The sequence below is a fragment of the Ovis aries genome, chromosome 1, assembly GCF_016772045.2.
Source record: "Ovis aries strain OAR_USU_Benz2616 breed Rambouillet chromosome 1, ARS-UI_Ramb_v3.0, whole genome shotgun sequence".
In the NCBI taxonomy this organism is placed as follows: Eukaryota; Metazoa; Chordata; class Mammalia; order Artiodactyla; family Bovidae; genus Ovis; species Ovis aries.
The window spans coordinates 122,840,300-122,905,539 of NC_056054.1; the positions used below are offsets into that span (position 1 = coordinate 122,840,300).

The 65,240-nt window shown below is 43.8% G+C and overlaps 1 protein-coding gene and 1 long non-coding RNA gene across 5 annotated transcripts; one reads left to right on the forward strand and one right to left on the reverse strand.

Annotated features, from left to right (window-relative positions):
• Positions 1-6,651: 6,651 nt before the first annotated feature.
• IFNAR1 (interferon alpha and beta receptor subunit 1) lies at positions 6,652-35,802 on the reverse strand. Of its 4 annotated transcripts, XM_027967242.3 has the most exons (11): positions 35,581-35,802; positions 29,555-29,675; positions 22,625-22,806; positions 20,195-20,352; positions 19,947-20,088; positions 18,305-18,419; positions 15,021-15,220; positions 14,756-14,913; positions 12,305-12,455; positions 11,664-11,809; positions 6,652-10,432 (listed from the first exon to the last, which is right to left on the reverse strand). In XM_027967242.3, the coding sequence occupies exons 1-11, from the start codon at positions 35,648-35,650 to the stop codon at positions 10,193-10,195; spliced, it is 1,683 nt and encodes a 560-aa protein (XP_027823043.2). In that variant the 5' UTR covers positions 35,651-35,802; the 3' UTR covers positions 6,652-10,192.
• Positions 35,143-37,257, forward strand: LOC114117969 (uncharacterized). The gene is made up of 2 exons (XR_003591522.2): positions 35,143-35,317; positions 35,444-37,257. It is a non-coding gene; the product is annotated as an uncharacterized LOC114117969 (long non-coding RNA).
• The last annotated feature ends 27,983 nt before the right edge of the window (positions 37,258-65,240 follow it).

The following is a 65,240-nucleotide window of genomic DNA, read 5'->3' on the forward strand; positions in this document are numbered from 1 at the left end:
TCTCCTGCATTGCAGGTGGACTCTTTACCAGCTGAGCTACCAGGGAATCCCCAGCCAAATGTAGTCAAATTGTATTAACCATGTATTACATAAGCAGAGAGTCATCATAGTTTGATCATAAAAAAGTAAGGGCTAAATTGGTTAGTTACAACTAACAATACAGGGGAGACAAACCATGCTGAACTCAGAAGAACCTTCATTCTGACCAGATTCATTCTGTCAGTGGCAATTTAATTTCATCACAGTAACATTATTCTAAATATTGAATTAATGATTTTGCTTCAGTATTATCGTCTTGTAGTTTTGATTGCGCCTGCGCTAAGTTGCTTCAGTCGTGTCTGACTTTGTGCGACGCCATGGACTGTAGCCCTCCAGGCTCCTCTGTCCATGTGATTTTTCAGGCAAGAACACAGGAGTGGGTTGCTACTTCATCGAACCTACATCTCTTATGTCTCCTACATTGGCTGGCGGATTCTTTACCACTGTGCCACCTAGGAAGCCCTCTGTAGTTTTGATTAGAAGTCATTTTTAAATTTGATTTGGTTTTGTGGTTGTATGAGAGCTACAAATTGAAGATTATATTTGGTTTTATTTATCTTTTATTTTATGCATTAATTTTTAAACTTTTTGACTGCACTGCACGAGGATCTTAGTTCCCCAACCAGTACCCCTTGCAGGGGAAGTGCAGAGTCTTAACCACTGGACCTGCCAGGGAAGGCCCTGAATTTGGTTTTAAATTCACACTTATTTAAGGAATGTTATAATTTCAGAATTGTCAATTTTGGGAGATGCCGAAGAATCCAATTATCATCCAGCTTCCCACAAAGAAAAGATCAAATCAATGTGGATTCACTGCTGAATTTTACAAAACATTAAAAAAAGTTGACATAATTGTTCATAAGCTCCTCCAAAAAATAGAAGAGAGGGAAATCTTTCCTAGCTCATTCCATGAGACCAAAACCTGATACCAAAACTGGACAATGGCATCAGAAGAAAGCTACACATCAGTATCCTTTACGAGTATAAGTGCAAAAATCCTCCACGGAAGATGAGCAACTGAATTCAGCAATATGTAGAAAGGATTATACGCCACGATCAAGTGAGAGTTACTCCAGAACTGCAGGTTGGTTTAACATACAAAAACCAGTCAGTGTGATGCGCCATCTTAATAGTACAGGGGGAAAAATGATCTCATTAGACACAGAAGAAGCCTGTGACAAACGTCTAACACTTGCTCATGATAAAAACAGAAAAGAAACGAGGAATAGAAGGGAACTTCCTCAATCTAATGCTGGGGCTTCCCTGGTGGCTCAGAGGTTAAGGCGTCTGCCTGCAATGCGGGAGAACTGGGTTCGATCCCTGGGTCGGGAAGATCCCCTGGAGAAGGAAACGGCAACCCACTCCAGTATTCTTGCCTGGAGAATCCCATGGACGGAGGAGCCTGGAGAGCTACAGTCCACGGGGTTGCAAACAGTCGGACACGACTGAGCGACTTCACTTCACTTCCTCAATCTAATAAAGGACATCTACAACCCACGCCCCAGCTAACATCTTAGTTAATGGTGAAAGCCTGAAAGCTTTCTCACCAAGCTCACGAACAGCACACTCTCATTTCTATTCAACATTGTATTAGAGGTTCTAGTTGAGGCAATTAGGCAAGAAAAACAAGAGGCATCTGGATTAGAAAGGAAGAAGTGAAGCTGGACCTATTTACAGATGACATAATGTTGTATCTAGATTCCTTCTAAGGTATTCACCGCGAAAACAAGCACCTGTATGAGATAGTGAACAAATTCAGTGATACTGCAGGACACAGGGGATTCCCAGGGCGCGCAGTGGTAAAGAATTCGCTTGCCAGTGCAGCAGAAGCAAGAGACATGGGTTAGATCCCTGGGTCGGGAAGATCCCCTAGAGTAGGAAATGGCAACCCTTTCCAATATTCCTCCTTGGAAAACTTCATGGACAGAGGAGCGGCCGTGGGGTCGCAGAGTCAGACGTGACTGAGTGACTGAGCACGCACACACACACACACACGGAGAAGATACAAGATAAATATAAAACTAATTTTGTTTCTGTATACTAGCAATGAATAATTTAATATTTAAATTAGGAAAATAATTCCATTTACTTCAAAGCATCAAAAAGAATAAAACAATTAGGAATAAATGTAACCAAAGAAGTACAAGCCTATCACACTGAAAACTAAAAGAGATGGAAAGAAATTGACAGAAAATGAAATAAACAGAAAGCTATCCATATTCATGGATTGGAAGACTTAATACTGCCAATATGGCACTATTCCCCTCACTTGGTCTAGAGATTCAGTTCAGTTTCTGTCAAATCTAGCTGGTTCTTTTGTAGAAATTGAAATGCTGATCCTAAAATTTATTCTTTGATGTCCTGTGCTTTGTAGGATATTTAGCAGCATCTCTAGGCTCTACCTTGAGAGTCCTTTGACCTTACTCTTGAGAGTCCGTCGGACCACTAGGAGATCAAACCAGTCCACCCTAAAGGAAGTCAATCTTGAACACTCATTGGAAGCACTGAAGCGGAAGCTGAAGCTCTGATCCTTTGGCTACCTGATGCAAAGAGCTGACTTATTGGAAAAGACCCTGATGTTGGGAACGATTGAAGGCAGGAGAGGAAGAGGGGTGACAGAGGATGAGATGGTTGGATGGCATCACCGACTCAGTGGGCATGAGTTTGAGTAGGCTCAGGGAAGTAGTGATGGACAGGGAGGCCTGGTGTGCTGCAGTCCATGGGGTCACAGAGCATCAGGCATGACTGAGCGACCGAACAGCAACTGGTTTCTACTTGCATGATGCCAATTCTCATCAACTCTTGGGTAAAATGGGTTTTGGAAACTAGAGATTTGGAATCTCCCTCAGGCCTGGAAGCATTATAGGCCAAGTGGGTGTGGGGAGGCACCAGCAGCATCTGCTACAGTTAACCCCTGCAGCACTCGGGTGGGCTTCCCAGGTAGTACTGGCGGTGAAAGGATCTGCTTGGCAGAGCAGGAGACACGGAAAACAAGGGTTCGATCCCTGGACCGGGCAGGTCCCCTGGAGAAGGAAATGGCAACCCACTCCAGTATTTTTGCCTGAAAAACTCCATGGACAGAGGAGCCTGGCAGGGTACAGTCCATGGGTTGCGAAGAGTCGGACATGACTGAGCACACACATAGCACTCAGAACCATTTTTGTCCTACATTAGCTCACTTCATGTGGTACTGGTTCTTCCAGGTGACGGCTGGTCACAATTGAAAAAGAATTTAAAAAATCATCATGATAGAGAGATTAGGGGGACAGCTATATTTCCTATTTCTTAAGATGGTCTTAAGGCCATATTAGACACTCATCTTCTCCCTCCTCTTCCACCCATTTGAGATTCTCCTCACTCTTCCCTGGTGGCTCAGACAGTAAAGCGTCTGTCTACAATGCAGGAGACCTGGGTTTGATCCCTGGGTTGGGAAGATTCCCTGGAGAAGGAAATGGCAACCCACTCCAGTACTCTTGCCTGGAAAATCCCATGGGCGGAGGAGGAGCCTGGTGTCCATGGGGTCACAAAGAGTCGGACACGACTGAGCGACTTCACTTCACTTCACTCTTGGTGAGCATTTTTTTTCCTCTTTTTTTGGCCACACCATGCCACCTGCAGAACTTCCATGACTGGGGATGGAATCTGTTCCGCCTGCAATGGAAGGGCAGGAATTGTAGCCTCCAGAGTTATTTTGACTGGACTACCAGGGAAGCCTTCATCTAGCACTTCTGGTCTGGGCTGCTCACCAGGGGCGGGGGTGACCCAGACTGTGCCCCCATAACTGGGGCCTTACCGGGCTGTCATGGGAATTATCCACTCCCAGTCATGACTTGACGTGGAAGCATGAAGACATGCCCCAGGGAATTCCCTGTGTTTTGCAAACACTCCTTCTTACCTCATTATGTAGACGTAACTGTATCTCCTCATAATAATTGTGGATGAATTACTCTGGCCTACAGCACTTCCCTTTTCCATCTTCTGGCTTATTGGCACGTTGCTTAGTTGCCAAGTTGTCTGACTCTTTTGAGACCCCATGGACTGTAGCCCGCCAGGCTCCTCTGTCCATGGGATTCCCCAGATAAGAATACTGGAGTGTGTTGCTATTTCCTTCTCCAGGGGATCTTCCCAACTCAGGGACTGAACCCACGTCTCCTGCATCACAGGGGGATTCTTTATTGCTGAGCCACCAGGGAAGCCCCTATTGGCATGAGGAGCTTAGAATAACCAGGTTTTAGCTACACAGTGGAGTCCTATATCCTTTTGCAAAACACCTCATCCCCCATCAGGAGACTGAGACTTCTAGTCCAGCCAAACCTGAAGTGCAGATTCCTCAGGGGAACCCTAGCAGCAGTGATGAGAGATGCCACTAGACATCCATCCCTTGGTTCCCAGAACTTTGGGGGTTCTACCAATTGGAATCCAGCACCCCCATCCCTCAGTATTCACCTACCAACTGGTGCCTTCGTTGTGCTATTTCAGGCCATCTCAATGTTTAATCAAACTGGTAACTTCTAGGTGATGTTCTATACAGCAGGATCACCGGATCCCATGATCACGTGCCCATTGTGCCCATTTTGACATAAGATGGATCCCTTGGTTTTGCGGCATGTATCAGGATTCAATCAGAGAAGCAGAGCCATTGTGAGTGACATAGTGACCTAGGTATTCTTTTCTTTTTTTGCCATGTTATGTGGCATTTGGGATCGTAGTTCCCCAACCATGGATCAAACGCATACCCCCGGCACTGGAAGCAGTCTTAACTGCTGGACTGCCAGGGAAGTCCCTCAAAAGTCTTTTTTATAAAAACTCATAATCATCTCTTTCCATAAGTAAAATACCAGAGTATTCAAAGCATTGTATAGCAACAAAAGTTTTAGTAATGCCCCACGCACTATTTGAAACACACTTATACTAAACAATTATTCACTGTTTATGAATTATTCATTACTCACTGAAATGAAAACTCAGTTTCACTGGGTGTCCTATGTTTTTGTTAAATGTTGCAACCCTAAACGATATACAGTCTTCAGATACATACCACTTTCTTCATGTTTCCTCATGATACAACCATCTAGGAACCTGTTTTGAAAATACCAGCTAGTTGTGAACCTAAAGAGGGTGACTTGTCTTCCCCTAGTGGCGAATCGAGTCAAGTGGTAATTCAAGGTCGCACTTAATCACTTGAACACTTACTGTCAGCTGCAAAGTGTTAAAAAAAAAAAAAAAAAAGGTCCTTGCGTTTATGGAGCTTGCCACCTAGAGAAGGGGATGTATTTTGGGGGATGCTATAAAATCTCTCCTAAGGCAGTGTCTCTGACAGACATGAAGGGACAGGTGGGCACAAAGGTGACTTCCATGTATGCACATGGTGGAGGTCTTCCAGGAAGATTTCAGACTGGATGGTGCCCCTTTATTCTGAAACACTCAGAATCATCTTTTTTTTTTTTTTTTTTGCTGCTTCACACAGCATGAGGGATCTTAGTTCCCTGACCAGGGATTGAACCTGGGCCCACAGCTGTGAAAAGTTCAGAGTCCTAACCACTGGACCACCAGGAAATTCTCCATGTCTTTTTAAAAGTTAAATTCGAGGATTGAAGCATGATAAAATCTGGATCAGACAGTGGTACACAAAAAGGCACGTTGCTATTTTATGATACATTTAAGGCCTAAATCCAGTCTTTTGGAAAAACGGTCCATCTTTCTAATGGAGAGATAGGAAAATGTTTTCTTCTTATTCAGTCATCCACTTTCCCCTCTGCTCCTTCTGATGGACCCAGGAAATCTGGGGAAGTAGGACCGTGGAGGGATTGGCAAGTCACTGTGAGGAGAAATGTTTCTTGAGTAACTTTTTTCTGGCTATGCCACACAGGATCTTTCCCAACCAGGGACTGAACCCCTGCCCCCTGCACTGGGAGCCTGGAGTCTACCCACTGGACCACCAGGGAAGAGAGAAATTAGACGTCTAATTTAAAAGTGCTACTGAGAGACGTAATTTTTCCATTTTTTCCCTCTTCCCAGAATATCGACTCAGCCCGCTTTTTCACGGTTGGTCAACTACCATGAGCTGCTGACATGAGCTACCACGCAGAAGAAAAAAAACTGGATGTTACTGGTATTTGTCACTAGTGTTAAGTAACAGGGGCGTCTCTTGTGCATCAGAGATGAAATTATTAACATTCACTTCCCTGTACATTTTGGGAAAATATTTGAGGACAGTTACTAAAAACACATGATGAGGATTCTCACTTTGAATGTCAATGGTGTTTAACTTCAGATCAATTTACGTGTGGGACTGGGGAGTCTCCTTCAAGAGCATATCCAGAGAAGAAACGTTGGCCAAAGGGAACAGCATGCTTTGAGGGGGCAGGGTCTGCATTACGACTGCAGACTCACTGGCTCAAGGCTGTGTCCAGCCAAGTCTAAACACAAGGTTGTGAAAAAAAAGCAAGGACTGTGCGAGAGCTCCCAGCCCGGGGTGGACCCTTCGGGACACCAATGCCGGGCGCGGCCCCCCTGGCACGGGGCCAGCCCGCTCTGCTGCGAACACCTCACGAAGGCAGCAGCCACAGCACCTGTGATGCTTACGTTCAATCAGTTCAAGCAAAACCACCATGGAATCCAAGACTCAGTGTTTATTACAGAAAATGTTAAAACTGTTTAAAAATGAATGGCAGTGGGCATTAAGACAAAGTACACACGAAGTAAGATACAAACACTGGCAACACTGGCTGTTTTCATAGAAACACTGGAAATATGGCCGTGTCCTTCTATACCTCAATAAGACATACAAACAGAAACACCCACTTGGTTCAAATCCTAGGTTTCCCTCACTTGACAATTATTTCCTACGCACTTTTTCCGCGCGAGGCACCGCACTCTGGTAGGTACTGGGGATACAGTGCTAAGTGTTTATTCCTGAGCTCACAGAGCTTCTGGTCCCCTGGGAGGGGCAGACAGACACCAGCTGAAACGAACACAAACGTGTCAGGTAATACAAGGGTTACAGGGATGGGGAGGAGGTAGGAAAAGCTTCTGAACACTTCCAAATTCTTAGGAGCAATCTGAGGCTGCTTTGAAGGTAGGTTTGGGGAAAAGATGTTACACAAACTATATATATATATATATATATATACTTAAAAATTTATTTGACAGTGTCGAGTCTTAGTTGTGGCATGTACAATCTAGTTTCCCTGACCAGGTATCAAACCCGGGGCCCCTGCATTGGGAGCTCAGTCTTAGCCACTGGACCACCAAGAAGTCCCTAAACATATATTTTTGAAATAACTTTATATGTTGCAAATTTCTGGTCAAGATTTTGAAGCTCGTAGTTCTAGAGCAGCACTTACCCTTTTCTAATTAGAACCTACGCTAAGTGTTTATGGATGTACTAGTGGCAGTCGGAGAAGGCGATGGCACCCCACTCCAGTACTCTTGCCTGGAAAATCCCATGGACGGAGGAGCCTGGTGGGCTGCAGTCCATGGGGTTGCTGAGGGTCGGACACGACTGAGACACTTCACTTTCACGCATTGGAGAAGGAAATGGCAGCCCACTCCAGTGTTCCTGCCTGGAGAATCCCAGGCACGGGGGAGCCTGGTGGGCTGCCGTCTGTGGGGTCGCACAGAGTTGGACACGACTTCAGTGCCTTAGCAGCAGCAGCAGTGGCATAGTAGCCAGCATCATGTCTGTACATGTGTGTTTACAGACCCATGTCACTACGTATATATTAATCTATATTACATATGAATACATGATTTCCAGCTGTAATGACACGAATCTTCTACATAAATGCTTATATTATATCCACCCTCTCTAAGAGCTATCAGTATCACAGATCTGAGGGAGTTTATTGCTGCTCTCAAGTATATAGTATTTGCAAGCAAACTATTTTTTTGGAAAAAAATACTTACCATCTTATAAGCAAGCACATCTTGATTAAGCTACATGTGGACCACAATGAAGAATGGGATGGAACTGCATTTTCAGGTCTACAAGATGCAGCAAAACAGGGGTTTTTGTTTGAGGCCGCTCAGATGCTTGTTCACTGAAAACCACAGGGGATCTTAAACCCGACACACATACTCCCACACCCAGGGGCCTAGTGACTTCAGCAGCGTCTCTGCCTTATAATGCCCTAGTTTTCCCTCTGCCACATCCCACAAAGGCACTGTTCCCAGTCTGAAGCAGCTTTTTTCCTGTGGAAAATCCCAGGCCTGAGTGCAGGGCAGGCCAGGGGCCCTGACCCAGCGCGGAAGCCGGCGAGGGCAGGGTCCTCTCGATAGTGACAAGTTCCCACGGACGGATGGGGCTTTTCCCAGAGAAGGGCCAGTCCTGATCTGCTTTAAACCAAATGCCTCTGGTCAGTGGATCAGAAGTGTTTGGGTCCCTGGAAGGATTCTGCAGCAGAGAACTACCCTGGTGGGGCGCCCCTGACCGTGTGCCTCTGGTCAGTGGATCAGAGGTGTTTGGGTCCCTGGAAGGATTCTGCAGCAGAGAACTACCCTGGTGGGGCGCCCCTGACCGTGTGCTCCCCGATGGTGGCCCAGAGGAGCACGAGGTGCTCTGGAGAGGACAGGCGGGGCACCACGGCCCTTCCCAGTGCGGCTGCTTTCAACCTCTTCTTCCACTCAGAAGACCCCACGGACCACTCTAAACGAGCCCGGCCGGACTTGATGAGCTGGGTGGTGCCATCTCTCTTCCCTCTCAGTCCCGCTGCAACGACTGAAGCTGAGAACTTGGCCTCAGAGGTAGCCAGAATTCCTACACTTCCTTTCTCTGCAGGAGCTCCATGAATAAGCCAAAATAGCAAAGTCATTTAAACATAAGCTACAGATGCCTTTGAGAGGTATTGCATAATTTAAAAAACTTGGGTTTCCTTCCTAGTTCATTTCCTCCCACACTCTGATGATAAATAACTTGCATGTCCTTGAGTGCATGCAGGCTGAGCGAAGCGACACCTGAGTGTTGCCCCACAGTGGACAGAAGCCGGCCTGCTGTTACGAAGTGACACAGATGAGCCATGGAAACAAATGCCACCCCTCAGGATGTTAGTTATCAGAAGTTGACGACGCACATTATTCTTATTTTTCACTAAAGCCACCTGCTTCTTTCCCACTGACTCACTCTACTTACTGTTTCTCAGTAGCATTTTCTGATCCCAAGACTTTACATACACTGTCACTAATGTGACACGCTCCCATATCTTAAGGGATAACAGTAACTTCTCTACTCAGACTGTTTCCCATTTCTTTGTAATTTTTGGGATTATGCCTTCTAATCAGAAGCTACTGTCCTAATGTTCTGAAACAGGAAGGCTTAATGTACATATAGTAAAAGATGACATGGTTTTAATCCTAAACTGTGGAAGGGCTGGGTAACTGTCATGTAGAGGCCAATGTAATTGGTACGCGTGTGTGCATGCTCAGTCGCTTCAGTGTCCGACTCTGTAACCTCATGGACTGTAGCCTGCCAGGCTCCTCCGTCTATGGGATTTTCCAGGCATGAATACTGGAGTGGGTTGCCATGCCCTCCTCTAGAGGATCTTCCCATCCCAAGGACTGAATCCACATCTCTTGCAACTGGTATAAATGTGACTGGTATAAACAGAGAGAATCCCCCTGAAAATCTATAAGGACCACGTTTCTGGCATGTGCAGCTGTTTTCCAGAGTAAGCTACTTTTTCAGAAAATCAACTGATGGTAGTATTCAGGTTCTTCTTTGAACGAGACCAAATGTTCTAAATATCTCCTGAAAAACAGCGAACTGTAATGCTGCAAGGGAGACGGAACGAACGATACACAGCGACAGCACCAGCTGACGGGAACACAAGCACCCCCAAACCACACGACAGCACAGGGGTGCTTAGGTAGCATGAGGGAGTCAGAGGGTATCTTCTGGACTTAACGCCTCTCATCCGAGGCAGGTCCGATGACAGGCCTTTCAAGACTTGACACACAGCAAAGGACGCAGAAAACTTCCTGAAATTCATTTTAAATAGTGAATGCTTGCCTGTATTTTTAGGACCTGCGATCTGAAGATGCTTTTTATTCCCCGACATGGGCAATCTTCTTTTGAGAGTTACTGAGAAGAGCAAAAAGCCCAGGCTCCCATTCTGACTCTTGTAAGACTCCCTAATGTTTCAGGGGTCATTCCTGGTCACACACTGTCCTGCTGCAGAAACTCTTCACTTATTTTGCTTCCACTGTTTTCATCTTCATTCGAATAGTTTCCTGAATCTTGACTAGCTTGGGAATTGTACTCTTCGTGAACTTCATCAACTTCATTAGTCTCTTCTATTTCAGTAATAATGCTTGCATTTTCAATTATAAAACATCTTTCCGTTTGTTCCTCAGAAGTGGAAAGGAGTAGATTCCTTAGTGGCTGATCAGAGAAATACTAATTCAAAAGGGAAAGAACAGAAATAGATTATTTAAAAGAACAAAAAGTGGTTTCTGAGTTCCAATAAGCTTCAGTTTCTTAAATCCTTTATCTAGAAATCCTATCTTTTGACATGCGTATTAAAAAGCGAGCTAAGAGCGTATCCACTGCACTATCGTGTCTAGAAAAAAACCACCACCAGTGAGGTCACGAACATCTCAGTACTGCTTTGGGGAAATTATCCAAACAGTCTCTAAGAAAGTCCACTGTGCTGTGAGGAGTAGGGGGTGGAAGGGCGTGGTGGCTAAGGAAGGAATGGGAGGGCACTGGGATTGGGGACATTTTATTGTGAAATAATAAAAATGTTGGTACCCAATCCAAAAACATCCAGGAGGAGCACAAGGGAGAAGTTAACTTTTTCCCAGTTCCGCTAAGAGTAACTTGCTAGTCTAAAAGTTCTTTAAACAACAGCTCTGAATAGAAGAGCACATAGAAACGACACGAGAAAACTCAGGGATAAGAGGGTGAAACAGCTCACGTGGAGAGTGCTGGCACAGCGGCGGGTCTTTCTGGTCTCCCGCCCTCGCCCCTCACAGTTCTACGGGATGGCGCTGCTGGCGCTGCTTTACAGCTACGGGCACTTGTGCAAGTGCTCACAACTGAGCTGCGCATGTTCACAGCCAGTCAGTGAAATACACTACAGCCCGTCAGTGAGCCACCTTCTGGCCTCTGGCTCCATAGCCTGAGAACCTGAAGCAAGGCCGGCAGCGCGGGAGCCACTCCAGGCGCGGACGCCACCCCCGGACAGCGCCCACGCTGACGGTCATTGCGCCGTGCTTCCACTAACTATGCCGGCTACACGCACGTGCCAGCCAAAACACCGAGGTGCTGCGAGAGCAAAAGCGTGTTTCTCTACCTCGTTTTCTGTGATTTCATCTACAGAATAAAGTTTTTGCACTGGCGACAATGTTTTAACCTTTTTGGGACTATAGGTGGTAAAACAAGTGCCACAGCAGCCAAACTGCCAGAAAAACATGGGATTAAGGACACATTCTTCTATTCCATGCTACATTCTATTACATGACTGCTTCTGAAGTCAGTTTTCTAAAACTCTGAAGGAAAAAACCCAGGTCAGTCTGTATTATTTTTTGACTATCAGGAACACATTTATATTCTGTTGCAATCAAATATATTTCCCTTTTATTTTCAGAAAAATCCAGCTAGCTGTTGACCAAGAAAAGTAACCTACCTGGTCAACAGAGGAAGGAGGTTTACTTGATGGAAAGAACACATATTTGACACATCTCAAGAAGACTCTCACAACATAAATGACCACAAGAATAGAAAACAATGCAGTGCAAATTCCAGCTATAAGCCAGGTTTTGGAAGTGTTTCCTAAAAAGAAATAAATGGTGTTTAGCATCAATATAGGTTCTGACACACAAATATATTAAGACTGCTGACAGTTTGTGTGAAAGAAATACAGCCATGTGAAAGGAAATTTACATTGTTAAATAATATCAATAACATAAAAAATTCACAACTAAGGGATTTCCACATGATAATTATATCAAAGGTTATATATAAAAAATAAAAGTCTCATTAAATTCTAAGAGTAACAAAAGAAATTAATTATGTGGGTATGCATGAAATATAAAGCATGCAAAAACCACTGAACTAAGCTGAGTATTAAAAATATTTTCTAAAACTCAGTGTGAAGTTTTATGGAGGTCAGTGTAAAGGTCTGATTTTGACTTAAATGGTCCATTAAGAAATATTCTCTATATTTTTGTGGCAAAACACAAATATTTTACAGTTTTCAATGAACTGGTTATTTTTTATTAAATCTGGCGACATTAAAAAAGAGAAAGTAAAATAAAAGATCCTGACCTGGTTTTGTTTTCTCACACACAGTATCACTATAACTGCTCCCTTTATTCCACCTGTCATTTTCAATGAGTGCTCTGGCTTTGACACAATACACAGTCAGCGGTTTCAAGTTAGGAAAGGTAAAATCGGTTCTTTTCTCTAGAACTTTTCTCTATAAAAAAAATAAGTAAATCATTGATAAAATTTAGAACCCCAAGAAATCATAGAGGGAATATCTGTTTTCTGAATTCCTTAAATATTCATTCTAAGATTAGCCTCTCCCAAACACTTGGTCGGTATATTTTAAGAAATATTAATTTATTTTGGACAACACACCATTACCAAACTCAAAAGTGAAACATGCTCCTGCCAAAAAAATACCATATAGTCCTAAGACAAATCTAAGTTATTTTATCAGTACATACCGATTTGGCTGAATTACGATCGTGTTACCTCTGGTTAGTGGCAGAACAATTAAGTGCAGGGGGCGGGGTCTGGTCTCAAACTACCTGTATCAAGATGTTACTTATAGCTATGTAGTCTTAGGCAAGTTATTTAATTTCCCTGGGCCCTATTCCCAGATCTGTAAAGTGAGGACAATTACTACTCCTATTTGCATTAGTCAGCTAGCTATTGCTATTGTCTTGTTACTGTGGTGTAACAAAACAGAGCCAGTACAGCAAAATAGCACTGCAATGCTGTGTAACAAAACAGCCTGTGGCTCAAAACATATTTTTCTTTTTTTAAAAAGAATTAAACTTTTTATTTTGTATTGGGGTACAGCCAATTAACAGTGCTGTGAGAGTTTCAGGTGGACAGCAAAGGGACTCAGCCACGCATATACATGTATACAGAACGTTTGTTTTTGTTGCTCGTGAGCGGATCGTGAGCGGATCGGCTGGGGGAGCTCTCTGAGGCTGTGGATCACGTTCAGGTGCGCTCTACAGCCTTTCATCCGCCTTGGTCCACAGACCACGTGGAGCTTGCTTTCCTCTTGGCAAATGGGAGAAGCGCAAGAGCCAAGCCAAACCCCACAGGTGCACTTAAGGCCTCAGTCATACCACATCCACTCACATTTCACTGCCCACAGCCCAGCATCAGCAAAGCAGTAATGGATACTCCATCCCAAGTGTTTTCTGAAGAGTAATTTAATCGATCCAACTGTCTGGCAGGGTTGTTTGGAAGACCAATTGAGACAATTCATGTAAAATACTTAGCCCCGGCACCCAATACACAATGAGTATCCAATAAATATGAGCTGTTATTATGACTATAATTATTGATGTCTTACCCAGCATAAGACAGGATGGCAAACAAAGGTTATTGAATCTCTATTTGTCAGGCAATGCAGTAGGTATTTCCATAAACACTACCTCCTTTTAAACCTTAAAAACATCTGTTCAAAAAAAAATTAAGTTGCTATGACTCCCGCCACTTCAGAGAAGAGGAAACGAGTTTCAGTGGTCAAGCACCTTGCCTAAGCTTACACCATTTGGTAGTCTGAGACACAAATTTAGGTTTTCCAGATCTAGGGAGGACTTAGAACTAACCACGATACTCAACAGGGCTAAACTGTGCAGAGTCTTCAGATAGTTAAAATCAAAGTATCCAAATCACTGGACTTTTCTTGGATTTTCAACAGAAAATGAAGTTAGAAAATTCACCAACTTAACTGTAGCAGGTTTTTAAAGGCTGATTCCCTGACAGTAATTCCACAGGGAAAAGTGACCCAGGAATAATGTGGACTATCTGATGTGCATTAGCCTGTCAACGGTTTCTGAATTTTAGGGCCACAAACCATGATCACATCTAAGAGTCTTTTGTCCCCTAAAAGCCAGTCTTTGTCCTCGTGGAGGTGTCCCAATGTCTGGCACTACAGGGAGGTAGTCTGGGTTGTCACACCTGGGAGGGAGGGCTACCAGCACCTAGTGAGCAGTGGGGAGGGGCCTTACTAGCCATCCTATAATGCCCAAGGCAGCTCCTGCAACTAACCGTCCAACCCAAATGTCAGCAGTGTTGAGAAACCCTGGTTCATGAATCCCTGAGGATCATGATAAAAACTCCTGAGCTCTACCCTCAGAGGTTCTAACTGAGTACAAATGAACTCAGGATCTGAGGTTTAGAAACTAGCTGGGGCCACTTTCCTGGTGGTCCAGTGGCTAGGACCTCGTGCTTCCACTGCAGGGCAGGTGAGTTCCCTTCCCTGATCAGGGAACTAAGTTTCTGCATGCCACTTGGCGAGGCCAAGAAATTCCCCCAAACCAACAGCAACTAACTGGAGGCCCAGACACAGCTGACCGTAACTCTTACCAAGTAAAACATGAAACGCCAATTTCTTCCTATGGAAAATATCGGAGTTAATCATATAGCCTAAAAGTTTAGAAATTTCCCAGCAATTTTAACTTCAAGCTTTGCTACCCAAATCATAGTCACAACTCTAAGTTATAAACCTATACTACACAGTCTTTTTACCTCAGCATTTGAAGTGTTTTCCCAAAAAATTACTTCATAAACTAGTGGGTAGAGCTGATTCACAGACATATTTTCAGACTCTTCTGAAGCACCGACACTGACATGCAGTGAATCATCAGTAATGGATTTCATGCTGATGACTGGAGGAAATATGATAGCTAGGAAGAAAAATGTGTAAAGACACAAAGTTCAAATCAGACTACAAAACAATCGTAAGAATCCATAATTAGAGAATCACAAAGTAAAACAAAAACTATTGGCTTACGTTTCACTTCCGTATTAAATTCCTTCTCTTCAGACCAAAAAGAGGTACCATTTCCATTAGATGCTCGTACACGGACATAGTAAATTCCCATTGAGAAAATATCTCGAGGAAAGACACAGTGGGTAGTTGTGACATTTTCACAGTTTGGTATTTGTTTCCATTTGTTTGAATGTTTCCCAGGAATCTTTTTTAAAAAGGCACTTTAAGACAAAAAGATATTTTTCATTCCAAACATATTAGTTCAGTAAACATGTACTGAGCACCTGTAATAGGCCAGACATTCTGTTAGAGGCCAAAGTTACAGAGGTAAATGGTCCTCACCCTTGAGAAACTCACAGGACAGTGGAAAAGATGTGTTCACAAAAGAAAACCAAAGACCTTGCTCAAGCGTGTGATAAAGAAGTAGTGTGAAGGGTTGGCTCAAGCTGGTGCACAAAAACAACTGCTAAATTTTCAGGAATGCTACCAGCTAGCTGGTAAATGCAGCCACTGTTAAAAGTTACATAAACTTACAAATAAATGTGTTGTATTAAAAAGTAAAGTGATAAAAAATGCAAAACTCCTCTGCTCCTGTTTTCCCTACATGTTATCTATGCTCAATGCTATTTACATCTATAGTGTCTGAACAGTGGAATATGGTGGAGGGCTTACTGTGCCTCTTCCCAACTCCATGTCCAGTGGACAGACACGCTGCTGGGAGCCTGAAAGTGGCCACAGCAGGGTTGCTGCTGCTGCTGCTAAGTCACTTCAGTCGTGTCCAATTCTGCGCGACCCAATAGATGGGAGCCCACCAGGCTCCCCCGTCCCTGGGATTCGCCAGGCAAGAACACTGGAGTGGGTTGCCATTGCCTTCTCCAATTCATGAAAGTGAAAAGTGAAAGTGAAGTCGCTCAGTCGTGTCCAACTCTTAGCGACCCCATGGACTGCAGCCTACCAGGCTCCTCCATTCATGGGATTTTCCAGGCAAGATACTGGAGTGGGGTGCCATTGCCTTCTCCACAGCAGGATTAACTGTGTTATAAAACCCGGCAAACACTAAAGTAAAGCTTTTCTCTTCTGGAAGGCCAGCTGCTAGACGTGTACCAGCATACCCATGAGTCAGGGCTAAGACACATACCAGGGTTCTGAGAGCGAGTCTGAACAGTCAGAGCGCGTCTGGATAGATTAACAGACTGCTCTGAGACCAACGGCTCCAAGCCTGTCAGTTCAAGCCCGGAACCATGGCAGCCTGCGAGTGGGCTCCGTTGTCTTCAGTCCCCTGCACCACACACCATGTGGCCATTGTCACGCTCCTTGGACACAGGCCTCATGTTACCTATCACTCAACACCAGACTCCCAGTGGCCCCCGAATGCCTGTAGCAGAGTCTAAGGCGAAGCCTGACTCAAGGCCCCCTCTCACTGCTCGCCAGGCCCAGGGTTCTGCTGTTCTTGAAGCAGGCCTTCCCCTTCTTGTAGGCGAAATTCCAACTGGCCCCCAAGATTCCTACCCTCTGGTGCATGAGCCTGACACCATCCCCTCCCCCTGAGTGTGGGCAGGTAGAATCCATGAACTCTCGATTAGATTATATTACTTGAAAGGTGAAGGGATTTTACAAATGAAATCAAGGTCCCAAGCCAGTGGACTTTGAGTTATCACATGAAAGCCTATCCTGGTTGGGCCTGACCTGATCAGATGAGGCTTTAAAGGAGGGTCTAGGGGGCAGAGATTGTCTCTATTGACGGCCTCTGAGGCAGCACGCCACCATGTGTTCTATAGCTGCCAGAAATGGATTCTACCAACCACCACGTGAGCTTAGGAGACACCACGAGACAGCCTGGATGACACAGCAGACCCGGCTGACACCCTGACCGCAGCCTTGTGAGACCCCAAGCACAGGACCCTGCTAAACCACACGTGAATTCCTGACCCGAAGTCACTGAGAGATAATAAACCGTGTTTTTTAAGCTGCTGCGTTTGTGCTAGTTTACTACAGAGCAAAGGGAAATGGATACCTCCTCGTTACCCTGATCTGATTTTGTCTCTTCATATCCGAGCTTTCCCATGTGTGTGTAGCCCCAGCCTGGAATGCTGTCTCTCGTCACTGAAAAACCTCCTTCACGAAACCTCTCCTTCGAAATGGCTTCTGTGGACTCTCCGGCCCTGCACGCACCTCTGCATTTCTGACCTCTGCAACCTTTGCTGTTTGTGCTCCACACAAGAATGCACTCATTATCCAGACTGCTGTTGCTTCAAAACTAACACCGAAGGGTGGAGAGGAATCAGCTGCAGCAGTATCCACTTCCCTTCTCCCTCATCTTTTCTCTGTCTTTCTAGTCTCTTTCTTCTCACTCTTTCTTCCCTACCTGACCTACAACTGCCTTTGGTCATGCAATTCCTCTGCCCTCGGTAACTCTTTCTTTGTGGTCCCCTTTCCCCCAGAGTTCACTTCACCTTCCACTTGATTACCCTCGTCTCTTCTCCCTCTCCGTTTTTCCTCTCCAGTTTCCAATCAGTATACACTACACCCAGTCCTCTCTCACTCATGCCGGGCTAGGCTTTGCTCATGTTTGGCTGGTCTCTACTCAAGCACAGAAAGCAGTTCTCTCCAACTTCCTTAGTTTCCCACTAATTACTAAGGAATCTGCCAAAGCCACCACAACAATCAAGACAGGAGGAGGACTGACTTGAACTGAACTTGACGGAGTGACTGGACTGAGATAATTTCAAGGACTCATGGAAGGAGTGGGTTTTGAAGAAAATATCTTGGTCATCTGTCAAGTATTCTAGACCAAGGAAACAACACATGTAATTAGAATCACACCTTAAAAAAAGTGAGCCAGTAAGTCCTGGTGGCTCAGACAGTAAAGAAGCTGTCTGCAATGCAGGAGACGTGGGCTCATTTCCTGGGTTGGGAAGATCCCTTGGAGGAGGGAATGGCCACCCACCCCAGTATTCTTGCCTGGAGAATTCCATGGACAGAGGAGGCTGGCAGGCTACAGTCCATGGGGGTCACAAAGAATCAGGCGTGACTGAACAACTAACATTACTAAGAACGCTAGATATTATAATGCACCCATTTCACAAGTGAAGAAACAGGCCAAAAGAAGTAACTGGGTCTCAGACACTCCAGACGGTTACTGGCAGAGCTGGGACTAGAATTAAACACCCCAGCTCCAATGCATCATAACCACCTTTCCATCAGGCCGAATGTGTGCAGAGAACAACAGGTGGCTGAAGCAGAGTGAAAAGAAACCTAACACACTGGGCAAAAATAAGCTGCAAAACGACATTTATGGAACTTACCGGAGCCACTGAGCTTGAAAAGTTGTGCTTTCATATGGGTAATCCCACTTAAGAACATAGGCCTGGTTGTCAACATTGATTTGTACATTTTCCGGTGAAGGCACTTTATGTCTCTCTAGAAGACAAGGAACACACAAGAAAGCACACACATTTACTCTAGTGAGAGAAGAGATGGCAAGAATTCTTACCAGCATGGGCAAGAAGAGAAAAGGCTTGTACCTTATCATTATGAGGTAATAGCTAAATAAATTATGGTGTGTTTTCACACAAGGTAATACTATACAGCCATTTAAAAGAATGTGATAGATCTATATGTGTTGACATAAAAAGAGAACCTCAATATATTGGGTTAAGCAAGCAAGTTTAAAATATATCCGACAGGACTTTATTATTATTATTTTTAAACTTTAATGCTATGACAGTTTCAGGTGAACAGTGAAGGGACTCAGAGATATATGCACATGTATTTATTCTCCCCCAAACTCTTCTCCCATCAAGGCTGCCACGTAACACTGAGCAGAGTTCCATATGCTGTACAGTAGGTCCTTGTTGGTTATCCATTTTAAATACAGCGGAGTGTACACAGGACTTTATTCCTTAATGTAAAAGATAAAACACCCCGAAACTGTAAGTCTGAGTATATACTAATATAAGCCTTGAGGAAACGCAGGGAGGGCTGTATACACACTGCTGGGGATGCTTGTCTCTGGTGAATAGAGTCGGGTCAGGAAGCAGGAGAGATCTTTCCTTTAACTCCCTTCTACACTGCTTGATTTTAAGAACAAAGCATACTAAATTTATAATTAAAATAATAAATTCAAGTTCCTACCCTTAAACCTTAATTGTTGGCAAGATGCCATGGATAAAATGTATCAGGATGCTTTCATAATTTAACATTTCACCTATAAACGTATGCTTTTTGGAATACTAACTGCTTTTCTAGTGACTATCTCCCCTTCTCATGGATTCTGAACAAGTAAAAACAATTTCTGTCATTAGAAAATAGTTGGAATTTTACACAGAATTTTCATTACTGTATACTTGAGACAAAAATCCCAAATAACATTGTTGTTTGTGTAAATGCTGTTAAAAAAAAATTTTTTTTAATTATTTCTTTTTAATTGGAGGATAACAGCTTTACAATATTGCCTTGGATTCTGCCTACATCAACATGAGAATGTTTTTGTTTTGATGCTACTAAACCAACACAAAAAATTCAGCAACTATGGGAAAAATGCCAAAATTAAAAGGTTGCCAATTAATTAATAGATTGCAAGGAGATCAAACCAGTCAATCCTAAAGGAAATCAGCCTTGAATACTCATTGGAAGGACTGTTGCTGAAGCTGAAGCTCCAACACTTTGGCCACCTGATGCAAAGAGCTGACTCACTGGAAAAGACTCTGATGCTAGGAAAGATTGAAGGCAAAAGTGAAGATGGCCGCAAAGGATGAGATGGTTGGATAGAGTCACCAACTCAATGGACATGAATTTGAGCAAACTTAGGGAGGTAGTGGAGGACAGAGGAGCTTGGTGGGCTACAGTCCATGTGGTCACAAAGAGTCAGACACAACTTAGTAACAGAACAACAACAAACAACTTATATATATAGTTACTGAACTGAAAGCAAAACTTCCTTCTTACCTGTGGTATTTATGCAATACACTGGACTATAGCAACCAACTCTACTTTGTAAACGCAGTTCTGCTTTAACTTTCAAACAATAAGTAATCTCTGGTGACAGTTTATAAATTTTATCTTCGGGATAAACAGTTTCAGTTCTTTCCTATAATTTTAAAAAAGAGAAGTCTGTTCTTTAAAAAAAGTCAAATTTTACAATTAATTCATGTCATTCTTCTCTCAGATCAAACAAAGATAAAAATAATGCTTACTTCTAGACTTGAAGAGTTTTTCCAGATAACGACGCTATACCTAAAGCTTGAACGATCCAAAGCCCACATGATACTATCTTCTGTTCCAGGGGGAGAGATGCTCAGTATTATCGCCTTATCTTCAGCTTCTAAATGCACGTCTGGGGGACCAATCTGAGCTGTGAAAATCAAAACATTTACTATGTAAGTTCACTAATACAAGTCAAAACATTCATACAATAAATAATTCTAAGCACTTAAATATGTGCCTGGCATGTAAAAAAGGAGAAAATCCCTCATGGAGCTTACACTTTACTGGGAAATGTGGCCAAAAATCCCAAATAAACAAATATATATATAATGTTATAATGTCACGCATGCTGTAAGAAGAAATGAACAGAGAAGGGTGGCAACGACTGTTTTAGGTGAGTCAGCGAGGAGAAGGCTCCCTGAGATGTTTGAGCTGAGGCCTGATGGAGGTGAGCCGAGGCCTGATCAAGGTGAGGTCTGAGTATCATGAGGTCAAGCAAGGCAGGCTGAGAGTGCCCCAGGGGCTCTGGAACGTGCTCACCATTTTCAAGAGACACTAGGGGGCGCTCGAGTGCCTGGGTGGCAGAAAATAGGATGTGAGATGCAGCCAGACTCTGGCTAACAGGCAGAACTTGTAGTCTGGGACTGTAAGTTCGACAGGACCTGATTTACATTTGGGAAAGACCACTCCAGGTAGCATGTCAGGAAGCAGGAAAGCTCCTGGGCAGATGAGAGTGGCCGGGGAAGGCTAATAGCCAGGCTGGAAGTGAGAAGCGACCTGATCGCTCGAAATCTGTTGATGGACTGGATGGAGGATGAGAGAGAGGTATCAAAGGTGATGCCAGGGCTCCTGGCCTGAGCAAATAATAGGTGATGCCATTAACAGAGATGGAAAAAACTGCAAGAAGAGCAGGTCTGGAGGGGGGAAAGCCAGAACTCTGGCCATTTTAAATTTGAGATGAGGGACTTCCCTGGGGCTGGTAGTTGAGAATCCGCCTTCCAAAGGAGGGGACATGGGTTTGATCCCCGGTCCGGGACAATTCTAGATGCCTTGGAGAACCTAAGCGCGGGTGCTGCAACTACTTAAGCCTGAGCATCTAGAGCCTGTGCTCTGCGACAAGAGAAGCCACTGCAATGAGACGCCCAAGCAACTGAAGAGTGGCTCGCACCTGCCCATGAGAAGCAACGAAGATTCAGCATGGCCAACCCTAAATATAGAAAATTTAAAGAGTGCTTTGCGATGACTCTTGGACCTCTAAATGGAGATGCTGACTTGAGAGCTGGTGATGCAGCTCTCTAAGGTAGGAGAAGGACGGCGCTGGGGATGTAAACTGAGGAGTCGAGAGCACAGAGGGTACTGAAAGTCATACAATTCCTGGTGGAGGCTGCGTTGAGAGAAGAGGTTCAATGGTGGAGCCCTGCAGACTGAGGCCCGCTGCCGTCCAACATTTTAAGGTCTGGGGGACAAGAAGACATTGGCAAAGGAGAGACCAAGGAGCAGGAGGAGAGTCTGGAAAGCGCAGTGCCCTCGAGAACGAGAACTGAGAGGGAAGGGTTTCACGCAGAAGGGAGTGACACTCTCTCCCTGGGAATCCACCCGGCACTGTCGAGGTCACGGTGACCTTGGCAAGTGGTTTTAGTGTAGTGATGGGGAACAAAGCTCCAACCGGGAGGGCTGGAGAGGGAGTGGGAGGGAAAGTGTACAGAGAGGGGATACGGATCATCCTTGTGTGAGTTATGCAATAGGGTGGTGGTTCTTGAACTTCCTGGTCTTGGGATCCGTTACACTTAAGAGATATTGAGGGTCCTAAAGAGCTCTTGTTTACATGGGCTGTGTCTTTGAATGTTCAGCATTATCAGATGTCAAAAGTGATAACAATGTAAAATATCTATCAATTCATTAAAAAACAGTAATGATGAAACCTATTGCATAATAATAAATGACTGTATTTTCCAAAACAAGCCACAAAACTTAGAGGGTGGTGTTCATCTCACATTTTGTTCAAATCTCTTTAATGTCTGGCCTAATAAAGAAGACAGCTGTGTCTCACACCCACTTCTGCATCACCAGTCAGTCACCATCTCATATCAAACAGCCTCTAAAAAACTAGAGGGTACACCCACGACAGAATGAAGATGAAAAAGGCAAGTAAGTTTTATTAAGTAAGTTTCCATTAGGAAAATGGTTTTGACTTGACAGATCTCTTGGAGACCACCCTCTGAGAAACACCACTAGAAGGAAAGCAGGAAAATGAAGTCATAGCAGGAAGGAGACACCAGTTTAAGGGAATCTTTGTTCTTTTGGTTTTTTTAAAAGATGGGAGATTTTATATCATGCAAATGAGTGGGCTTGGGAAGTGACCTGTGCTGGTAATATTTAATAAAGAATTCAATATAATTCAGCTGGCAACTTTTTCTTACCTTTTAGAAATGGTACAAATGGCTCAACCTCATACCATGTAGAAGTGTTGTTTCCTTCTTCTGCTCTTATGCGCAATTCAATTTTTTCAAAAACATCTTTAAGCTCGACTGAAGAAAAGTTGCATTTGCTACTAGTAATATGTTGACACCCAGGCAATTTTTTCCAGTTATCCGTCCCTAGTCTTCAAGATAAAAAAGCAAATGAATGAATGAACATTATAAATACAAGAGTGACAAACATGTTTTCTATTGGCATTAACATTATAAAGCCAGTGTGTGCGTTAGTCTCCCTGTCGTGTCTGACTCTTTCAATCCCATGGACTGTAGCCCACCAGGCTCCTCTGTCTGTGGGACTCTTCAGGCAGGAATAAGGGAGTGGGTTACCATTTCCTCCTCCAGGAGATCTTCCTGACCCAGGGATGGAAGCCACATCTACCGTGTCTCCTGCACTGGCAGGCAGGTTCTTTACCTTCGGAGCCACTAGGGAAGCCTCTAAGCTAAGGCAAGTAGTTATTTCTTCTAGTAACTCTACTTCAGTTAATGTTTTGATAATATTTTTGTGTGTAGCATTCTACTACTCTTTTTCATTGCATATACAGCCAAGTTATTATTTATACAGTGGAATCATTCTAACATACCCTCAACTTAATAAAGTTCTGTAATTCTGTGGGTGGTTGCATTAGGATTTCAAAGAAGCAGAGAAAGAACTCCTAAGACGAAAGAGGACTTAGTGTTGTTGGCTTTGTTAAAAATAGTTGTGTCACTTTCAGCCAACTGCTTCCTATTCTGGATCCTCTCTTCCATACTGAAAATCTGGAAACTGGATTTGATTCCCTTCTGATCTCCTCCTAGGAAGAGATTTACTAGCCCTAAGCAAGACCTCAGAATCAGTATGGTTTGAGAACTTCCTCTGCTCTGCTTAAAACCAAACCATCCCTTCTGCATACTGATCTCTGCAATTCCTTCTATTATAGCACCAGAAACAAAGAACGTAACATGGTAACATAAGCTAACAAACTTCTCCATGCGGACTCAGCTCACCAGGAAGCAAGCTTAAGTGACTGCTACTAGACTTTTTTTTAAAGCACATGAAGAAATCAAGTTGACACAGGGTGCCTAAAACAAAAAGGCCATGCTGCCGCAAAGAGGAGAGGACGCTGAAGTGAAGGTGAGCAACAGAAAACAAATACTAGATTCCAGAATTTTTGCCTCTGGAAAGCCCTGTCTGCCTCATACCAAACAGGGAAACTAACCTCTGAGAAGACACTTTTTTAAGCCTAATGCATAGTTCTAGCATAAGCTCATGTTTATATATTAAAGATGCTAAAGTGTCTTTAATAAAGAGCTAAAGGATGGACTTCCCTGGCGGTCCAGCGATTAGGAGTCTGTCTGCCAGTGGAGGGGACATGGGTTCAATCCCTCATCTGGGAAGTTTCCAAGGCAATTGGGCCTATGCACCACAACGACTGAAGACCTCGCACCTAGAGCCTGCGCTCTGCAAAAACAATAGCTCCAACTGGCTGCAACTAAAGACCCAGGGCAGCCAAAAATAAGTAAAAGTTGTTTAAAAAGCTAAGCATATTCTTTACTAAAAGCAATAGAAAGTAGGAGTGGTATCTAAATAATTTTGGTGCTGACTCCAACTCAAGTCTACCTTATTTTTCAAAAAAAAGAAACATTTTTTTTTTTTAAAGGTGCCAATAATAAAAACTACCCTATGGACACACTTCATTCCTGGCCAGTCTGCCCTTCTAACTTTACCTGCTTGAACTCTGAGTAGACTTGGCATTAATAACACCTTTGTTTATTAATGTTCACAACCTTTTATTAAATTATCAAAAATAATTCAGAGATAACAGCACAACAGTGGAGTACACAAAAATGCTATGACATTTCTACAATTCTGTTCAGAAAGATAACTCATCTGGATAGAAATCCTTCATGAAGCTTCTGGAAATCATGACTGGCAGCCTGATTGCCAGTTGTTTGCATATGTGGCATACATATATTCCCTCACTCAGGACATCCTTCGCCCAGAAACATCTGTTTCCTGAGACTGTACACATAACATGTGGACAAGTCTGGATTTAGTCAGAAAAATCACAGCGGTGAGAAGTGCTCCCAAACAGAATGACCTGCGTCAAGCAGTTGTGACTTCCCTTTCACAAGCAGTATTAACACCTTAATTTACATGCAAATCTTCCTGAGAAACTCCTCCACATTAGAATCTATTTTTAAAAATTCAGATTTTAAACATCTAAACCAAAATTCAGTCCTCCCCCATGTCATTTATTAGAAAATACAGTTCTAGAGCAATCAGGAGATATAAGGACGTCTGGGAAGTGGGAAGGGTACACAGACTTCTTTCAATCAGGGGCACAGAGGGTTGAAATAAAGTGAGCTCCAGGCAAAAAGCCAGTAACGCATCTCTTCTCCTGTTACCTGCAGAGCTCTTATTATAAGCAGAAAACATTATAAAAAATTTGTAACTAAGCCTTGATATGGTTTCAACCCACCTTCACTCCACGTCTGTTCTTTCTGCTCAGGAGACGTAAGGGGGCTATTGCCCCTTCTTTTACATTTTCTTTTAAAAAAACTTTATCATATACAGTACTTACATCAGAGTAGAAATATAATTTGAAAATAAATATGCAATCAATAGAAAATTCATTTCTTGAAACCACTGTCATAATAAAACTTCATGCCATCTGTCTCTCTATTCACTAACGTAACCCCAAGTACTGAGGAAAGTATTCGGCATAAAAGGCAATTGGTATTTGTTGAATAAAAACACCATGCTACCTAACATCATAATACATTTTATAATTAAAAAAGCTTTTTGCAAGTTTTGGCTGTGCCGGCTCTTTGCTGCTGTATGTGGGCTTTCTCTCGTTGTGCAGAGCGGGGGCTGCCCTCCAGCTGCAGCGCGTGGGCTTCTCACTACCCTGGCTTCTCTTGCTGCGGAACACAGGCTCTGGCCCATGGGCTTTCGTAGTTGTGGCTCTCGGGCTCTAGAGTGTGGGCTCAGCAGTTGTGGTGTCTGGGCCCAGCTGCTTCACAGCATGTGGAACCTCCCCAGACCAGGGATCAAACCAGCGTCCCCTGCACTGCAGGTGGACTCTGAGCCACTGGACCGCCAGGGAAGCCCCGTCATAATACATTTTAGATGTCAGTCACAAACACTGAGGGCTTCCAGGTGGCTTGGCGGTAAAGAATCTGCCTCCCACAATGTGGGAGACGTGGATTTGAACCTTGGCTTGGAAGACCCCCTGGAGGAGGGCATGGCAACCTACTCCAGTATTCTTGCCTGGAGGATCCCATGGACAGAGGAGCCTGGCAGGCTAGAGTCCAGGCGGTCACAGAGTCAGACATGACGGAGAAACTAAATAACAAGGCAAACACTGATGTCTTCAGTTCAGTTCAGTCACTCAGTCATGTCCGACTCTTTGCAACCCCATGAATTGCAGCACGCCAGGCCTCCCTGTCCATCACCAACTCCCAGAGTTCACTCAGACTCACGTCCATCGAGTTGGTGATGCCATCCAGCCATTTCATCCTCTGTCATCCCTTCTCTTCCTGCCCCCAATCCCTCCCAGCATCAAAGTCTTTTCCAATGAGTTAACACTTTGTATGAGGTGGCCAAAGTATTGGAGTTTCAGCTTCATCATCAGTCCTTCCAAAGAACACCTAGGACTGATCTCCTTCAGAATGGACTGGTTGGATCTCCTTGCAGTCCGAGGGACTCTCAAGAGTCTTCTCCAACATCATAATGAAAAAGCATCAATTCTTTGGTGCTCAGCTTTCTTCACAGTCCAACTCTCACATCCATACATGACCACTGGAAAAACCATAACCTTGACTAGGCGGAACTTTGTTGGCAAAGTAATGTTTTTGCTTTTCAATATGCTATCTAGGTTGGTCATAACTTTCCTTCCAAGGAGTAAGTGTCTTAGTTTCATGGCTGCAATCACCATCTGCAGTGATTTTGGAGCCCAAAAAATAAAGTCTGACACTGTTTCCACTGTTTTCCCATCTATTTCCCATGAAGTGATGGGATCGGATGCCATCATCTTAGTTTTCTGAATGTTGAGCTTTAAGCCACCTTTTTCACTCTCCTCTTTCACTTTCATCAAGAGGCTTTTAGTTCCTCTTCACTTTCTGCCACAAGGGTGGTGTCATCTGCATATCTGAGGTTACTGATATTTCTCCCGGCAATCTTGACTCCAGCTTGTGCTTCTTCCAGCCCAGCGTTTCTCATGATGTACTCTGCACAGAAGTTAAACAAGCAGGGTGACAATATACAGCCTTGACGTACTCCTTTCCCTATTTGGAACCAGCCTGTTGTTCCATGTCCAGTTCTAACTGTTGCTTCCTGACCTGCACATAGATTTCTCAAGAGGCAGGTCAGGTGGTCTGTATTCCCATCTCTTTCAGAATTTTCCACAGTTTACTGTGATCCACACAGTCAAAGGCTTTGGCATAGTCAATAAAGCAGAAAAAGATGTTTTTCTGGAACTCTCTTCCTTCTTCCATGATCCAGCTTAGGTGGTGTGTATTCTACAGGCACTAGCATCCCAGTAGCTTATTCATGTATCTGTGCATCATTTATCACCAGTAATGTGTCTTATGTTCTGATAAATACTGTACTGAAAAATGTGTCTGCTGCTGCTATTAACCTCACTTTTGTTGATCACACACTCTGTACCACTGTTCTGTGCGCTTTATACACAATTAGCAACACCTGCAACAGGCTTCTATGTTAGATGTTTCATCACTGGGGTGTCCGAGACCAGTCTGCCTGGCACTGTCCTGCTTTAAATTTGTTGTTGCAGCTTATCTAAAATCAAGTGCTTCTGCTTGAAAGATAAATTACATGTGGTCATGTTAGCTTGTTTTGTCTTTACTTCACAGATAAGGAAACTGATAGAGTAAGTAGCAGAGGATGGACTAAAACCCAAGCAGAACCGACTCATCAGAGAAGACCCTGATGCTGGGAAAGCCTGAGGGCAGGAGGAGAACTGGGGGACAGAGGATGAGATGGTTGGATGGCATCACTGACTCAATGGACGTGAGTCTGAGCAAACTCCGGGAGATAGTGAAGGACCGGGAAGCCTGGTGTGCTGCAGTCCATGGGGCTGCAAAAAGTTGGACTTGACTGAGCGACTCAACAACAAGCCTGGCTCAAGCCCATACTACACTATCCCACACTAACTACTGAACTGGCTCTCCAAACTTGTAACCTGGCATATTCTTACAAGGCAAGTGCTTATAAAGCTGGCAGAACAGAACAGACAAAGGACAGACTAAGAACACACTGAAACAGTGCACTGGACCAAAGTTAGAACAAAGAGTAAGAGACTGGCATGAATTGGAGAAGTTAATAAAAGCAACAGGATGTGTGAAGGAGCCAGAACACGAGACCACTGTCTATGGCTCTGCTCTTTTAATACAATGGTCACTTTAAATAAAGGAATAGGAAATAATCTCTATTATGCCTAAAAAATAGTTGTTTAATAAGAACTAAGGCAAAGAACAAGATTCGTAACAAAACTCAAAATTCAATTTAAAGAAAAAGATGAAAGTTTTTACATGATCAGTTCTGAGGAAAATATATAGTGTGTGTATACATATATACCCTTGAACAACATGGGTCTGAACTATGTGAGCCCGCTTAAACACAGATTTCTTTCAGTAAATACACACTTTACAGTATTATAAGATCTTGGGGTGGGTGAATCCATGGATGCAGATATGAAGGTCTACTGTGAAGTTATACTCAGATTTCTGACTGCAGCGGGTAGGAGCAGCGGGTTAGGCACCCCCCTATTCCCGGCATTGTTCAAGGGTAAGCTGTACACACACACAGACACACACACACACAGACACACACAGAGACACACAGACAGACAGACACACAGACAGACAGACAGACACACACACACACACACACACACACACACACACAGAGCTTATTCACAAATCAACTAGAGAACAACTGGGGCTTCCCTGGTGGCTCAGCAGTAAAGAATCTGTCTGCCCATGCAGGAGCCAGGAGATGCGGGCTCAATTCCTGGGTCAAGGAGATCCTCTGGAGAAGGAAATGGCATCCCACTCCAGTCTTCTCGCCTACAAGAATCCCAAGGAGAGAGGAGCCTGGCAGGTTACCGGCCATGGAGCTGCAAGAGTCGGACAGGACTGAGCGCCTGAGCACGCACAAATGCAGAGAAGAGCCTGGTTGAAGCACGGAGCTGGTTCCAGAGAGCCACACCCGGTTTCTTCATGCCTGAGGCCCTGCCTACTCTTGAGGCAGGGGTCACAGTGAGCAGCCAGGGCCTTAGGACCCAAAACAAAATGCTATACTTCCTCTTTCCTCCGGAAATCCTTTCCTCTGCCAACTCCCACTCTGCCTACCCTCTTGGCAATCATTAGGTTAGCCCAAATGTTAGCCCCAGGAAGGAGGCAGAACCTCCAGAAACACTGTGGAAGTGCAGCGCCCAGCACACTGATACTCAGCCAGGGTGTGCAGAACTAAGACTGTGCATGATGTATGTAGGAAAGAGGAAAACCTGACCGCAGAAGACCTGGTGGCTGATTCCAAGACAGTGGCTAGGCTTTTGGGACAGTCTCCCATATTCTCAGGGTATGCTCTAGGTCAGACCCTAATGTCTGCTTAAAGAAGCTGGAGCGTCCAGAACAGAGAGCGTACGGCTAGTCCAATCCCCCAAATCTTTCACTTCAAAACCCAAAGATGAAGTCGGAACTCTTAGACCAAGTCTCTAACTGTAGCAAAGAAGCTATACTTAGTATGCAAAACTGCCATATATTTTCTTTAGAAAAAGAGGAAATACCAAATGTTTCCCAAATTAGAAAAATTTTGGTGTTAAAATGATAAAAATTATTCAGCAGATCCCTGAGTATAGAGTAACGTACATTTGATAATCTGCTGAAAAAGTCACATTCCTGACAGACTCACTGCTGCTGTTCCACTTCAGGAAGAAATTGTCATCAATGATGTGGATCTCAACATTTTCAGACTTCAGATTTGCTTCCCCTGTCAAGATAATAAGAGAGAAGACAGTTATACAGACATACTATACAGTTACACATATATACATGCTATATATATTTAAAAAAACATTCTTTCCTTGACATCACTGACTGGACAGTGAATACATTTAAATATAATAAATTTAAGTAAATAAAAAAATCTTTAAAAACCTAGTGCTTGTTCTCAGCATGGGAAGGCTGCTAATTACCTCTATCTCTGCATTCAAGAGAACTGGAAAATGGTTGAGGTTTTTAAAATCTATAAAAAGCAAATATTATATGTCATTTATAGCTCCATAAAGGTGGAAAAAAACAAACTGTAAAAGGTACTTGTCTTTTAACTGGGAAGAAAAGTCTGTGTATAAAAATAGTATTTTTCTTTTGTCTTAGAAGTGATACTGACGTAAAGGATATGGGCTCGACTGTTTAACAGCCTCAACTTGGTTTTTCTCATATACTGTGTTCAGACAGGGATATACTCTGACACAGAACTGAATAGATGTGGTTTCAGAACTGACAACTATTTATAGAAGCCAAACATTCACATACAAAATTGATAGGAGATATGAAAGTTTATCGTGTTAGCCAGGTCCTACAGGACCCTGAAAAGGTCTTGACTGCTCAACATATGAAGTCTGAGCCCTTCTGTTGATTTTACAGACTTCCATCTAGAGACCTATTTCATTTCCTATACTGTTAGAAAAATGTGAAGTATAGTTGATTTACCATATTATGTTAGCTCAGGTATACAGCAAAGTAATTTGGTGATATGTATATATTTATACTTCTAGTACAAATCTTCCACCAGTTGGATGCTCTCTCTCTCTCTCTTCTGATTCTTCCTTTTTTGGCCCCCCACCCAAATAGCTTTTCTCTTCCTGACCACCCAAACCTTGACCCAAGCTCAAGCTTGCCCTCCAAGAGAAAATCTTTCTCAAATATTGGAGCAAATGCCAACCTTGCTCTTTTCACACTCTGCACCATGACTCTGCACCACTCAATTTTACAATGAAGCAGATGTACTCAGCACGATACTGACATCTAGTAGGCTCTCAAAACTTGATGTGTGAAGGTGAAGACATCTTTTAAAAAATTGCTTCCTATGTTAAACACAACCTCCAACCAGAACACAAGTTCCTTAAGTCGGGGTCTGTATAGCTTTAAACTTAATCAGCATTTCTCAGCATCCTCAGACTAATGTTGAGTTCAGAAGAACTTTTTCCACATCACAGAAGACTGATCTTTCACTATGTATGATAAACTGCAGTTTTTAAAAGACCAGCTTTTAAGTTTATTCTTTTTCCTACAGTAGTTCTGCCACAGGACAAGGATGCTATCTCCTTACAGACTTTCTACTATAGGGGTGGATAACCAACAAAGATCTATTGTATAGCACATGGGACACTGCTCAATGTTACGTGGCGGCCTGGATGGGAGAGGGGGTGTTAGGGAAGAATGGGCATATGTACGGCTGAATGCCTTCGCGACTCACCTGAAACTATCACAACATTGTTAATCGGCTATACCCTAATATAAAGTGTTTCTGGTGTTAAAAAACATGAAAATAAATATATACATAAAGAAATACCTTGTTCCAGTTATGTATGGATGTGAGAGTTGGACTATAAAGAAAGCTGAGCACCAAAGAATTGATGCTTTTGAACTGTGGTGTTGGAGAAGACTCTTGAGAGTCCCTTGGACTGCAAGGAGATCCAAGCAGTCCATCCTAAAGGAGATCAGTTCTGAATGCTCACTGAAAGGACTGATGCTGAAGCTGAAACTCCAGTACTTTGGCTACCTGATGCAAAGAACTGACTCATTTGAAAAGACCCTGGTGCTGGGGAAGACTGAGGGCAGGAGGAGAAGGGGATGATAACAGGATGAGATGGTTGGATGGCATCACTGACTCAATGGGCTTGAGTTTGAGTAAACTCCGGGAGTTGGTGATAGACAGGGAGGCCTAGTGTGCTGCAGTCCATGGGGTCGCAAAGAGTTGGATGCGACTGAGCGACTGAACTGAACTAAAAAAAAAAGGACTTTAAAAAAAATGGATTGCTGCCTCTGCTTTCCAGTTAGAGATATTACGGTACAGAGTCAAAGAGGGAGATGCCTGAGAAAACATTTTCTGAATTTTCTTTTAAATTTGGGGAGGTATTTATTGAGTCTCCCTACCCTCAATTACCTATTTTACACTTGTATTCTCCAAGACTTCATTACCAAATAGAATTACTTCCATTTATCCCACTCTAAACTTAATTCCCATGTCAAGCTGTTGGAATTTTAGATTCTATGTAGCCAAAAGAGAGCGACTGGGTTTATGGTGTTAATAAAAGGTTTGATGGCATTTTAGTCTACAGCCCAGAATACTCTAATTCTAGTAGTTCTCGGCCTTGAGAGAGGATAAGGAAATCTGATACCCAGGGTACGGCCAGCCATTTCCTTAGGGATGAAATCCTTCTATTCTAATGGAAGGAGACCCTGGAGTTACAGGCATCTTGGCTTTTACGAGACCAACAAATGTCCATGGGATTCTCCAGTGAAGAATACTGGAGCAGGTAGCCATTCCCTTCTCCAGGGGATCTTCTCAACCCAGGAATCGACCCGGGGTCTCCGGTACTACGGGCAGATTCTTTACCAGCTGAGCTACCAGGCACGGACAGGGACTTGGAAATAGTAATTAAATAAGATTTTAGAGTTCATAGATTTTGTTCTATTTTGTTCTAAGTATTAGCAACAGCCCTTTAATAATGGTTTACTTCACCCGTTAGCATGTAAAATAACATATTAAGGGGTAGCTGCATGCTTGTGTGTGCAGTTGCTTCAGTTGTGTTTGACTCTTTGTGACCCCATGTAGCCTGCCAGGCTCTTCTGTCCATGGAATTTCGCAGGCAAGAATACTGGAGTGGGTTGCCACGCCCTGCTCCAGGGGATCTTTCTGACCCAGGGATCGAACTCAAGTCTCCTGAGTTTCCCTGAACTGCAGGCAGATTCTTTACGTACTGAGCTACCAAGGAACCCCTAAATTGGTACGTAATCCAATACTTTTTATACAATTGGTTGTTTCCAGCCCTTCAGATTCGTATTGATGACTAGAAACAGTTTACTGTATTTTCAAGTCTGACGTAAACCCAAACACATAACATCTATACATATACAAATTTCCTACCATATTTTGGACAGTTTTCTTAGACTAGGATCTCAGAGCTGAATTTACTAGGTTTGAAAGTACAAACATTTTGATTACTTTGAAACAGAGCAATATTATGATCTCAGGTCAGGGTTAACATTACATTTAGTTTTGAACATTACTTTTCCTTGGTAGAAAAACTAGATTAGTTAATTGAAAGAGAGTAAGTCCTTAACATACAGGTGGATAATCAAGAACTAAATTGTGTGGTTTTCAGAAAACAGCTAGCTGTAAGCTCCAGGGCTTTGGGGCCAGATTTTCAGGGTCTGATCTCCCCCTAAAGCACAGGCTAGCTATATGGCCTCAGCCTGCTCCTCTATAAAATGAGGATAACGGTGCTCAGCTTTATTCTGAAAACTAAATGAGTTTGTACCTTTAAAACACTTAGAGTAGTGTCTGGTATGTAGTTAAGAGAGCAAAAAATGCCAGTTGTGTATGAAGTTTATTTTAGCTCTCTTCTAATATAAATTAAAATTATGACTTTAATGAACAGCTTCCTGGAATGTTAATTATACCTGAAAATTCTGGGGAAATTCTTTTGATACGAATGCAAACATGAGTCAATTCAAAATTTTCATGAACAAAAGACTCCAAAGAAATTATCAGGGGTTACACCAGGACCCTAGTACCCATATATTATATACTATATTTGTGGGACAGTCTGAGAAATAGTTGTGAAACATAATAAAGGAAACCTCATTTAAAATGAAGTCAGGAGGCCAGAAGCTGGAGCCCTCATGTTCACTCACCAGCAATTTCAGACCCCCAAAAGAAAAATTCTCCTCTCCCAGCAACCAGCGCAGACAATGCAAAAAGTAGCACCACCCCGAACTCTCACCTTCAATCAAAGGAATTTCTTTTAAAACCCCACCCAACTTCCTTCTTTTGCTATATAAAGTAATGTTCTTCTCCTTTCCTTGTTGGACTTGGCTTTAGTTTTTGCTGTAGCTTGTTGTTTTAGTCACTAAGTCATGTCTGACTCTTGGCGATTAGATGGACTGTAGCCCACCAGGCTCCTCTGTCCATGGGATTTCCCAGGCAAGAACACTGGAGAGGGTTGCCATTTCCTTCTCCAGGGGATCTTCTCCACCCAGGGATCAAACTCATGTCTCCTGCACTGGCAAGTGGATTCTTTACAAGTGAGCTATCTGGGAAGCCCTTGCTATAAGCTTGCTTGCCCTAAATTGCAATTCCTCTGTTATTCTGGAAGAAACCCATTTTGTTGGTAAAAACAACATATTTTTAGGACAAGATAGATAGGCTATCACATACCCCAGAAAATCAGGGTATGATTTTCAAAGCAAATGAGTATTTAAGCCACTAGGCTTACCAGGTGTCACTAGTGGTAAAGAACCTACCTGCCAATGTAGGTAAAGGTACTGAGTTGGGAAGATCCCCTGGAGGAGGGCATGGCAACCCACTCCAGTATTCTTGCCTGGAGAAACCCAGAGACAGAGGAGCCTGGTGGGCTACAGTCCATGGGGTTGCAAAGAGTCGAACAGGACTGAAGTGACTTAGCAAGCATGCAGGTGGCCTCACCAACTCCCGGATTTCTGCTCTGTTTCGAGGCCCTGTTTGTCTTTGGTATGTCTTCTCACTACAAGGTCAATCTTATAATAGCTGATATTTCCCCCAAGTATCCCCCCTAAATTAAGAAAGGTGGCAAATTAGCTTGGTGGCTCCCAGCCTTCCTGTTTGGCCCTGCCTGGTGGTCCGGTGGTTGAGTCGGCCTTGCAATGCAGGGGAAGAGGGTTCCATCCCTGGTTGGGGGATTTTGTTGTTAGGACCTCCCTTGTGGCTCAGACAGGTAAAGCATCTGCCTACAATGCAGAAGACCCGGGTTCGATCCCCTGGGTAGGGACGGTCCTCTGGAGAAGGAAATGGCAATCCACTCCAGTACTCTTGCCTGGAAAATCCCATGGATGGAGGAGCGTGGTAGGCTACAGTCCATGGGGTCACAAAGAGTCGGATACGACTGAGCGACTTCACTTGGTCTTATTATTATTAGACTGATTGAATCCTGAGGGCACAGAAATCCTTGCACACCTTACTGGGCATTTACCCGTGGGATCAAGAACTGTCTACTGAATGGAGAAAACCAGCAGCACAGCTCTAAGCCTTGTTTCTTATGAAGCGGTACAGTGAAGCTGCCTGATTTTTCAGAAGGAAACAAACTGGTCACCAAAGCAGTGCACATCCAGCCCTGCGGGGGTGGGAGGTGGGGGCAGGCAGCAGGCGCAGGCGAGGGCGCCCCCGAGCAAGCGGCTGGGGAAGAATCTCGAACATCACTTTCCGTTGTTTCATTTTTGGAAGGATCGATGCTGAAACTCCAATCCTTTGGCCACCTGACTCCTTGGAAAAGACCCTGAGGCTGGGAAAGATTGAGGGCTGGAGGAGAAGGGGACGACAGAGGATGAGATGGTTGGCCCGCATCACCGACTCGATGGATAAGAGCTTGAGTAAGTTCCGGGAGTTGGTGATGGACAGGGAGGTCTGGCCTGCTGCGGTCCATGGGGTCGCAGAGAGTCGGACACGAATAAGCGACTGAAACTTAAATTTGATCTTTTTGGGTCCGTTTCAATGAGGCGCTGCGACCGCGGACAACCAGAGGTCTCCCACCGAGGGCGTCTGTCCCTCCACCCCAGTCCCCGGGGCCGACGTTTCCCGCGCCGCCACCGCAGTCCAGCTGACGAGGCAGCGCCGGGACCCCTCTCTCTCTCACCTGAGGCGGCGGGCAGCACCCACCTCCCAGCGACCAGCATCAGGGTCGTCGCGCCAAGGAGGGAGAGCATCGTCCGCGGGCCGCCGGCAGCCCTCCAGTCACATCCTTCGGCCACCCACTACCGCTGCAGGCACCGCGCGGCGGCGCGACGGAGGCTGAAGCACCCAGGCCGCCCCGCCAAGGCCACCGCCCCACGTCCGCCGCGTCCCCTCGAGCCGCTCTGGCCCCGCCCCCTCCGCGTCGGCCCTTCCCTCAACCCTCTGACCAGCGCACGCGCCGTGCCTTCACCTCGCGTGTCCCCGTCCGCGCACGCGCGCGGGACAGCGCGGTCGGGGGGGTGGTGTCGAGGGGGAGTGGTGTGGTGTCGGGAGGCGGGGCGGCCTCGCCTCCGCCGCCCGCCCCCTGGTTCCCGGCAGTGACCGCTCACTAAGCCGTGCAACATCGGGTTCCAGGAAGACCGCGCCCCCCTGGAGGCCTAGACCCCTGGCGGGAACGCGGAGGTCGCCAGTGCGCCTGCGCAAACCTCGGGGCCGCTCTCCGCCCTTCCTATTAGTGGCAGCGGGAGGGCACACCGGGCGCTCTCGGCCCTGGGGGCGGGGCTGGGGGCTGGGAGGCCACGTCGCGGACTGGGGACCGTGGGGGGACGGTGTCGGGGAGGCTGAGGGGGAAAGGAATGAAGACGCTCCGAGCGAGCGGGTCAAGCCATTTCCTTTGTGCAGAGCTTCCCTGGTGGCGCAGACAGGAAAGCGTCTGCCTGCAATGCGGGAGACCGGGGTTCGATCCCCAGGTCGGGAAGATCCTCTGGAGAAGGGAACGGCTACCCACTCCCGTGCTCTTGCTTTGGAAAATTCCGTGGATGGAGGAGCCTGGTAGGATCGTACAGTCCATGGGGCCGCAAAGAGTCGGACACGACTGAGCGACTTCACTTTCTCTTTCTGTGAGCCAAGGCTTGTTGATGTTTAGTTGCTAAATCTTCAGCGACCCCATGGTCTGTAGCCCACCAGGCTCCTTCCTCTGTCCATGGGATTTCCCAAGCAAGAACTACTGGAGTCGTTTGCCGTCTGGGTAGGTGTGTCCAGAATTAACCCTAGGCACGTAGAGAGCTGACTTATTTGCAAAGACCCTGATGCTGGGAAGGATTGAAGGCTGGAGGAGAAGGGGATAACAGAGGATGAGATGGCTGGATGGCATCACTGACTCGATGGACATGAGTCTGAGCGAGCTTCGGGAGTTGGTGATGGACAGGGAGGCCTGGCGTGCTGCAGTCCATGGGGTTGCAAAGAATCGGACACGACTGAGCGACTGAACTGATAGAGGTTTCTTAGATGCACATAACATTTGGCAACAAGAATCACATTCAAATGGAAATATTTCCAAATACATTTTAAATGCAAGAATTATATTTAGTGACTACCTATAGAGTTTCTTTTGATTTTCATTTTTATACAATAAAAACAATTTTAGGGGATTTAATGCTTTGTTTTTCAGTATTGCTGCATGACATGCTAATGTTTTCCACTTGTTAAAGAAAGGTCAATCATATTTTGTAAAACCACAATTCACCTTTAAGTTGACAGTATTTGCATGGCACAGAAGACTTTCATGGTCTTTCCCATCTTAATACAATAACTGTAAAGTTTGAATTGTATTTTAATAAAATTGAATTAAAAAACATGACCACAGGCATGACACCCTGTATCACTTTGTGCACTTCATTTTCAACTTACTTGTTGTAAAAGTTTGTCTCTGGGTGAAGTAGGAACTAATTTCCTGTGTGGTGCTAGCTCTGTAACCTTAACCTAGAACCTCTCTTACCCCTTTTATTCAAGTCAAAACAATCCATCTGAGGTTAGATAACTGAGCAGGACCCTATGAGGCCTTCCCAGAATAGAGCCCCCACCTCTGTGTTCTCCACTTGCCCTTTGTCTGTAGAAAAACTTTGGTCAAAGAATAAAATTGACCAGAGAAGTGAGAAAATGCAGAAAGAAAGGAAAACAGTCAAGGAAGACAAAATAGTAGTATTAATACTTTAGCCATTAAAGTCAAAGACCATTAGTTCTTCCTCAGAGACTATAGATAATATTCTGAGCCATGTCCTTGGAGCTGTTTTGCAGATACTGAAAGCCCCACTGGGTGGAAGAAGTTAACCGTAAGCTGCCTGCAAGCACATAGACTACAGACATTTTGGAACTGAATGTTGATGATGCTGACCCCCGATTTCCTCACCACCAACCAGTCAGAAGAATGTCCACAAGTGAATCACATCCTGCTCCTAGAACACCATACGACTCCTCACCATCTCCCTCCACCAGGGAGGGGCACAGAGTCTTGAGGGCTTTAGGTCTTTGTGGCCCCCTTTGCCCCACAAAACAATAAAGTCCTTTCTTTCTATTTCATTGCAAAGTCTGTCTCCAGAATATAATCCAGTGCCAGTGTATACAGAGGCTGAGATTTGGCATCAGTGACGCTTGCAGTTTTTCTATAAAGCATGGTATTTTGGAGCTTCCCAGGTGGCTTTAATGGTAAAGAATGTGTCTGCTAATGCAGGAGACTTAAGAGACACCAGTTCAGTCCCTGAGTTGGGAAGATCCTCTGGAGAAGGGCATGGCAACCCACTTCAATATTCTTGGCTGGAGAATCCCATGGACAGAGGAGCCTGGTGGGCTACAGTCCATAGAGTTGCAAAGAGATGGACACAACTGAAATGACTTAGCATGCATGCATGGTCTTTTTAACTTTTGAAATAGTTTCAAACTTGGAGAAAAGTTGCAAAAATAATAAAAGAACTCCTGTACACCCTTTGCTCAGATTCACCAAATTGATATTTTGCCGTATTTGTTATCTCTGTCTACACACACAAGTATGCATACAAACTTATTTTTCCTTGAACTTCTTTAGCTTTCTTTAATCTGGAGCAGTTGCCTGGTCTTGGTCTTTCACAACACCTACTTTACTTTTTAAAATACAATTAATTATTTTATTTGTTGCTTAGTCACTAGGTTGGGAAGGTCTCCTAGAGAAGTATATGGCAACCCACTCCAGTATTCTTGTTTGGGAAATCCCATGGACAGAGGAGCCTGGTGGGTTACAAGTCGGACATGACTTAGCAACTAAACAGTAATAACAACGCATTCCTGTATGGAATACTGCATAAATTGTGTTGTGTCCTCCGATATTCCACCTGAAGCCACACTATGTTCCTTAGTGCCTATTTGGTGATGCTAATTTTGAGCAGATGGTCAAGGTGCTATCCAATGTCCTATTGCCTCCTCACAATAATCTGTGGAGAGATGCCCTGAGATCCTGCAAATACTCAGCTCTTAGCAAATTTTTACATCTAGAAAGAACATCCTTTGATGATCTCTGCCTGAACCAGTCTACTCTGATGGCTGGGAAATGGTCATTTTCAACTCTGTCTCTCCAAATGCAAGTATTGGTTGACACATTGTTGGAGAGAGATTTTTCTTCTTTCCATTTATTATCAGTATGGATTCACTGGGAAAAGAGTACAGCAAGGTCGTACATTGTCACCCTGTTTATTTAACTTATATGCAGAGTATATCATGAGAAATGCCAGGCTGGATGACTCATAAACTGTAATCAAGATTGCCCAGAGAAATATCAACAACCTCAGATATGCCGATTGTTGTTTTTCAGTTGCTAAGTCATGTCTGACTCTTTTCAACCCCATGGACTACAGCACGCCAGGCTTCCCTGTCCTTCACCATCTCCCGGAGTTTGCTCAAACTCATGTCCATTAAGTTGGTGATGGCATCTAACCATCTTATTCAAGCAGATGATACTTCACTTTCTAACCATAGGAAGAAAGTGAAGAGGAACTAAAGAGTCTCTTGATGAAGGTGAAAGAGGAGAGTGGCAAAGCTGGTTAAAACTCAACATTCAGAAAACTAACATCATGGGATTTGGTCCTATGACTTCATGGCAAATAGATGGGGGAAAAGTAGAAGCAGTGACAGCTTTTCTTTTCTTGGCCTCCAAAATCGCTGTGGATGGTGACTACAGCCATGAAATTAAGACACTTGCTTCTTGGACGGAAAGCTATGACAAGCCTAGATAGTGTATAAAAAACAAAGATATCACTTTCCCAACAAAGGTCTGGATAGTCAAAGCTATGGTTTTTCCAATAGTCATGTATGGATGGGAGAGTTGGCCCTTAAAGAAGGCTGAGTGCCAAAGAATTGATGCTTTCGAACTGTGGTTCTGGAGAATACTCCTGAGAGTCCCTTGGACTGCAGGAAGACCGTACCAACCAACCCTGAAGGAAATCAATCCTGAATGTTCATTGGAAGGACTGATGCTGAAGCTCCAATACTTTGGCCACCTGATGCAAAGAGCTGACTCATTGGAAAAGATCCTGATGCTGGGGAAGATCGAAGGCAAAAGGAGAAGAGGGTGGCAGAGGACAAGACGGTTAGATAGCATCATTGACTCAATGGACATGAACTTGAGCTGACTCTGGAAGACAGTGAACAGGGAGGCTTGGTGTGCTGCCGTCCATGGGGTAGCGAAGGGTTGGACATGACTTGAACAAGAACAACAGCAACAACATGGATTTATAGATTCTTATTTTATTCAATGTTTATAGTTTATTACTATCCTTATTTATTTAAAAACTTTAAAAATTGATTAGACTTCACTTTTGGGAGCAGTTTTAGATTTATGGAAAAATTGAGCAGAAAGTACTGGCAGTGCCCTTCCATCCCTTTCCACCCTGCTTCAGTTTCCCTTGTTGCTAATATCTTGTATGGTACACATGTTACAAATAATGATTCTACAAGATAAAGTAAAGTGTTAGTTGCTCAGTGTGTCTGACTCTTTGCAACCCCATGGACTGTAGCCCACAAGGCTCCTCTATCTATGGGATTCTCCAAGCAAGAATACTGGAGTGGATTGCCATTCCCTACTCCAGGGCATCTTTCTGACCCAGGGATCAAACCCAGGTCTCCAGCATTGCAGGGAGATTCTTTACCATCTGAGCCACCTGAGAAGCCATTGACACATTATTATTGACTAACGTGCATTGTTTACATTTGGATTCTCTCTCTGTGTTGTGTAGTTTTATGGGCTTTGCAAAATGGTTAATGTCATTTATCTACTACTGCAGTAATATACAGAATAGTTGTATTGCTCCAAAAACCCCCTGTACTCCAGCTATTCACCCTCTTTACTTATTTATTTTTTATATGAAGAAAGCTTTTTGTTTGGCTCCATTGGATCTTAGTTGTGTCACATGGAATCTTTTGTTGCAGCATGTGGGATCTAATTCCCTTGACCAGGGATCGAGCCCACATACCCTGCATCAGAAGACAGATGCTTAACCACTGGACCACCATGGAAATCCTTTCACCCTCTTCATTATTAGTGCTCAGATTGTCCCAGTTTTGACCAGTGGGAGCCATTTCAAGCTGGCTCCTGTTCCTTTTGATACAACCTAACTTTTTTCTACCTCTTTTTTTTTTTTTTTTAACTTTTCTTTACTTTCAGGCATAAGGTGTTCTAGGCTTATCTTATACTTTTCCTACCCCAGCCCTGAAATTAGCCATCTCTCCAAGGGGCCCAGGCTTCTTTTAGTGGGTTGTAGTATTTAGAAACCAAGATCAGGGCACTGAAACTTTGGTTTTAATTACAGAAATGAAAATTATAAAGTCAAAAGAAAACGAACTAAGGAAGTCTGTTTGGCCCAGAGTCTAATCCAGCTGATAACCGTTGAGCACCATTTTGTTTCTTTTTTTTTTTTCCAGGCTGTGGAACATTTGACTGATAATAATATCAGTCAAGGATAAAGGTAGGCTTAAAAATTGGGTGGATAAAGGATAAGGAGGTCCATTTTACTCTGTTAACTCTGTGCTAGTTTAGTTGCTAAGTCATATCTTGAGACCCCGTGGACTGTAGCCAATGAGGCTCCTCTGTCCATGGAATTTCCCAGGCAAGAATACTGGAGTGGGTTGCCATTTCTTCTCCAGGGTACCATCCTGACCCAGGGATCAAACCCAGGTCTCCTGCATTGCAGGTGGTCTCCCTTATTGCAGGCAGACTCTACTGTTCCCTAAAGATGTAGAATCTGTCTTCTTAGTATGGCTGAACAGTGACTGGTAGCAGTTTTAGAAGGGAAGTGGGTGGTTTGTCATAGGGCAGCAATTACATGCCCATTAGAGGTAGGAGTGCTTGCACATATTAAGAATCCAGGGGATTTCCAAGTTGAGCCAACAGCAGGGCAGACTCTGACGAAAGTGACGGTTTTCCCTTTTGCTAATGCGCACACTCTAGTAAAGGCTATGAGTTCAGAAGCCTGGACTGGCTTTACACTGGGCAAAGATTATGCTTCAAGTGTTTCTTGTGGAGAGACTATGGCATAACTAGCTATTATGTTTCTGTGAAAATTTCACTTGTAAGAGGCATCACAAAACAGAAGTCTGGGTTGTCTGCAGGGATATCTGAGAGGTCTTCCTGTGGCTTTGAGACTGTTTTGTGGCTGCAAGGCAATCATGTGGAATGAACTGGGCTCTCCATCACCAGGGAGGGGCATGAAGTAGCTGAATTTAGAGTATTACGAAGATGGAAGATGAAGGAAGAGGTGGTTGAAAGAGCCTGCTCATGGGTGGTTTGTTCCCTTTGTAGGAAGATGCTGCGCCCTATGAACTGTAAGGTAGAGGACACAGAGTGGGCAACAGAAATCTGCATTTGGGAGCCTCTTAGAGTACTGGGGCTTCCCAGGGGGCGCTAGTCATAAAGAACCTGCCTGCCAATGTAAGAGATACAAGAGACACAGGTTCCATCCCTGGGTTGGGAAGATCCCCTGGAGGAGGGCATGGCAAGCCACTCCACTGTTCGTGCCTGGAGAATCCCATGGACAGAGGGGCCTGGCAGGGTTAGAGTACTAGCTTTGTCAATTGAGGTGGCAGCTGTGTCCACGCAGGTCAGCGTGGGGCCTTACCTAATGCTACAGGGTCTGTTTGGCATGAGAGACAAGCTGCAGACTCATCCAAGAGACAAAAGGCTGTCCTGTAATGCCTGTAGCCATTCCATCACTTTCATGGCAGCACGACGAAAAGGTCTGTCAAAAGGAGGTAAGCCAACAGCTGGAGGTGTAGACTGTGGCTCCAGAGAAGTAGCAAAAGGCGTGCTAATGAGGAGGTTGAAATGGAACAGGCATGGTGGGTATTAAGAGGCCCTGAAGATATTAGGGTGGGTTGAGACATGGGTGATGAGACAATGCCCGCAGACTCCAGCTGCTGAATGGATTCAGAAGTGACAGGTAGAGAGAAGGCCTTTGAGTGGATGGGAGAAAGTCTCACCAGGGTCAATTAAGAAATCCAATTAGGAGCCTCTATTCTAAGCTTAATGGTAGGCTTTTGGGGTTGAACTGAGGATCAGCTGACACTTTCATTTGAGGGAATTTTTGTCCCTCAGGAGGCGAAAAATGAACCTGGGAGTACTGGGGCCTAGAGGGGTCTTAAACCTTCCTTCCTGTTAAGTGCAGGACAATTTCTCTTCCGATGTCTGGATTTCTTACGGTATCTGCAATTGTCTGGAGGCAAATAGGAAGATCTCTGAGTAGTCTTGGAGTTGCTCTTAGAGTCGTGCTTTTGTTTTCCTGAAGATTCCAGTTGCAAAGCCAGAACTCTTTCTTTTATTAATAACTCTTTTTCCCCTGCAGCATTTATTCCTGCAGACTATTTTTCAAAGAATTGGCTGCAGCTTCCATTATTAGCTTAGTGGTTGCCCAGACAAACCAACCAATCATCACACCATTTTTTTTAGTGCCTTTTTTTAAAAGTATATTTTATTTATTTGTTTGTTTGGCTGTGCTGGGTCTTAGATATGGCATGCGGGATCTGCTATCTTCCTTGGAGGCTTGTGGGATCTTTAGTTGTGGCATGTGAACCCTTAGTTGCAGGGTTCTCATTCCCTGACCAGGAATGGAACCTGGGCCCCCTGCATTGAGAAGGTGGTGTCTTAGCCAAAGGACCACCAGGGAAGTCCCTGACCACACTATTTTTAATTTGCTTTTAATAATAGGGAAAAAATTTCCCACTAAAGCAGACAGGAGGCGATTCCTGCGTTCTAAGGCTTCCAGGTTCAGGGCTGTGTGCCTTTGAAAAGCTTGTATAAAACATTTAACAAGCGCTTTTGGATGCTCTCCATTCTTCTGAGTGTATAATTCCACCTCAGACCAAGTAATTCTGGGGGAAAGACCTCTATTATTGCTGGAACAGCAGACTTATGGGTCCTACGCCTGGGTTCTGGCCTGTAGTTCTTCTTCCTTCTGACGAATGACACAACAGATAAAGAGACGAGGGAAAACAGTGACCACCTGGGAGGAAGGAATCAATATAAAGCAAGAATACTCATTTACCAAATGGTGAAGGCTCTGTGTCATGAGGAACTGGCTCCAAAACTTACCTCCTGCAAATCTAAACAGAAGAGAGAAAAGGAACACACACCACTTTCCCTTCAACCAGACCTTGTAGGCAGAGACCTGGGGGTGTGTGTGTTACGTTGCTCAGCGTGTCTGACTCTTTGTGATCCCATAGACTGTAGCCCATCAGGCTCCTCTGTCCATGGAATTCTCCAGGCAAGAATACTGGAGTGGGTTGCCATTTCCTTCCCCAGGATACCTTCCCAACCCAGGAATTGAACCCAGTTCTCCTCCTCTCTTTACCCTCTGAGCCACTAGCTGGTCTTTGTTATGTGTCCCAGGATTTCTCAGCTGTAGCAGTCTTAGAGTGGCAGTCTGGCCAGTCTCCTGGCTGGCTTTACCAACTGTCAGGGAGGAGGAAACGTCCTCCTCTTGAGTTCTCGCAGGTGGATTACTAATGACATCGACACAGACAGGTTAACAGGAGAAGAGAAACAAACATTAATTCATGCACACGGAGTTCTCATAGAAATGTACTCTAAGACGTGGCCAAAGCGGGCAACTTCTGTACTTTTTCAATAAAGAAATAATAAATCTCTGAGGAATAACAGGGCAAAGAAACTTAGTTTTAGGTGCTTAGTTAGTGACGAATCTAAACAGAATTTGGGCTTGGGTAGTAAATTAAAGAAATAACAAGGTTGGTTTGTATAGGCTTCTTGGATTCCCTGTCTTCTGAATTCCCCATCTCTCCTGATAAAGGTGTCTTACTTCTACTTTTCACATGGGAGACTTATTTCCTGCTTTTCAAGGGGGCAGAGGAGGGTCAGCTTTTTTCTTGCATTGGCTACTTCTCTTCTGGCTCAGGGGGTGCATCTGAGTCTGCTATTCTGAAGGATCACATAGCCCCAAAGGTCGAAACTTCTTTGTCTAACCTCAGCTGGGCTGAAATTTAAACCTTCTGCCCTCACTGCACATCTCTGCCCGACTGCTTCCCATTTCTGACAGATGTCCCACCCAACTCCTACCTTCTTGGAAAATTCAAGCAGCCAACAGATCAGACTGCAGTTTCTTACCGCCAAAGTCTCACACACCCCTGAAACTGTAGCCCTTCTCTCTCTCTCTTTTTAGCCCTTTATTAAGTTGAGAGGTTTAATTTTTAGACTAAAGGCTATGGAGATTATCTGAAAGGCGTTCTTCAAAAGGAGAAATAACTTGCTCCAACTTTCCACGTAGAAACATTCTGGCAGCAGGTTGGAGAGTGAATTAGAGAGAGCAGTGGGAGAATGAAAGGTTTCTTAAAGTATGATTGCATGCATCCTTTTCAGATCTATGCCCAGGAGTGGGATTGCAGGATCATATGGTAGCTCTATTTGTAGGTTCTTAAGGGACCTCCATATTGTTCTCCATATGTAACAACCTAAACGGGAATACAATTTGAAAAAGAACGGATATACGTATATGTATAACTGAATCACTTTGCTGTACACCTGAAACTATCACAACATTGTTAAAAAGTTGAAAGATTTATAGGATCTGAAGAGAAACCAGAGTATGCAGTGATCACAACATTGTGAGTCAGCTTTGTTCCAATATAAAATAAAGAGTTCAAAAAAATACAGTTACAATAAGGCTTGGATGAAAGGGTTGGCCTTTAAAGGCAGAACTGGAGTCATGGATAAGGGAAGGAGCTAGTGAATATCATGGAGCAGCATCTTTCTTTTGCTAATTAGTTGTAGAAGAGGTTGTAGTTGAGGATGATGGAAGAAATATTCACATATTGAGGAATGCAGAAGTCATTCTAACTTACACATGATTTAACTTTATGCTAACCAGAACAGCTTGTTTTGTGGCCTATTAAACATGCATTGTACATCTGCTTTAACCATTAAAGAGAAGAATGCATTGAAAACTCAATATGGAGTAGGTGTACTTCAAGCATTGAAAATGGAACTGGGTAGTCCCTGAGGATGTGGTTTCAGACATGTTCCAGCATTACTGGGAACTTGAATTTTCTTAACTTGAAGACCCCATCAGACCATTCTCAAAACAATTATCTGCCAGCAGCTGCCAGCTGGAGCCTTCTGGTCTCAAGTTCTTCTCTTGTAACCAGGCAACTGTTTCAGACCCAACTAATCCTTGCTTGACAAGCACCCATATTTCTTGTCAGTTCCAATTATAATTCTTGACAAACTTATATAATTTTGTGGGTTTTGACTCTATAAGCCTCCCTTATCTTATCGTCCAGCAGAGCACAATTCAAGTGCTTCTTGAATCTGCATCTCCCAGGCTATAGTCCTCAGTTAGTTCAGTTCAGTTGCTCAGTCGTGTCCAACTCTTTGTGATCCCATGAACCGCAGCGCACCAGGCGTCCCTGTCCATCACCAACTTCCGGAGTCTACCCAAACCCATGTCCATCGAATCAGTGATACCATCCAACCATCTCATCCTCTGTCTTCCCCTTCTCCTCCTGCCCTCAATCTTTCCCAGCATCAAGGTCTTTTCCAATGAGTCAGCTCTTTGCATCAGGTGGCCAAGGTATTGGAGTTTCAGCTTCATCATCAGTCTTTCTAAAGAATACCCAGGGCTGATCTCCTTTAGGATGGGCTGATTGGATCTCCTTGCAGTCCAAGGGACTATCAAGAGTCTTCTCCAACACCACAGTTCAAAGCATCAATTCTTTGGTGCTCCGCTTTCTTCATGGTCCAACTCTCACATCCATACATGACTACTGGAAAAACCATAGCCTTGACTAGACGGCCGTTTGTTGGTAAAGTAATGTCTCTGCTTTTTAATATGCTATCTAGGTTGGTCATAACTTTCCTTCCAAGGAGTAAGGGTCTTTTAATTTCATGTCTGCAATCACCATCTGCAGTGATTTTGGAGCCCCCAAAACTAAAGTCAACCACTGTTTCCCCATCTATTTGCCATGAAGTGATGGAACTGGATGCCATGATCTTCGTTTTCTGAATGTTGAGCTTTAAGTCAACTTTTTCACTCTGCTCTTTCACTTTCATCAAGAGGCTCTTTAGTTCTTCACTTTCTGCCATAAGGGTGGTGTCATCTGCATATCTGAGGTTATTGATATTTCTCCTGGCAATCTTGATTCCAGCTTGTACTTCCTCCAGCCCAGTGTTTCTCATGATGTACTTTGCATATAAGTTAAATAAGCAGGGTGACAATATACAGCCTTGATGTACTCCTTTTCCTATTTGGAACCAGTCTATTGTTCCATGTCCAGTTCTCAGTTTGGCTCAAATAAAACTATTTTCTATTCCAATTATAGATTGTTTATTGATTATTTCTGTCAATAAGGATGACCCTTAAGTTTCTACCTTGAAGAATGACTTGATGGTGACCCCATAATCAAGACATAAAATAGAAAAGGAATAAAGAAAAAGGTGGAAAATATGAGTTTATGTTGAGACCTGTTAGAGCAGGTAATGGCTGTATGTAGAAGTCTGAGCTGGAAAAATAGATTTCATAGTCATGAGCCTTATATTTTATTAAATGAATCCTTGCATGTATATGAGGTCCCTAAGAGGGAAGGCACGTAGAATGAGAATGATAGAAAACTGAGGAACAGGCATGTAAAAGCAGAAAGGAAAAGAAGAATCTGCAAATGCGTCCCAGAAGGGCCATCCAGAGAAAAAAGAGAAACCAAGGGAGTGGCACAGTCTTTCTTTCTTTTTACTAATTTGTTAAATTTTTTTTTTAAATTTGAGGTATAGTTTATGTAGAATGTTATACGTTTCAGATGAACAATTTTCAAAAAAGTTTTATTGGAATACAGTTGATTAACAATGTGTTAGTTTCAGGTGTATGGAAAAGTGATTCAGTTATACATAAATATACATTCATTCTTTTTCATATTCTTTCCCCATATAGGCTACCGCAGAATATTAAGTAGGATTCCCTGTGCTCGTTAGTTTTCTATCTTTTGTACAGTGGTGTGTGCACATTTATCCCAAGCTCCTGATTCATCCCTTCCCACCATGTCTCCATAAGTTTGTTTGGTAACCATAAGTTTGTTTTCTACATCTGTAAGTCTGTTTCTATTTTTGTAAACAAGTTCATTTGCATAATTTAAAAAATTGTATTCCACATATGAGTGATATACAAGATTTGTGTTCCTCTGACTTACTTGGGGACCTGATCTTACCCAGGACTGATCTCCTTTAGGATGGACTGATTGGATCTCCTTGCAGTCCAAGGGACTATCAAGAGTCTTCTCCAACATCACAGTTCAAAGCATCAATTCTTCAGTGCTCAGCTTTCTTCATGGTCCAACTCTCACATCCATACATGACCACCGGAAAAATCATAGCCTTGACTAGACAGACCTTTGTTGGTAAAGTAATGTCTCTGCTTTTTAATATGCTGTCTAGGTTGGTCATAACTTTCCTTCCAAGGAGTAACTGTTCCCTTGGTTCCCTTAGTGCGATAATCTCCAGGTCCATCCATGTTGCTGCAAATGGCATTATGTATTTATCTTTTATGGCTGAGTAATGTTCCACTGTATGTACATGCCACATCTTCTTTACCCATTCCTCTGTTGATGGACATTTAGGCAGTTTTCATGTCTTAGCTATTGTGAATAATGCTATTGAGACGGGAATCTGAGTTCTTGTCTGAGGAGCTGAAGAGTGGAATCCATGAACATGGAAACACTCACAGTAGCAAGTGAATAGGATTTACTAAAGGGAGGAAAGTACAAAGCTCCCAGCACAGACACTGAGAGGGGGTAAAGGGTCCCCCATGGTGAGACTTACAGCAGTTTTTATATCCTTCCTTAAATCACATTATTCCTAACCGATCAGTTTAAAGGTCAAGATACTTAACATCTTCTCTTGATCCTTGGATTAAGTCACCACCCTTTTTCATGACCTCTGGCCATTTTGCCATGAACCCCATATATGGGCTTAAGGTTAATGATCACCAGTTGTTTTTCCCTTAAGCATGTGGAATAGAATTTAATTACTGCCCTTCCCTGGATCTGAGTGCTGATAATTTATCAGACTAAAGACACTTTCCAGGAATTCAGGACAATGGAGCAGGACGCTTACTGAAAACAAGACTCAGGGTTCTACACTAACTGCCTAGTAATTTCTACCTCACAGGTATAAACATAGAGATGCATGAATCTTTTGGGATTGTATTCAGTTCAGTTCACTTGCTCAGTCGTGTCCCACTCTTTGAGACCACATGGACTACATCAGGCCAGGTTTCCCTGTCCATCACCAACTCCTGAGCTTGCTCAAACTCATGTCCATTGAGTCACTGATGCCATCCAGCCATCTCATCCTCAGTTGTCCCCTCCTCCTCCTGCCTTCAATCTTTCTCAACATCAGCCAAAAAGTTTGTTCAGGTTTTTCTATAAGATTAGTCTTAGTGAAAAATGAACTTTGTGACCAGCCTAATAGTTTTATCTAGATATATGCCCAGGAGTGGGATTGCTGGATCATATGATATTCCTATTTTTAGTTTTCTGGAAACCCCATACTGTTCTCCATGCTGACTGTACCAACTTAATCTCCACCAGTACTGTAGGAGAGTTCTCTTTTCTCCTCATATTCTCTCCATTCAGTTCAGTCACTCAGTCGTGTCTGACTCTTTGTGACTCCATGAGTTACATCACGCCGGGCCTCCCTGTCCATCACCATCTCCCGGAGTTCACTCAGACTCACATCCATTGAGTCAGTGATGCCATCAAGCCATCTCATCCTTGGTGGTCCCCTTCTCCTCCTGCCCCCAATTCCTCCCAGCATCAGAGTCTTTTCCAATGAGTCAACTCTTCTCATGAGGTGGCCAATGTACTAGAGTTTCAGCTTCAGCATCATTCCATCCAAAGAAATCCCAGGGCTGATCTCCTTCAGAATGGACTGGTTGGATCTCCTTGCAGTCCAAGGGACTCTCAAGAGTCTTCTCCAACACCACAGTTCAAAAGCATCAATTCTTTGGTGCTCAGCTTTCTTCACAGTCCAACTCTCTCATTCGTACATGACCACAGGAAAAACCATAGCCTTGACTAGATGGACCTTTGTAGGCAAAGTAATGTCTCTGCTTTTGAATATGCTATCTAGGTTGGTCATAACTTTTCTTCCAAGGAGTCAGTGTCTTTTAATTTCATGGCTGCAATCACCATCTGCAGTGATTTTGGAGCCCCCAAAATTAAAGTCTGACACTGTTTCCACTGTTTCCCCATCTATTTCCAATGAAGTAATGGGACCGGATGCCATGATCGTTGTTTTCTGAATGTTGAACTTTAAGCCAATTTTTTCACTCTCCTCTTTCACTTTCATCAAGAGGCTTTTAGTTCCTCTTCACTTTCTGCCATAAGGGTGGTGTCATCTGCATATGTGAGGTTATTGATATTTCTCCTGGCAATCTTGATTCCAGCTTGTGCTTCTTCCAGCCCAGCATTTCTCATGATGTACTCTGCATATAAGTTAAATAAGCAGGGTGACAATATACAGCCTTGACTTACTCCTTTTCCTATTTGGAACCAGTCTGTAGTTCCATGTCCAGTTCTAACTGTTGCTTCCTGACCTGCATATAGGTTTCTCAAGAGGCAGGTCAGTTCATTTCAGTTCAGTTCAGTCGCTTAGTCGTGTCCGACTCTTTGTGACCCTGTGAATCACAGCACGCCAGGCTTCCCTGTCCATCACCAACTCCCGGAGTTCACTGAGACTCACATCCATCGAGTCCATGATGCCATCCAGCCATCTCATCCTCTGTCGTCCCCTTCTCCTCCTGCCCCCAGTCCCTCCCAGCATCAAAGTCTTTTCCAGTGAGTCAACTCTTCGCATGAAACGGCTAAAGTACTGGAGTTTCAGCTTTAGCATCATTCCCTCCAAAGAAATCCCAGGGCTGATCTCCTTCAGAATGGACTGGTTGGATCTCCTTGCAGTCCAAGGGACTCTCAAGAGTCTTCTCCAACACCACAGTTCAAAAGCATCAATTCTTTGGCGCTCAGCCTTCTTCACAGTCCAACTCTCACATCCATACATGACCACAGGAAAAACTGTAGCATTGACTAAATGGACCTTAGCCGGCAAAGTAATGTCTCTGCTTTTGAATATGCTATCTAGGTTGGTCATAACTTTTCTTCCAAGGAGTAAGTGTCTTTTAATTTCATGGCTGCAGTCACCATCTGCAGTGATTTTGGAGCCCCCCAAAATGAAGTCTGACACTGTTTCCACTGTTTCTCCATCTGTTTCCCATGGAGTGATGGGACTGGATGTCATCATCTTAGTTTTCTGAATGTTGAGCTTTAAGCCAACTTTTTCACTCTCCTCTTGCACTTTCATCAAGAGGCTTTTTTAGTTCCTCTTCACTTTCTGCCATAAGGGTGGTGTCATCTGCATATCTGAGGTTATTGATATTTCTCCTGGCAATCTTGATTCCCGCTTGTGTTTCTTCCAGTCCAGCATTTCTCATGATGTACTCTGCATATAAGTTAAATAAGCAGGGTGACAATATACAGCCTTGACTTACTCCTTTTCCTATTTGGAACCAGTCTGTTGTTCCATGTCCAGTTCTAACTGTTGCTTCCTGACCTGCATACAGATTTCTCAAGGGGCAGGTCAGGTGGTCTGGTACTCCCATCTCTCTCAGAAGTTTCCACAGTTTATTGTGATCCACACAGTCAAAGGCTTTGGCATAGTCAATAAAGCAGAAATAGATGTTTTTTTTTGAAATCTCTTGCTTATTCCATGATCGAGCGGATGTTGGCAATTTGATCTCTGGTTCCTCTGCCTTTTCTAAAACCAGCTTGAACATCAGGGAGTTCACGGTTCACGTATTGCTGAAGTCTGGCTTAGAGAATTTTGAGCATTACTTTACTATCATGTGAGATGAGTGCAATTGTGTGGTAGTTTGAGCATTCTTTGGCATTGCCTTTCTTTGGGATTAGAATGAAAACTGACCTTTGCCAGTCCTGTGACCACTGCTGAGTTTTCCAAATTTGCTGGCATATTGAGTGCAGCACTTTCACAGCATCATCTTTCAGGATTTGAAACAGCTCAACTGGAATTCCATCACCTCCACTCGCTTTATTTGTAGTGATGGTTTCTAAGGCCCACTTGACTTCACATTCCAGGATGTCTGGCTCTAGGTGAGTGATCATACCATCGTGCTTATCTTGGTCATGAAGATCTTTTTTGTACAGTTCTTCTGTGTATTCTTGCCATTTCTTCTTAATATTTTCTGCTTCTGTGAGGTCCCTCCCATTTCTGTCCTTTATTGAGCCCATCTTTGCATGAAATGTTCCCTTGGTATCTCTAATTTTCTTGAAGAGATCTCTAGTCTTTCCCATTCTGTTCTCGTCCTCTATTTCTTTGCATTGATCACTGAAGAAGGCTTTCTTATCTCTTCTTGCTATTCTTTGGAACTCTGCATTCAGATGCTTATATCTTCCCTTTTCTCCTTTGCTTTTTGCTTCTCTTCTTTTCACAGCTATTTGTAAGGCCTCCTCAGGCAGCCATTTTTCTTTTTTGCATTTCTTTTCCATGGGGATGGTCTTGATCCCTGTCTCTTGTACAATGTCATGAACCTCCCTCCATAGTTCAGGAGGCACTTTATCTATCAGAGCTAGGCCCTTAATCTATTTCTCACTTCATCTGCATAATCATAAAGGATTTGGTTTAGGTCATACCTGAATGGTCTAGTGGTTTTCCTTACTTTCTTCAATTTGAGTCTGAATTTGGTAATAAGGAGTTCATGATCTGAGCCACAGTCAGCTCCTGGTCTTGTTTTTGTTGACTGTATAGAGCTTCTCCATCTTTGGCTGCAAAGAATATAATCAATCTGATTTCAGTATTGACCATCTGGTGATGTCCATGTGTAGAGTCTTCTCTTGTGTTGTTGGAAGAGGGTGTTTGCTATGACCAGTGTGCTCTCTTGGCAGAACTCTATTAGCCTTTGCCCTGCTTCATTCTGTATTCCAAGGCCAAATTTGCCTGTTACTCCAAGTGTTTCTTGATTTCCTACTTTTGCATTCCAGTCCCCTATAATGAAAAGGACATCTTTTGGGGGTGTTATAAAAGGTCTTCATAGAACCATTCAACTTCAGCTTCTTCAGTGTTACTGGTTGGGGCATAGATTTGGATTACTGTGATATTAAATTGTTTGCCTTGAAAATGAACAGAGATCATTCTGTTGTTTTTGAGATTGCATCCAAGTACTGCATTTCAGACTTTTGTTGACCATGATGGCTACTCCATTTCCTCCCCAGTAGTACATATAATGGTCATCTGAGTTAAATTCACCCATTCCAGTCCATTTTAGTTCGCTGATTCCTAGAATGCCGATGTTCACTCTTGCAATCTCCTGTTTGACCACTTCCAATTTGCCTTGATTCATGCACCTGACATTCCAGGTTCCTATGCAATATTGCTCTTTACAGCATCGGATCTTGCTTCTATGACCAGTCACATCCAGAACTGGGCGGCTGCAACAGCACGCAGAGCACGGCCAGGAGGAGCAACTCCACAGCCAAGGAGCTGTGGCTGTGTGGGCACCAGAGAGCCTAAAGGAGCTATTTCACGTTCAAGGTTGGGAGGGGTGGCAGTGAGGAGACACCCCTCATCTAAGGTAAGGAGCAGCAGCTGCACTTTGCTGGAGCAGCCATGAAGAGATACCCCAAGTCCAAGGTAAGAGAAACCCAAGGAAGACGGTAGGTGTTGCAAGAGGGCATCAGAGGGCAGACACACTGAAACCATACTCACAGAAAACTAGTCAATCTAATCACACTAGGACCACAGCCTTGTCTAACTCAATGAAACTAAGCCATTCCTGTGGGGTAACCCAAAATGGGCGGATCATGGTGGAGAGGTCTGACAGAATGTGGTCCACTGGAGAAGGGAATGGCAAACCACTTCAGTATTCTTGCCTTGAGAACCCCATGAACAGCATGAAAAGGCAAAATGATAGGATACCAAAAGAGGAACTCCCCAGGTCAGTAGGTGCCCAATATGCTACTGGAGATCAGTGGAGAAATAACTCCAGAAAGAATGAAGGGATGGAGCTAAAGCAAAAACATAATCTCTAGCATTTGTTATTTGAAGAGCTTTAAATGATGGCAATTCTGACTCGTGTGAGGTGAAAAACCTCATTATAACTTTAATTTGCATTTTCCCTAATATTTAGCAATGTTGAGCATCTTTCCATGTCTGCACTGAGTATTAATCCAACTTTATTTGCATGTATGGCCCAAAGACTAACTTGGATATATTTTCAAGATTTATCTTCCTCAAATAAATTTAAATCAGGCTGAGTTTCTAGTAAGAAAAGGAAGTAATTTGGGGTTTATTTGAGCGGATGAGATGGTTAGAGAGCATCACTGACTCAGTGGACATGAATTTGAGCAAACTCCAGGAGAGAGTGGAGGACAGAGGAGCATAATACGCTACCATCCATGAGGTTGCAAAGAGTCAGACATGACGTAACAGCTGAACAACAACAGAGCCATGACTTCCATTTTCTCTCTTTGACTCCTTCTCATCAACAATAATGGCAACCCACTCCAGTGTTCTTGCCTGGAGAATCCCAGGGACTGCAGAGCCTGGTGGGCTGCTGTCTATGGGGTTGCACAGAGTCGGACACGACTGAAGTGACTTAGCAGCAATACCAACAATAAAACATTCCCAAGTTTCTTCCATCTTCAAAAAGTATATATCCTTTACCTCTCCAGAAGTTGTTTTTCTTTCCTGTCGTTTACAGCCAGGTTTAGCTACCCATGAACAGTATGAAAAGGCAAAAAGATATGACACCGAAAGATGAATTCCCCAGATGGGTAGGTGCCCGATAGGCTACTGGAGAAGACTAGAGAAGTAGCTCAGAGAAGAATGAAGAGGCTGAGCCGAAACGAAAACAACGCTCAGTTGTGGATGTGACTGGTGATAGAAGTAAAGTCTGATGCTGTAAAAAACGATACTGCATAGAAACCTGGAGCATTAGGCCCATGAATCAAGGTAAATTGGAAGTGGTCAAACAGGAGATGGCAAGAGTGAATATCAATATTTTAGGAATCAGTGAGCTAAAATGGAATGGAATGGGTGAATTTAACTGAGTTGGCCATTGTATCTACTATTGTGGGCAAGAATCACTTAGAAGGAATGGAGTAGCCTTCATAGTCAACAAAAAGTCAGAAATACAGTGCTTGGATGCAATCTCAAAAATGACAGAATAATCTCTGTTTGTTTTCAAGGCAAACCATTCAGTATCACAGTAATCCAAGTCTATGCCCCAACCACTAATGCTGAAGAAGCTGAAGTTGAATGGTTCTATGATGATCTACAAGACCTTCTAGAACTAACACCCCCAAAAGATGTCATTTTCATCATAGGGGACTGGAATGCAAAAGTAGGAACTCAAGAGACACTTGGAGTAACAGGCAAATTGGACAGAAGCAGGACAAAGGCTAACAGAGTTTTGTCAAGAGAACACACCGGTCATAGCAAACACCCTCTTCCAATAACACAAGAGAAGTCTCTACACATGGACATCACCAGATAGTTAACACTAAAATCAGATTGATAACATTATTTGCAGCTGAAGATGGAGAAGCTCTATAAAGCAAAAACAAGACCGGGAACTGATCGTAGCTCAGATCATGAACTCCTTATTGCAAAATTCAGACTTACATTGAAGAAAGTAGGGAAAACTACTGGGTTTTCAATCAGGTATGACCTAAATCAAATCCCTTAAATTTTACAGTGGAAGTGACAAATAGATATAAAGGATTAGATTCGATTGACAGAGTGCCTGAAAAACTATGGACAGAGGTTCGTGACATTGTACAGGAGGCAGGGGTCAAGAGCATCCCCAAGAAAAAGAAACGCAAAAAGGCAAAATGGCTGTCTGAGGAGACCATCCAAATAGCTGAGAAAAGAAGAGAAGCTAAAGGCAAAGGAGAAAAGGAAAGCTATACCCATCTGAATGCAGAGTTCCAAAGAATAGCAAGGAGAGATAAGAAAGCCTTCCTCAGTGATCAATGCAAAGAAATAGAGGAAAACAATAGAATGAGAAAGACTAGAGATCTCTTCAAGAAAATTAGAGATACCAAGGGAATATTTCATGCAAAGATGGGCACAATAAAGGACAGAAATGGTATGGACCTAACAGAAGCAGAAGATATTAAGAAGGGGTGGCAAGAATATACAGAAGAACTACACAAAAAAATATCTTCATGACCCAGATAACCACAGTGGTGTGATCACTCAGTCAGAGCCAGACATCCTGGAATTCAAAGTCAAGTGGGCCTTAGGAAACACCACTATGAACAAAGCTAGTGGAGGTGATGGAATCCAGTAGAGCTGTTTCAAATCCTAAAAGATGATGCTGTGAAAGTGTTGCACTCAATATGCCAGCAAATTTGGGAAAGTCAGCAGTGGCCACAGGACTGGAAAAGGTCAGTTTTCATTCTAATCCCAAAGAAAGGCAATGCCAAAGAATGTTCAGACTACTGCACAATTGTACTCATCTCACATGCAAGCTAAGTGATGTTCAAAATTCTCCAAGCTAGACTTCAATAGTATGTGAACCGAGAACTTCCAGATGCGCAAGCTGGATTTAGGAAAGGCAGAGGAACCAGAGATCAAATTGCCAGCATCTGTTGGATCATCAAAAAAGCAAGAGATTTCCAGAAAGACATCTATTTCTGCTTTATTGACTATGCCAAAGCCTGTGACTGTGTGGATCACAACAAACTGTGGGAAATTCTTCAAGAGATGGGAATACAGGACTACCTTTCCTGCCTCTGGGGCTTCCCTGGTGGCTCAGAGGTTAAAGCTCAGAGGTTAAAGAGATGGGAATACAGGACTACCTTTCCTGCCTCTGGGGCTTCCCTGGTGGCTCAGAGGTTAAACCTAGGTTAGACCTAGGTTTGATCCCTGGGTCAGGAAGATTCCCCTGGGGAAGGAAATGGCAACCCACTCCAGTATTCTTGCCTGGAGAATCCCATGGACAGAGGAGCCTGGTGGGCTACAGTCCACGGGGTTGCAAAGAGTTGGACATGACTGAGCGACTTCACTTTCACTTTTACCTGCCTCCTGAGTAATCTGTACGCAGGTCAGGAAGCAGCAGTTAGAACCGGACATGGAATCATGGACTGGTTCCAAATTGGGAAAAGAGCAAGTCAAAGCTGTATATTTTCACCCTGCTTATTTAACTTATATGCAGAGTGCATCATGAGAAACGCTGGGCTGGATGAAGCACAAGCTAGAATCAAGATTTCTGGGAGAAATATCAATAACCTCAGATATGCAGATGACACCACCCTTATGGCAGAAAATGAAGAATAATTGAATAGCCTCTTCATGTAAGTGAAAGAGGAGAATAAAAAAGCTGGCTTAAAACTCAGTGTTCAAAAACCAAAGATCGTGGCATCTGATCCCATCACTTCATGGCAAATAGATGGGGAAAACGATGGAAACAGTGACAGGCTTTATTTTCTTGGACTCAAAAATCACTGCAGATAGTGACTGCAGCCAGAAAAACTAAAAGACACTTGCTCCTTAGAAGAAAACTTATGACCAACCTAGACAGCATATTCAAAAGCAGAGACATTACTTTACCAACAAAGGTCCATCTAATCAAGGCTATGGTTTTTCCAGTAGTCATGTATGGATGTGAGAGTTGGACCGTGAAGAAAGCTGAGCACTGAAGAATTGATGCTTTTGAACTGTGGTGTTGGAGAAGACTCTTGAGAGTCTCTTGGACTGCAAGAAGATCCAACCAGTCCATTCTAAAGGAGATCAGTCCTGGGTGTTCATTGGAAGGACTGATGCTGAAGCTGAAACTCCAATACTTTGGCCACCTGATGTGAAGAACTGACTCATTGGAAAAGACCCTGATGCTGGGAAAGATTGAAGGTGAGAGGAGAAGGGGATGACAGAGGATGAGATGGTTGGATGGCACCACCGACTGGATGGACATGAGTTTGAGCAGGCTCTGGGAGTTGGTGATGGACAGGGAATGCCTGGTATGCTGCAGTGCATGGTTGCAAAGAGTCAGGCTGGACTGAGTGGCTGAACGGAACTTAGATATTTATCCACACTCTCTTTGTTTTCTTACTTCCCATGTATTCCTCCACGTACCAAGCCTGGCTTTCCTTTCCTACCATTGTGCTCACCTTGTTCTCAGCAAGATCACCAGCTAGTTTCTTCAAACCTATTAAGACTCTTTCCAGGCTTTATCTTATCTGACTTTTCAATAGCATTGTCTATCTTTCCCTCTTCCCTTCTTCTCAGGCCTCATTTCCTTTCACACTCTTTTGCTATTTCTTCCATACCTCTGGCCACTCTAAATCTCCATTGCAAACTCACACCACTGCTTTTTACTTAATATTGATGTTCTCGACTGCTTTGTCCTGGGCCCTCTTTCTACTCATTTTAAACGATCTCCCCTCATCTCTTCCCCTCCATGAGTTTATTGACTGTCATATACACTGATAGCTTCCCAAATTGTCATTAGCTTAGATCTCTCTCCTGATTTCCAGATTTGATACCCAGCAGCATGTCAGAAATATTTCTCAGTCATTCTGCGTCCCATTTGAGGATTCTGCTTCTGGGCCAAAATCCTACATGTGACTTTTCAGTCCAGACCACAGTCAAGAATAAAGCTTTGCCTGGCGGGGGTCCTCAGTAAAGGGAAGCTGAGTTCCATACACCAGCCCCCTACCTCCAGCAAGGCTAGCTGAGTTCAAAGGCATATCTACATTCTAGGGATGTCTGTTCGTCTACTTTGTTTGTTTGATTGATTTGGCTGTGCTGGGTCTTAGTTTCGGCACACGGATCTTTGACCTTTGTGTGTCAGTATGCAGGTTCTTTAGCTACGGCACGTGGGGTCTTTTTAGTTGTGACACGTGTGATCTTAAGTTGCAGCACTGGAACTCTGAGTAGCAACATGCGGGATCTAGTTCCCTGACCAGGCATTGAATCTGGGGCCCCTGCATTGGGAGCGTGGAGTCTTAGCCCCTGGACCACCTGGGAAGTCACCTTTCCTCTGCTTTGATTCAGTAACTTTTCTCTCCCAGACCTTCTCTCCCTCCCTGACCTCCTTTGTTCAGGGGTCCTTGGCAGTGAGACATTTCTCCTGTCTGTGCTGTAACTGGGACCTCCCTGGCGGCTTAGATGGTAGAGAATCTGCCTGCCATGGACCTGGGTTCGATCCCTGGGTCGGGAACCAGACTGGCCTGAGCAGTGCTGTGGGGAAAGGGAACACATGAGCGCCTCCATGGTGCCTCTTTGGCAGGCTCAGTAGAATTAAATGAATAAAGGCTTGCTTGTTACTTCCAGTTTGACTTTTGCCCTAATGGACTACATGGACACTTTGATTGCTTGACATCATTCATTGGGCCCTTTCGATTTGAAAACTGTGTCTCTCTTTGGCTTAAGGAAATAAAGTTGTTGAGTTTATAGATCTTTGTGTATTTATAATTTTCGTCAAGCCTGGGAAATTATTTGGCATGATTGTTTTCAAAGACTTTTTTTCTTTACTGCCCCCTCTTTCTAAACACACATGTATTAGGTTGCTTGGAGTTGTGCCAGAGCGTACTGATATTCTTTTCACTTTCCCCCCAATCTTTTCTCTCTCTCTCTCTCATTTTAGATAGTTTCTGTTGCTATGTCATCAAGTTCACTGATCTTTTTTTTTCTGCAGAGTCTAATATGCTGTTAATATTAATTTAGTATATTTTTCATCTCAGACATTGTATTTTTCATCATCAGAAGTCTGAATTTTTATAGCTTTCATTTCTCTTTTTTTAAAACATAAGAATGCTTCCTTCTACTTTCTTGAACAGTTTCAATGTTCCAACCTATGAATTCTATTCATGCTTTTTTAAAAATTGATTTTCTTCTTCATTATGGGTTATATTTTCCTGCTTCTTTGCATGCCTGGTAATTTTTGATCAGATGACATATATTGTAAATTTTATATTGTTTCGTGCTTGAAATTTCTGTGTTCCTATAAGTATGCTTGAGTTTTCTTCTGAGATGCAGTTAAGGCATTTTGGAAGAGCTTGGTTGTTTTGAGGCTTGGTTTTGTTAGGTGGGAGCGGAGAAGCGTTCAGTATGTCCTAAATTTGCCTGACTGCCTGATGTCCCATGAGTCATCAGGTTTTCCGCTCTGGTGGGAGAACTATCCCTACTCTGTGTGAGCCCTAGGTATTGACCTCACTATTTCTTTGGGTGGTTCTTCCTATAGCCTCAAGTTTTCTCATAACACATGCTCTGATCAGCACTTGAGGGAACCCCTTTGCAGGTATCTCGAGCTTTCTCTCTGTCAGAATTCTCCTCCTTGTTATCCTGCCCTGTGGAATCTAGCTGCCTCAGTCTTTGTGGGCTCCTCGTTCCATCTCCTCAACCCACAGGGGCTTTGGGTTCCTCTTCCTCCTCTCTTTGCTGATGCCTGGCAGTTCTCTCTGGAAAATCAGCCTGGGCAATCACAGAGCTTGTCTCAGTTGTTTCTCTTCTCTCAAGGATCGCTGTCCTGACTGTGTCTTGATAAATATCCAGAACCAGAAGTCCCACCATTGTACTGTTTTTCAGCTACTTTATCCTCTCTTTTTCTCTGTTTTCTTCTTATTAAGACATTTTACTTTCTTCATTGACCTTCAGTGTCTCTCAATCTGCTCATTCTATCTATTTTTTAATTTCTTTGTACTTCTGTGCTTGATTTTGGAGGACTTATTTGACTTTTAATGGAATTTTTATTTCTGCAATTGTGTGTTTAACTTTAAAAGCACTTTATTATTCTGATGTTTTGTTTTTTTTTTTTTAAAGTAGCACCTTGTTCTTGTTTTATGGATCCACAAGTATCTCAAATCTTTTGAACTTGGGTTTTTGGGACTTTCTTTTCTGTTCCAATAGTCTGTTTTGTCAAGTCAGTTTGCTCTATTTGCTTATCTTTATACTTTTCTTTTATGCCACTAGCTTTTCTCATTGTCTGGTAATCTTTGGGCATATATTTAACTGATCAAAAGTTGTTTTTTTTCTTTCAAAATGCACCAAAAATGGTTCTTGAGCATCATAACTGATGTCTTATTTAACAGAATATGTTGTGTTTGGGTTGGAGGTAATAAAAGGTTATAAATCCACAACAGTAGGCTGTTCTCAGTGCAACTGCTGAGACCACAGAATTATGAAAGTGATTCATAAGGGAAGCCACTGAGAGCCATGTGTGCCCACCTGTTTTTTATTTTGATCATTTGCAATGCTTATTTGCTGCTTCAGGAATAAACTAAAATAGCCCTCCATCCTAAGCAGGGACTGAGTCCTATTTTTCCATCTTAGAGTTGGGACCAGACGTTACTGCCTGGCCTGGCATGTACCGATGCTGTTGGTAAACCGTGACCCTTCGGGATCCCTTTACCTGCGTGTGTATATCAGCCAGCATCTGCTATTGGGAAGCGCATCTACACCTTTGTTGGATCCAGCCTAGAGGTTGTCAGGAATGACACGTGGCGGGCATAAATACCCCAGCTCCCTCACCCCTTAGACAGGATGCTTCTGAGGAATGTGTTCTACGCCATTTTCTTGGGCTTCTCCATGGGATTAAGATTTGCTCATCCACCTTGAAAGCTGGCTCGTTGGAAAGCTTCATTCCCCTGTGCCATGTTCTCTCTTCTCTTGTCTTTGCACCTGCCAGGAAAACGACATGCTGTCAGTCATCACCTTAGGATCTTTTTCTGGGGTGAGTCCAACTGAGATAGATTGTAATGTGAACCAAAAGCTGACACCTTCTCCATTTCTACTTCTACCCAAAGCCCTACTCCTTTCTCTCTGGAGATTCATTAAGAGAGTCTGGTGAGGAGGGACAGATTTCTACTCTTGTGCTTCCATTTACCCCTGCTAATGGGAGGAAGAATGCCTGTACTCAGAATGCAGCAGATCTGTCTCTAAGACTGTTAAACCACAAAGAACACAAACCTGCCAGACGGGCAGGAGGACAGACCTCAGCTGTCAGAAAATCTCTTCTGCTGATGTTGGAGTTTCACATCCACTTATCTCCACCACAGTGGGTGCTTTTTGAGTCCTGCAAAATAAGAAGTCACAACAATACAGAATTCTGCAAATTTCATAATAAATTAGCAATTGATGCATCATTTAAGGGAGTGGCCCTCCACCTTTTGTGTGCCTCAGAGTCCCCCGTGGGCTTGTCAGGCAACAGAGTTAATTATAAGTCTCACCCCTAGAGCTTTTGATCCAGTACTGTCAGGCTGGGACCAGAGAGCTTGCATTTCTGGGAGGTTTTTCAGGTGATTGCTGCTGTCCAACGAGCACACTTGGAGAATCATTGCTTTAAGAAACTGTGAGGCTCTTCTCAGCCTAGCTAAGGTGATTATATTTTTTTAGCCTCTGTTCTCTCCATGGAATTTTCTAACACAATTTTTGTAGTTTTCCATGTGATTGTATTGTGTTGGGTTGGGCAAAGAGTTTGCTTGTTGTTTTTATCCCCCCCGTAAGATGTGATGCGAAATCTGAACGAAATTTTTGGCCAACCCAACATCTAGCGGATTCAAAGTTTCTTATTAGGGATGATAGGATATTTAGAATTTTCTACTATATCAGGCTAGCCTCTTCCACTAGCAGTTCTTTCAGTTCAGTTAGGTTCAGTCACTCAGTCGTGTCTGACTCTTTGCGACCCCATGAATCGCAGCACCCCAGGCCTCCCTGTCCATCACCAACTCCCAGAGTTCACTCAGACTCATGTCCATCGAGTCTGTGATGCCATCCAGCCATCTCATCCTCTGTCGTCCCCTTCTCCTCCTGCCCTCAATCCCTCCCAGCATCAGAGTCTTTTCCAAGGAGTCAACTCTTCGCATGAGGTGGCCAAAGTACTGGAGTTTCAGCTTTAGCAGTTCTTTAGTCCCAGTAAAATATTAGGCTACTGCGTTGAATTTTAAATGCCATTGGAAATCTCATTATTCTCAGATATGATAATGAATATAGCCAAATATATTGCAAAGGCAGTTCAGTTTCTGTCAAAGGTACAAAGTTTCCAGTCTTTTAGGACACTCTTTACCTGCATAATGGAGAAGGCAATGGCAAGCCACTCTAGTACTCTTGCCTAGAACATCTCATGGACGGAGGAGCCTGGTAGGCTGCCGTCCATGGGGTCGCAAAGTGACTGGCTTTGAAGGAAAAGCTTTGATCTTCCTAAGCTTGAAGCATTTGTATTGTACTTCTCAGAATAAAGAACAAAGTCCCTTAAGGAGTTTGTGGACTGCAGTGTTTCCGGAAGGTGGAAAATTGGTACGAGGAATGGAGTGGAGAGAGGAGAGGGAAGACCTCTGCTGCGAGGCTGTGGCAAGTGTGGCCAGCAAACAGGAATGCCACCAGCAGAGCTTACCTGTGCACTGTGGGGACCCAGACAGTGCGGGCAGCTTGGAGAAGAGGAGCAAGGAAACAGGGGCTGGGGGCTCTGAGGAGGGAGGCGCGGAGCAAGGAACAGACGCTGGAGAGAAAAGTGGTCCCAGGGGTGGGGTGGGGAGCCAAAAGAACTCCCTGAGTTGGAAGCAGCAGAGATGTAGCTGCTTGTCGCACCACCAGTGTGGCTTAAGCAGAAATTGTCTCTGAAGGGCCCTCATCAGGAAATATGCTACAATTTTTTGTAATAAGAAACACTGTAAGCTTCAACTGCTCTGTTGAAGAGCAAGATACAAAAAAAGTTAGAGGCTATTTTATTTTTTTAAGCGTTTCATTCTGTATTGCCGGGGGCTGATTAATGATGCTGCGATGGTTTCAGGTGGACAACAAAGGGACTCAGCCGTGCGTGCCTGTGTACATTCTCCCACGCCAAACCTTCTCAGGTTTATCAAGGGTTAAGATGGAAAAGGAAATGAGGCTTTCTGGAGAAATATAATGTATTTGATGACAAAGACATGAAGTGTTTGTTTTTGGAAATGGAATTTGCTCCAAATATGGTAAATAAACACACTAGTCATACTTAACCTACCACTCTAATCTATGCCAAAACTAACTGACCTGGTAAATCAGTGTTGTGTTATTTTAATTCTTCACGGTGGTCGAGATTCTTTCATTACTTAGAAAGCACTAAATTCCTGTCTTAGCTTTATCTTTACAGATCCCCTGCAAAAAACATTGCCTGAAACTACCCAGATATTCATCAATGGGTGAATGAGCAAATGTGTGCATGTGTGTATATGACTATTATTCTTCACATTAAGCAAAAGAAGCCAGATATAAAAGGGCACATATTGTGTAACCCCATTTATACACATTCCAGTCAGACTAAGCCATTCTGTAGAGATAGGTTGCTGACTGGGGGGGGAGGGAGAATGGGGAGTGATTACTTAATAGGGATGGGTGATGAAAGTGGTTTGGAACTTGATATGGGTGGTGATTGCTCCACACTGTGAATGTACTAAATGAAACTCCAGTGTACACTTTTGCAAGGTCAATTTTATGTTATGTGAATTTCACTTCAGTGGGGAAAAAAGAAAAAACCTTGCCTGTGGTGCAGCAGATTCAACTATAATGCGAAGTTTACTGTCTTAAGGGCTGGAGATCTAGCAGTGAACAAGACACAGTCTCTGACCTCCCAGAGCCTGCAGTTTAACGTGGACACAAACAGTTCTGTGAACAAGTATTTGTTGAGCTGAATTGAAATAACGCAAAAGCTCCGGGAGCTGGTGATGGACAGAGAAGCCTGGCATGCTGCAGTCCATGGGGTCGCAAAGAGTCGGACACGGCTGAGCGACTAAACTGAACTGAAGGTCAAACGATGTTACCTGCTATGAGAAAGAACCAAGCAAGACAACGGACAGAGATAAGGAAGACCTCTCCAAAGAGGAGACATTGCAGCCGAAATGCAAGGACATGAAGAGAGGGCTGTGTAAACAGAGAATGTTCTGGGCACACGGAGAAACATGTGTGAAGGCTCTGAGACATACATGTGCTTGGCATGTCGTAGGCACAGCAAGGTGGATGAAGGAGCTGGAGTGCAGAGAGGGAGGGCTGCAGAGGAAAGGAGCCAGACAAGTGGTCTGTAGGGCCTGCAGGCTCTGGGGAGGGTTTGAGTTTTGTCCTGAGTGAGATGGAGACTGTTATAGAGATTTCAGCAGAGGAATGAATTTGTGTCTCAAAAGGATCACTCTGGTTTCTGTATGTTGATTACAGTATTGAGTGGTGGGCTGGAAAGGAAGTAAAGAAACCTGTTGAGAAGGTCCTGTAGTAATCCAGGTGATTGGTTAAAGGAAGGCTGGTTGGGGTGGAGAGAACTGCTGCACATTGCAGCAAAAAAAGAAAGAAAGAAA

Bases quoted from the DNA above. Each gene is read 5' to 3' on its own strand.
- IFNAR1 (XM_027967242.3), bottom strand. From the start codon at position 35,650: ATGCTCTCCCTCCTTGGCGCGACGACCCTGATGCTGGTCGCTGGGAGG. The intron at 22,807-29,554 runs GTACGTTACTCT...TTTATCTTGAAG, and splicing joins TTTTCAGCAGATTATCAAAT to ACTAGGGACGGATAACTGGA. The intron at 20,353-22,624 runs GTAAGAAAAAGT...TGATTTTCACAG, and splicing joins ATTTGTACCATTTCTAAAAG to CTCAGATTGGTCCCCCAGAC.